The sequence below is a fragment of the Marmota marmota genome, unplaced genomic scaffold (assembly GCF_001458135.2).
Source record: "Marmota marmota marmota unplaced genomic scaffold, marMar, whole genome shotgun sequence".
Classification (NCBI taxonomy): domain Eukaryota; kingdom Metazoa; phylum Chordata; class Mammalia; order Rodentia; family Sciuridae; genus Marmota; species Marmota marmota.
The window spans coordinates 34,769,159-34,834,842 of record NW_026000016.1 but is presented as its reverse complement, the minus strand read 5'-3'; the positions used below and the strand labels follow the sequence as shown (position 1 = coordinate 34,834,842).

The 65,684-nt window shown below is 41.6% G+C and overlaps 4 long non-coding RNA genes and 1 other non-coding gene across 5 annotated transcripts in view; 3 read left to right on the top strand and 2 right to left on the bottom strand.

The window, feature by feature from the left end:
- Positions 1-13,655, bottom strand: part of LOC125618489 — a 23,480-nt gene extending 9,825 nt beyond the window's left edge. Inside the window, exons 1-2 of the long non-coding RNA XR_007349790.1 lie at positions 13,550-13,655; positions 4,744-4,831 (exon numbers count right to left, since the gene is read on the bottom strand). This is a non-coding gene — a long non-coding RNA (uncharacterized LOC125618489). The remainder of the gene's footprint in view (positions 1-4,743; positions 4,832-13,549) is intronic.
- On the top strand, positions 2,354-9,635 carry LOC125618488. The gene is made up of 3 exons (XR_007349789.1): positions 2,354-3,035; positions 3,791-3,862; positions 5,387-9,635. It is a non-coding gene; the product is annotated as an uncharacterized LOC125618488 (long non-coding RNA).
- Positions 13,656-20,908: 7,253 nt separating the features above from the next.
- LOC125618486 lies at positions 20,909-29,759 on the top strand. The gene is made up of 3 exons (XR_007349787.1): positions 20,909-21,263; positions 26,977-27,027; positions 29,411-29,759. It is a non-coding gene; the product is annotated as an uncharacterized LOC125618486 (long non-coding RNA).
- Positions 29,760-30,371: 612 nt separating this feature from the next.
- Positions 30,372-60,722, bottom strand: LOC125618487. Its single transcript, XR_007349788.1, has 3 exons — positions 59,924-60,722; positions 33,673-33,838; positions 30,372-31,343 (listed from the first exon to the last, which is right to left on the bottom strand). It is a non-coding gene; the product is annotated as an uncharacterized LOC125618487 (long non-coding RNA).
- Positions 51,487-51,617, top strand: LOC125618591. The gene has a single exon (XR_007349929.1). It is a non-coding gene; the product is annotated as a U8 small nucleolar RNA (small nucleolar RNA).
- Positions 60,723-65,684: the final 4,962 nt, after the last annotated feature.

Here is a 65,684-nt window from a genome sequence, read left to right as displayed (position 1 = left end):
CCCTCCCTCCCCCTGTCTCGTCTTTAAAAGCATCTCCTTTGCCCCAATCTCTTTGTATGTGCCCATGATCCACCAAAGCATGTGGATCCCATTGCAATGCTCTGCTCTTCCCAAAAAAACTCTTGGCTCTGGAGTCAGTCTCTCTACTGTGTAATTTAGGTTGATAAGACAGGAGGACCGCACATAACTACATAGATAAACATCATCACAGGCTTTCTTATCTCCTTTTGTTCTCCTAAAAATCTATTTATCTTTCCAAATAGTCAGTTGTTTTTTGTGGACACCTTCTTCCCCTTCTATGCACCTGCTAACATGTTAGATAAGCCCCAAATTTTAATTGCTCCTTTTGAGTTACTCCTCACTGAGTTCTAACGTGTGTGTAGCACAGATAAATAAACTCTGTTGTTTTCTGTGGTTAATCTGGCTTTTGTTGGTTTAATTTGTAGGCCTCAGCTACCAATCAAAAGAGGGTTCAGGAAAAGGTTTTCCTTCCCTATAATATTCATCGGCTCTTTACCTGTTGGAGTTTTTGAGGACTGAGGATGGTGTGTACATCCAGAGAGATTTATATTTGCTCCCTATAGGCATCCAAAATGTTATATACCTGAGAGCAATTTTAATAAAGTTCTTAACTGGAGGTTTTTCAAAAATATGCAAGTACAATGAATTTGGACCCCAAACCTGAATTGAGGGTTGCCTTTTTGGGTACACATCTGTCCAATCTTATCTATCACTTCAGTGGGCCCTGTGGTCACCAGCAATGGACAGATTCCTCCTCAGGGTATCCCTGGCTTTAGCATTCACTTATCTCTCTGAATCAGTGCTATTACTTAAGGTTTTTTGTTTGCTTGCTTGCTTTTTAGTTGTGTGGGTATGCATGCAAACACAAAAACACACACCAGCTCAGCAATACATTTTATTTCGTTTTATTGTTTGGTACTAGGGCTAGAACCCTGGGGCACTTAGCCACTGAGCCACATCCCCAGCCCTTTTGGCTTTTTATTTTGAGACAGGACCTTGATAAGTTGCTTAGGGCCTCACTAAGTTGCTGAAGCTGGCCTCACACTTGTAATCCTTCTGTCTCGGACTCCCAATCACTGGGATTACAGTGCTACTGCAATGCATTTTAAAAGCCTAAATTTTATTTTCAAGTACTTTTAGGAACTTGATAGTGACAGGATTTTTTCAGGATATCTGGTTGTTTTGGTTTGAATCTGAGGTGTCTTCCCAAAGCTTCTGTGTTAATGCAGGAATAATCAAAGATAAAATGATTAGATAATGAGAGCTGTAACTAATCAATTCATTCTAGTTTGAATGGACTGAGTAGGTGGTAAGTGTAGGCAGGAGGGGGCATGGATGGAGGAGGTGGGTCACTGGCGGTATGTCCTGGATGTCTTCATCTTCCTTGGGGAAGGTACTAGGATTGAACTCAGGGGCATTCGACCACTGAGCCACATCCCCAGCCCTATTTTGTATTTTATTTAGAGACAGGGTCTCACTGAGTTGCTTAGCACCTTGCTTTTGCTGAGGCTGGCTTTGAACTTTCGATCCTCCTGCCTCAGCCTCTGGAGCCGCTGGGATTATAGGCATGCGCCACCGCGAGCAGCTCTTGTTAGGTATTTTGAAGACAGCAATGCAAAGCTGATCTTCTTTTTTCTGGAAATAGAAGTTAACTGATATTTCTAAATTAAAGGTATAAGGTAATAAAATAAAGCTGGGATTGGGCTAATTCATTCAATGGCTACCATGTAGTATGTGACAGGCACTTAGTAGACACTGGTGAACAAAATTCTGCCCTTGCACTCAGGGGAAGAGGTGGGTCCCATGTCCTTGAACAGAGAACTGGATTGAATTTGGGATCTACTGCTTACTAACTGTATTAACTTAAATGCATTTCTTAACCTATAAAAAGAAAATAGATACCACCTGGACAGCAGTGAGAGTAAACAAACTAATGTAGAGATATCAGGATGATTTCTGATGCAAGAAAGAGAACCCTCAAGTTAATACTTTGAACAATAAGAAATCATCGTATCACATACTAGTCCACAGGTGTCTCAAAAGCTCCAGGAGATCATCTCAGGAGTTTGGGTTCTATCTTCGCAGTGTGTTGACATTCATTCTCAGGCTAATAGTACAATGGCTACAGGAATTTCATCTAGACACAGTACTCAAGAGAAAGACCATCCCTTTCTGTGACTCTTTCCCAGATGCTCTGCCAACTCCAAATACTTTTCTTCATGCCCCATTGGCCAGAGCTGTGTTACATAACCGTTCCTTGGCAAGGAGAGTGGAAATACCATAATTGGCTGATTAGATTGATCAATACTTACCTTTGGAACTGGGGATGGGGTCATCTTTGAGCCTCAAAAGAAAAAAAATAGATGAACAAAATTGGAATTCTGTTTGCAAGGAAGAAAGGAGAAATAGAAGTTGAGCAGGCCACCAACAGGAACCACAATAGTCTACAAATGCCTGCAACAAAGGACTAGTCCTAAGATGTTGAGGGCAACATCTTAGTGCACCTCTTCACTTAGAAATCAAGTCGTTTGTCAGGTGCCAATGAAAAAATTTTCAATACCTTCAGACTGACAGTCTCCAGAAGTGAATGCTGGCTCTCCACAGCTCACTAAAGGTCACCTAGCACGGCACATGGCCAAGTGGATGTTTTGGGATTGGCTCATTCCTCCCTCTGCTTTGAGGCCCCAAGGATCTGGGGTTGCTCTCCTGTGTTGACGGATCCTCCAAACGTCTATACAATGCTCACTCCACACTTGGCAAAGAGAATCTCCTCTGGGATAGAGCCACATAGGCCTGAAGAGAGATGACTCCCAGTCCTGTCCTTTCACTTCAAATAAATAAACACAAAAGTAAAACAAAAGACAGACAGACAAAAAGCAGACTCAAGGAACAGAATTAGGAAAACGTACGCTTTCACAAAAACAAGAGAGAGTAAAAGGACACCAAGGGGAAAACCTACCTCTGTTCACCCGAGCTCTGAGGAATCAGTATTTTTAAAACTATTTTTTTAAAAGGTAAAGATTTGTTATCTATCCTCCTCTTCCTAACAGTCCTTTTTTTCCAGCAGTTTCTTTATTCATCGGAGGCAGGAGGATGAACAAAGGCCCGCTCCTTCTCAAGAAACACCCCCCTCCTTCCTCATCTCCACACCCCTGCCTTGACTTCAGGAAACGTGTTCAGAGAAAACAATTCCAGTTACTGGAAGATCTTAAGGCTTTCCTCTGTGGGTTAACAACAGCCTGGCCTCCAACCCCCAAGAAAAGATATTTACTAAGCAATAACAACACCTTTTATGTTATCTCAATATTAGGCAAGTCACTTCATCTGTCTTAATTCGGATTCCTTTATCACACAGTGATGAAGCTTAGATAGATTAGCAGTTTGAAAAGTGTGTGTTTCTATGTATTTAAATGACAGAAGATTGCTTTAAATAACATCATCTTATGTGGAGCTCACATAAAAAAAAAAAACAGGTAAAAGCAGAGGTGCTTTGATTGAGGGAAGGGTGGGAGTGATAAGGCTGGGTAAGAGGAGGATGCTATGGTTTGAATGTCCTCTCCAGGACTCATCAGCTGCCACTGTGATGGTATGAAGGGGTGGGACCTTTAAGAGGTGATTAAGGGCCCTTGTGAATGGATTAATGTCATTATCAGGAAATGTGTTTGTGGATGCAAGTTGATAGAGGGGGTTGTTAATAAATTTGGCCCCCTCTGGCCCTCTCTTTCTGCCTCATATATGCTCACTTTCCCTTTCATATGTTATGATGCAGCAAGAAGACCCTCATCTCACACAGCAAGATGCAGCCCCTTGATCTTGGACTTCCCAGCATCCAGAACCTAAGGTAAATAAACTTCTATTGTTTATGATTTACCTCGCCTGGGGTATTCTGTTATAGCAGCAGCAACTGGACTAAGACAGAAGAGTTTCTAGACCCTGGACTGAGCTTCAGCACACCTTGAAGAAGTGCCCTAAGCCATGGCTTTTCCAGCAATTTAACAACCACTGTCCCAGCTGTTTTCTAAGGTCCCTTCATATGTGAAATCAAGGTCCTGTTTTCTTTCTTAAAAAGAAAGACTGATTCTTCCCTTATAGATTCACACAGTGACATATGACACCTTCCACAGGTATAAAATAAGAACAAAAAAAAAATCCCTTTTAACCCTATTTTTCTTTTTTGTAATTTTGAAAAACAAAACTTAATAGAGAACAGTACAGGGAAAATATAACTATACCTACCATCCATAATCTGAAAAATACAATTTGACACATTTGTCTCAGACAGGTTTTTTAAAGTAAAGAAATAAAAGTTGGCAGATAAAGTTGAAGTTCTCTTAGTTTATCTGTCCAATCCCAGTTTCCTTCTTTTATCCCCATCTTGACTAAGTAATGTCCCCTCCCCAAGATGTCCATGCCTGACTCCTAGCACTGGTGAATATGTTGCCTTATGTAATAACAAAAGAGATTTTGCAGATGTGATTTAAATTAAGGATTTGGGTATGGGGAGATTTTTCTAAATGATCCAACTGGACCCAGTATAATCAGAAGGGTCTTAATTAGGAGGAGGCAAGAGGGCCAGAGTCAGAAAAGATGTGACCACATTTCATGAAGTTGGTGGCAGTGAAGCAGGGACTAGTGTGATGTGGCTGTCTTCACTCATTTTCTGTGAGATAACAGAATCCCTAAGACTGGTTAATTTATAAAGAACAGAGACTTGTTTCTTACAGTTCTGGAGGCAGGAAAGTCCAAAGTCAAGGGGTACAAATCTGACAAGGGACTTCTTGCTGCATCATTCCATGATGAAGAGTATCACCTGGAAAGAAAAAAAAATGTGTAAATGCCCAAAAGAGACAAAGAGAGACACAGAACTCACTCTTTGGTCAGAAACTCACTCTTGTTACAATGAAACTACTCCCATGATACAGCATTAATTCATTCATGAGGGCAGAGCCAAAAAGAACACAGTTCTGATGCTGCATTGTGAATTTTTGACCTCAAGAATGTGAGATAATAAATGTGTGTTGCTTCCAACTGCTAAATTTGTGCTGATTTGTGATAGCAGCAATTGGAAACTAATACACTGTGCTGTCCTCATTGCTCATTTAAAAATTCTCCTGGCCTTTGTAGTCATTTGAGTTTGTGACTCTAGCTAGAGTTGCCAGATTAAATAAAAACAAGCAAACAAAGCAGAATTTATAGCTAAATTTTAATCTCAGATAAACAACAACAAATTTTTTAGTATAAATATGCCCCAAATATTACTGAGTATCTGTATTTTTATTTGCTAAATTCTAATACCAGGTCTCCAGCTCTCAATTGCCTCACCTGACTCCATTCCAACTTTACCTCCCATTGCTCTCTTTCTTAGGCCTTATGCTTTGGCCAAACCAGGCTGCCCACCAGTTTCCTGAGCATGTTTGCACTCTTCTTGGGGATCCTGCCTCTGCTTCTCTCCAGTTACCTAAGATTAAGTCAGTGCACTTCAAGATCAAGTTGAAGATCCAGCTCCTGAACTGGAGATTCCCAGTCTCTGCCTTGGGGATCCCTCTGTCCTCCTGATTCTCATAGTATGTTATCAATGAAACTTATTTTACAGTTATTATTTTGAACTGCAGTGTTACTAATCTTTTAATAGGTATCTCTCCACTGCATTACAACCTTTGAATTTTAGCTTATTAAGGTATCCCTAGTGTCGACAGTGCTTCGTACCTCAGAGTTAGTGGACAGTGTGCCAATGTAAGGATGATCTATCAGCTTTCATAACACACCAGCCCCAAACTTCTCAACCTAAATGACAAAGTTGGCGTGGGCTGTATTCAAAAAATACCATAAACTGTTGTGACTCAAACAAAAAATATTTATTTCTCACCCTTCTGGAAGCTAAGTGGTCTCAGATTGAGGTGCTAGCAGGTTTGGTGTCTGGTGAGGGCTTTCTGTTTTAAAGGCAGCACATTCTAAGATCTGCGTCCTCATACTGGGGAAGGAATGAGCTGCCTGTGCACATTGTATAAGGGCACTAATACCATTCGTGAGGGGTTCCACCCCTATAACTTCATCTAGTCCAGTTAACTCTCAAATACCCCAACTCCTAATGCCACCAGATTAGGAGGGAAGAATTTTAACATGCGAATTTTGGGAGACACAAGCATCAGTCTGTATCAATGCAACTATTCATTGGAGTTCATGATGGTATGGGTTAGATGGATTTTTTTTTTTTTTCCTGGTCTGGACTGGTTAGGTTGGTTGGGGCTGGATGGTCTAGCATGTTTTCATTCATGTCTGGGGCCTCATGTAGAATCCTGGGAAAATGAATACATGTGGTGCCTCTTTTCATTCTCAAGCAGGCGGGACCAGGCTGTTCACATGGTGGCAAAAGTGTCCCACCAGTGAGAGTGTCTTCATGTACCACGATTGCTATCTTCCCATTAGCCAAAGAAGGTCACTTAACCAAGCCTAGATTCAATGGACAAAGAAATAGAATACTGCTTACATTTCAAGTACATTTCAAAGCAGAACAAGAACAAATTGAAAGCTATTCCTTCAACAATCTAACCCAGATGCTTCCAGTTTCCAATGAACTCAAACACTTCAACATTCCTCTCAGTTCAAGAAGCAGGCCTATTTTCCACCTTGGTTTCTGCTTGCCTGTGAAACTATATTTCTACTGGCATGCCAGAGTTCTTCCCCCAGGGGCCAATCCCATGCTGTTTGCTCTGCTTGGAATGCTGCCCCCACCCCCCCACTTCTTGCCAAGCTAATTATTACATTTCCTTTAAGTCCCTTCCTAAAGTCACTTCCTGAGGGGAGCCTTTCCTGACTGTCCAGAGCAGGCCAGGTCTCCTGTGCTGCATGTCAGAGCTCCACGGTAGCTGCGTTACAACACTCTCCATGAGTGAGTGTTTTGAATTGTTTTGTGGTGCAGTTCTTTGTTTAATGTTGTCTGTCCTCATCTGAAAGTGTTTCAGGGCAGAGACTGAGTCTATCTTGTTCCTTGCTGAGTTATCGACATTTAGCAAGAGCTTAGCATAGAGCAGGTACCGTAGGAAAAAAATGAATGAACGTAAGAATGCGCGGAGGGGCTCTGCATGCTCAGCATGGTAGAGGCCCGTTCAGAAACCTCCCAGATTAGAAGGCATAGGAAACTGCGACTTATGGGAGAGTGAGACTGGGTCACACAAAATGATTCAGGAACAACTCCATACCAAATGACAGTGAAATGCCAGATGTTGGACTGTAAGTGCCGTGGGAAATCAGGATAAAGGGATTGGAATTGGCCAAGTGGACACAGAAAACCTTATCTAGAAGGCAGCACCTGAGCCAGGTCCAGAGGAGGAACAGGATTTAGATGCAATGAAGTTAGGGAAGGAGGCTAATATGACCAGGTCATGAGTTGGATCCTCAGTTGCTCCTATTGGACTCATGGCCTCACAAGCTACTGATCCCAACAGAGAACAGGCTGGAGAGTCGGTCGGGATGGTTCTACAAAGCTATTCCTACCATCCCTGAAACAACTCAAGAAGATTATGTTTGGAGGAGACGGCAAAGTTGATTAAAATAGCTCACTCACAGAGACCTAACATCTGCTTCTACTCTTCTAGAAACCTTGTGGTCTGGACACTCTCTGTCCCTCTTCATCTCTTTCACTTTTCACTATTTATTATGAAAACCTCCCAAACATACACAAAGAAAGTACGAGAAATCCCATCGCCAATTTCAACAAGCAGCAATACCATATTTGTTTTATAAGTCTCTCTCTCTCCCCAACCCTCTCTTTCTCTCTTTTAACTAAAGCATGTTAGAACAAATCCCAGATAAAATATCATAACACCCCTTAAATATTTCAATATGATGTCTAAAAGAAATAAGGGCATTTTCTTATATAATCACAATACCTTTTCACGCCTAAAAAAAATAAAGCAAAATTCCTCAATATCATTTAATACCCAGTCTATATTCAAAATTTTCTGATTGATTAAAAAATGTCTTTTTATAGTTGGTTTAGTGGAATCAAGATCTAAATGAGATCCACACATGAGTTTTGTGACATGTCTCTTAAATCTCTTTTTATCCAGGCTAATGGGTGTTCTCTTTTGACTGGGGTTTCTCTTTGCTGACAACATGCCTCAGACCTCATAGCCTTTATCTCACCCTTACATTGGCAGGGAGCTAAGAGATTAGGAGTGAAGTCTGTATGGAGAGAAAGTGGGGGGAAGGAGGGAATATCAGAGTCCTCAGATCTTATGAAAAGAAATACCTAATCAGCTTCAAGAGAAACAGATTAGAGTAAGAGACTCTTGAGAACTGGAGTTGACCTGCATGCTCTCCTAACACCTAAGAATGACAAGAATTTACCAAGATCTTAAGAGGTGGATTCCTGTGGGTGAGAGGGGGAGGGCCAGAGAAAGGAAATCAGAATGAATCTGAAGGAAAGCTCAGAAGCATAGGCAGGACTAATGTGCTGGACCCAGAGCAAAATTAAAAGCCCAGAACTCTCCTTCAAAAAGTATTAGGAATTTCAGGGCAGCAACAGCAAAGCATTAAACCAAGCCTTGGGACCCTGCTGAGCAGAGAGAGAGGGTACAGAGACCTGTGTGACTGCATGTGGCCAAGTCCAGGAGGCCCCTGGGAGCTATATTACAAAGCAATGCTTTGCTAGCAAGTGTCTTGTTTGTGTTTCAGAGATGAGCAGAGGCAGGGGAAAGCCTTCCTACATCTGATAGCTACCACCAGCATCTTAGACTTGTCAGGATGCTTAGCAATGGTGCATGGCTTCCAGAGGGTCATAGATCAATGCTATATAATTCTCACCCAGGGGTAGTGTGGGTGTGGATCCTCTAGCTTTTGCACTAGACTATGTGAGCATGGGCTCTAGAGTCAGAAAGCCCAGCTTCATTTCCAGACTCTGTTACTTCCTGGTTACTGTATAACCTCAGTCAGTTACTTGACTTTCTATTTTATGCAGTTAATAAAAGTACCTACCTCAGAGGGTTATATGAGAATTAAATTAGTCCTTATTGGCTGACACATGCCAAGCACTATATTTGTGTTTGTCAAAACAAATCTAGAGGGGCTGGGGTTGTGGCTCAGTGACAGAGCATTCGCCTAGCTAGTGTGAGGAGGCACTGGGTTTGATCCTCAGCACCATATAATAAATAAATAAATAAATAAAAATATTGTGTCTGACTACAACTAAAAAAAATATTTTTTAAAATTCTAGAAGCTAGAGCTGTATGGGTTCCGTCTTAGTCTATTTTCTGTTGCTATGACAGAATACTTGGGACTGAGTGTTTATAAAGAAGTTTACTTTGAGTCATGGTTCAGGAGGTTGAGATATCCAAGAGGAAGGCACCAACATCTTCCCTTCTAAAAAGGGCCCTGTGCTACATCAACTCATGACAGAAAGAAGGACAAACAGGTACATGCAGAAGAGAAAGAGGCCAAACTCCCCAATAGCAAACCCATTCCTATGAGAAAGGATTTATCTATTCATGTGGGCCCCACTGCCATGATCCAAACACCTCCCAACTCCCAACACTGCAATAGAATGAGTTTCCAAGATATGAATTGTGGGGGGACATACTCACACCACAGGTCTAGACAGACACCTGGTAATAGAACCTACAGGACCAAGACTGACTCTGCTCTTTTAGTGGAGAGAGGCTGAGCCAGGCATCCTGATTTTGTCCCCCCAAAAATTACACAATGATTATTCACTAAATAAGTAGTCATTGAGGGCTGAGGTTGTGGCTCAGTGGTAGCACACTTGCCTGGCATGTGTGAGGCACTGGGTTCGATTCTCAACACCACATATAAATAAATAAAGGTCTATCAACAACTAAAAAAATACCTTTATTGAAAAAAAAAAGTGGTCATTGAGCATCTACTATGTGCCAGGCACTACTGAGTAGAGAGTGAGGTAGGATTGGTTCTCTTCCTTGTGGTGCTGATCATCTAGCTCTATCTGTAAGGTTAGTCCTGCCCAAGTCTAGGACCAGGCCTGGCACTCAGTAGGAAGAAGAGGAGATACCCTCAGCCTGTAGCCCACTTAAGTATCCTGATTCCTTGTTATGAACCTGCTCTGTGATTTGGACCAAGACCCTGCCTTGAATAATTCAGTGTTCTCTCACTAAGATACAAAGTTTTATTTCCTGCCCCAAACCTAGACATCCCCAGACTGAGTTCTAACACTTGCTATTACAGTCTCCAAGATGCTGTGAGCAGCTTGGCTCTCCCCGCACCCCACACCACAGACATACATGGAGGGGTTCGGATCTGGGATTTGGTTTGGGTCATCCTTGGTTAACAGTGATGATATCACATCCCAGGCTGGCCCGGAACCACCTCTCCGATAACTAACTAGTCCTTGACTTTGTCCTTGTGTCCTTAACACCTTCCCACTCCTTGAGTCTGCATAGCTGCATGGATTTAGCTTCCCATCTTGACAACACTCAAGCCCAGGATCTGAAGGATACAGGCTGGGGTGCTGGGGGACCTGACATTGAAACCAGACTCATTTCCTTCAACAAAATTCTTGGCTCTCTGCCAAGACCTTTGAGGGGTGTTTGTGACAAGATGGCCAAGGGATGATAAGGTGGGGTCTTCAAGGTGAAGGGAGGGTGTGGGTGAAGATGCCAGCTGCTTTCCTGATGGCAGGTCCCAACCCTGAGGCCATTGTGAATGCAGCTCCCCCACCTCCCACGGCAGCCTGGGGACACTGGCACACAGCCATCCTGGCTAAAGGCCTCCAGGCAACTAGACTCTTCAGGTGATAAAGAGTGTCAGGCAGAAGGTCAAGGGGAGTGTTTTCCACATTCTTCTTGTTCTCCAGATCTGCATTTTAGAACTTTTGAAATGGTGACACTGGGGGAAAGAAAAGTGTTTCCAAAGTCACTTTGAAAAGAAGCAATTTATATTCCTTTTCCCCCTTCACTGAGCCGTGGTAAGTTACCGAGCTGCAGGTCCTGTTGATGGAGCATTACGGGAACAGCAAGAGCCAGACCACAGGAGTTACACCAGGAAAATCAGAAGGACTTCAATGTGTAAATCTGGGGTTGTCTCTGAATCCTTTGGCCCTGGGAAGGGAGAACAGAGCCCAGACTGGGAAGAGGCCAAGCAGGAGGACCGACAATGGGGAAGGTGGCCAGGGCATGATGCCAGGACTTTTTATCCTGTTAGGCCATTGCGTCCCTGCAACTTCCAAACATAAAACATTCATCTTACAGAAACTCTAGGCCTCTGAGTGGCGGGGCGGGGGCAGGGGGGCAATGGAGTCCGTCTTTGGGTAACTATATATATATATATACATACACACACACACATACACACACACACACACACAAGCTAAGAGACTTGAAAACAATTGAGGTTGACGTCTTGAAGGACCAACTAAAATAATTAATGAGCAACCAAACCTTGGTGAAGGGGAGGGAGAAAGTATAAAATATTGACTTTCCTAAAGCATATTTCAGTTTAGAAGAACAAAATTTTAACATCCCAGAAAATAAAACAAGTGTTCAGAGAGACGGAAGTACTGATTTACAGGCGATGCAGGACACAGCAGACACATTTTTCCTGTGGAGTGTCAAGGAAGACTTGGGACAGGGAGAATTTAAGCCTGACCTTGATGGTTGGAGGATTTAGAATAAGAAGCACCTACTGAGTGCCAGGCAGTGTGTGAAGAACTGGGAACCCAAAGATGAGCACCTCATGGGTTCTGTCCCCAAGGAAGTGCTCCTAGTGTTGTGTGGGCAGCAGAGGTGTGAACAGTAAGTACTGGTAAGTGGTGTGATCACTGTGTGCTGGGGAGGAGGCAGGGGGTATGGTATGTGAGTGTGTGTGTGTGTGTGTGTAGAAAGAGAGAATTCTGGATGGGCTCTGCTGAGGATGTGGTTTATTCGTGAAGATTCATACAGAATCTTCAAGCCTCGGTTTACTCTATGGACTTGGAGGGAGAGCATTCTAGATTAAGAAGCCATGAGCACAAAGGCACAGATAGACGCCATAATAAAGACAGGGTGAAAATTCAGAGAAGTCTGTAACAGGAACAAAGGGTGCGTGTGGGGGTGTGGCAGCAGATATGTCTGGGCCAAGTGGACAGGACAAAGGTCAGGCAAGCCTTGTAGGCTAAATTAAGAGGGTGCATTTTAGATTGTAAAGGGCAGGAGAGAATGCTAACCTTTCAGAAAAATTGTTCCCTGGAAGAAGGGCATTTTATTGCTTAGAGAATCCAGGGAAAGGGAGATCAGTTGTGAGGTGGGGGGTTGGTTGAGAGAAATGGGTCACAAAGACTTTTAATGAGGGAAATTGCAGCAGTTCATAGGATGTTCATAGTCATGTGTGATACACAGGGTGGATTAGAGGTGGGAGTACTATTTGGGACTAGGGACACCTTTAGGAGATAATGCCCCCATGAAAACTACTTATCTTAACAAATACTTTCCCCCCTCGGAATGCTAATTTTAATTTAGGGATTGTTAAAATGGCAGTCATTTCTGTACCTTTCAATTTCTTTTTCCTCTGAGTCAAAATGAATTTTGCCTATCAGAAATCATCAGAAATGACTTCAACTCTTTGTCTTCCGAGACCAACTTCAGAGTGTGGTGCTCCTGGTCCACAGTGGAAGGAAAGGTCTGTTGTTGCAATGCTGTGATTTTTCTAGAAATTTGAGATCTGCTGGCACAATTGTGTTTGTTTAAAATAACTAAAGCAAACATCCTGGTGCAGTCCCCACATTCTGCATAAGGGCCCTTTGCCCCACTGCCTAAGTGGTTCATCCAGACTTAGATCGGTCTACTAAATGGACATCTTTAAGATAACTGTCCTCTGAGGAAAAATTGAGGTTTAAGAAAAAAAGTGACTTTTGTTCTAATGCCAAATCCCTGGGAGACTGGTGCTTGGAATGGTTACGTCCTCCTGACTTCTTACATGATTTCTCCAATTCTTACACTTCCTACACCAAGAGCAAAGCACAACTTGACCCTGGATGAGTACGTGGTGGGTCTGCCAGGCTGGCTAAGCAACTCAGGCTTTGCCATGTGCACGGGCTCATTAGTCAGGAGGCTGGAGCCGAGGGCAAATAAGGTTGAGGTCTTAGTTGAAATTCCTGTAAAAAGCCAATTGGCTGGGCACACCCTGCCCTCTGCTCTCTCTGGCCCAGGTCATGAAGGGGACTAGGTGAGAGGGCGTAGATGGCTCATAGCAGCCCAGCCCTGCTCAGCTCTCTCAAATTGCCTTGCGTGTCCTGAATGGTGGTGGGCCAGTCATTCAGGCTCCAGACACAATGAGACCTTGATTAAGCCACCTTCTGGGAAGAAAACACCATTATATCTTTCAGTCATGATATTTTTCCAGGTCTCATTAGTGATGTGAAACAGCATGGCAATTTTTCTACTAAACAGAAAACATTTTGTCTGCTGCTCCTGTCAAAAATACCTGTCTGACAGCTTCAATTTGCCCCCAACAATTTTAAGCCCATACGGCGAGGCCACAGTCCCTCCCCACTTCCTCTTTCTTTTCCGTTTCCCTCGCTCACCAAGGTCTCTCCTTCCCTGGCAAATGCTGGAGGCCTTTCTGTTCCCTAGCAAACCAGGAAAAGATCCTGTAATGGTTGTTTGTACTCGCAGGTTAACAGGCTGCCCTTCACAGCAATGATCTAGGGAGGAATTTGGCGCATAGGGTGAGGCCATGTCTCCCTTTCCCACTTCCTCTTTCTATACCCTTTCCCTCATTCACCATGGCAATGATCCCTGTCACCATTCCTTCAACTAGGCGTTTCGTTTCAAGGCTTTTTCTGGGAGTTTCTAAGTAGAGGGTTGCTGTTAAGAGTGGGTAGTCTGTTAAAAACAGCATACTACAGGGACACAGCCACATCAATGCTTATAGCAGCACAATTCATAATAGCTAAAGTGTGGAATCAACCTAGATGCCCTTCAGTGGATGAATGGATAATGAAAATGTGGTGTATATACACAATGGAATACTATTCAGCATTAAAAGAGAATAAAATCATAGCATTTGCAGTAAATGCATGGAGTTGGAGAATATAATACTAAGTGAAGTTAGCTAATCCCAAAAAAACAAATGCGAAATGTTTTCTCTGATATAAGGAGGCTGATTCATAATGGTGTTGTGGGGAGGAGCATGAAAGGATTAGACAAACTCTAGATATAGCAAAGTGGAGTGAGGGGAAGGGAAGGGGCAGGGGGGTAGGAATGATGGTGGAATGAGATGGACATCATTACCCTAAGTACATGTATGAAGACACGAATGGTGTGACTCTACTTTGTGTACAACCAGAGACATGAAAATTTGTGCTCTATAGGTGTAATATGAATTGTAATTCATTTTCTGCTGTCATACATAACAAATTATAATTTTTAAAAAATTAATAAACAACACTTCACACAGAAAAAAAAAGAGTGGGTAGTCTGTACCATGCTAAGTGAAATAAGCCAATCCCCTAAAACCCAAACACTCAATGTTTTCTCTGATATGTGGATGGTAACATACAATAAGGGGGCAGGGGAAGAATAGAAGTTTATTTGATTAAAAGAGGAATGAAGGAAAGGGAGGGGGGATGGGAACAGGAAAGTCAGTAGAATGAATTGGACATTACTTTCCCATGTTTATATATGAATCCATGATCAGCAAAACTCCACATCATGTACAACCACAAGAATGGGAAGTTGTACCGCATATCTGTATACTATGTCAAAATACACTCTACTCATGTATATCCAAAAAGAACAAATAAAAAAAAATTGTTTTAGAGGGATAAATAAATAAATAAGAGTAACACCATGGTAAAAGAGGCCCCAGAGAGGTCTCTCATTTCATTTGTCATGGGAAGACACAAAAAGTTACATCTATGAACCAGAAAGCAGGCTCTCACCAGACACACCAGATTTGCTGGTGCCTTGATCCCAGAAGTTTTAGTCATCAGAACAGTGAGAAATTAAAAAAAAAAAAAAAGTGGGTAGTCTGGAACCAGATGAAAGCCATGTTGGAATCTGGCTCTGCTAATTACCAACTGTGTGACTTGGGATGGGTACTTCATTCTGCCAAGCCTCAGTGTGCCCTCCGTAAAGGACAGTCCATACACAAGGCAGTGTTGCTGTGAGGACTGAAGAAAATGCACGTTAGCACTCAAGCATCACCTGGTCCGTGACAGATGTCATCTCTGATTATTTATTAGGTAATGGACACACAAAAGGCTTTATTCTACTGCAGACATTTTTACAACAACTTGCAAGAGGAGAGAATTATCAGATTTTTTATTATGAAAAATTTTAGACATGTAGAAAACTCAAAAGAATAATATTGTGGAGACATATTTCTCATTTAGATTGTCTGCATTTTACCATATACATACAAATATACATTTAATCCATATCAATATAAGAAAAACAACCATCTCTTGAAAATAAGGACATTTTCCTACATATTCACCTTTAGTAATAAACTTAATAATATTCACCTAATGTTGCCTATTCTCAATCCACATAAATTTTTTTCCAAAATGTTCCCCAATATGTCTTCTAACATTTTTTTCCCCCAAACAAGACCCAATCAAAATTCTTTCATTGCACTTAGTTTTCTGGTCTCTTTATTCTCTTTTATTCCAAAGCATAGATGTGGAGAAATTTTGAGGACCAGCTTGTTAGTGAAATCAGCTACATGAACTTTTGGCTGCTGGGTAGAAATGCCCATGTCCTCCATTGAGGCCCACTGGGAGAGGACACATTTATTAACATAGGCCCCGTGATATGGTTACATAATTTAGTTTGTTGAACTTGTTGGTTATTAGCTTTACTACTTAATTACTTGAGGTTAAGGGCTCTTCTATTATCTTTATACCCACTCCTCATGCAGGATCTAACACACAGGTGGACAATAAAAGTGAATGGAAAGAAAGGAGGAAGAAAGGGCATAGAGTGTGGAGGGACAAGCGTGAGCAGGCACCTGCTCCCAAGACTCTGCTCTCCTGGGAAGCACCTGCCTTTCTTTGATTTGGTTCCCCACTGAGTCCAAGGACACCTTCTTCCTCCATGATCTCCTTTCCCATTTCCCCACCTTCCCTCCCTGAGCACTAGACAGGCTCCTTTGGACTCTGTTAACTTTAATTTTTATCTTCTGCTCATCCTAGAGACAAGATTGACATTCAACATTATTTTTCAAGTTATCTATACTAGATTAGATTTTCCTACACTCATTTTCCCAGTACCTTGGAAGGTAACTCCCACATGATTTCTACAATCAGTAACAAAATTCCTGATCACAAAGAAAATCGTGAGAAATACTCTGTTAAGAGAGATGGCAGGGCATTTATAGAAGACACGCTCTGCTGAAGGGAGAAGATGTTTTGTTTAGATCCAAAAGCTCAGGGAAGCTGTTCTCCAAATACAACCAATAAAGTTTGGTTCAGTTTTCAGGGTCGGATGATTGCCTCTATTCTGGATTGACTAGATTAGCTGGAATAGGCCAAAATTTATATAGGAAACTTTCTCCATACCCCATCTCTAATCCATCTCTAAAATTCTGAGTTTAACAAAATTTTGAGTTAAAAACAGATGATGAGTTAACAAAACTTTTGAGAAATAGAGGGAATGAACTCAAGAATCTCTAGATTATCTGCATGGTGGACTGGCTGACTCATTCCTGTTGACCTCGTTGATATGCTCCTTTGTCACCTCTCCTTGCTGAGGAGTTGGCTTCTATTCAAAACACACAAGGCCATTTAATTATTAATCTGTGCAAAACATTATTAGGGAAGTTAAACTGTTGAGTGTGTATGTATGTGTACACACATGGATACTTTCTTGATTATCTGGCTGTTCTGTTTTGCTGTTTATTTTTCTGGGCCTTTTCCTCTCTTCACTTGTGCCAATACCTATAAGGTGATTATTACCAGTGAATTCCTAAGAGCTTTTTGGTCCCTCTCCCCATCTTCATAGATGTATGTGGAAATTTTTGTCAGCTGTGGAGGACTCATGTACACAAAAGAAGTGACTGACCTTGGCCGTGGAGTAGAGCCTGTATCTGTGACCAGGAAAGAGTTCAGTGTTTGTGTTTGATGATGGTTTTATGCCCTGCTGTCAGTAGAAAGTATTTTTATAGGGCTTGCTGATGGCTCAGGGCTCCAGGAACCATCATGATTATTTAGTCAACGATTTTAATGAGTTCATATAAACCCATTCTATTTTTATATTAATAATAGGGAGGGGGAAGTTGAAAGATTAAATATAGAGGAGGATGGGTTTTAGCTTCACTGGTCCGTGCCACTGGGAATTCTACAGAATTTGATCCAGCCTGTTGCTATTTCCTTCTTCCTAGGCAGGTTCCCCCAGGCCCCTCCACCCCCCCGCCTTATTCTTCCACCTTTTTTTTTTTTACTACTTTCTTCCTTATTTATTTATTTATTTATTTATTTATTTTTATTTATTTATTTGTGTGTGTGTGTGTGTGTGTGTGCTGGGGATTGAATCCAGAGCCTTGTGCATGCAAGGCAGGCACTCTACCAACTGAGCTATATCCCCAGCACCCCCCCCACACACACACACTTTTTTTTCTTTACTTCCTAAGTTTGTTTTTCTTTTCTCTTCCCCCCTTTATTTTAACTGTATTAAATGCTCACTTGGTAGTAGCCACAGTGCTGAGGATGCAGAGATGAAGAACACATGGTCTCAGTCCTCCTGGAACTCAATTTGGGGTGGGAAGCAGAGGGAAACAGATCATGGCAATACAAGGGAATGACAGAGGTAAGCCAGAGTGCTATGTGAGCTCATTGGAGCTCAATAGCCCCTAGCCCATCTTGGCTCTGGAAAGAAGATGGGAAGCTTCCTGGAAGAGATAACTGTGTGATTGACTGGGAGTAGATCTAGGAGAGGAGCAGTGCTTGAGGTCTTCACCCAGCAGGCCAAGCCATTCCTTTGGTTTAAGAGTACTGGACCAAGGCATTGGGATGAGGACTTTGGGGATGTGAACTTCCACGGATGTAGGACAATAAATTTTGATGTCACTAAGTATGGATAGGTTCACAGGGGCAGGATAGAAATGATGTTTTTTGCTATTCTGGAAGAGTGAAAGGGACCCACCCTTGAAATTCTGGGCACATTCTAAGGTGCCTGTTGTCAGAAATGAAAGTCAAAATGAAAGAAGAATCATGGCCTTGAAGGCCATTGCATGATATGCATCCTGGTTAATCTTGGTCTTCAACTTGACTAGATTGAAGGACACCTAGAAAATTGATAGAGGACCCTTCTGGTACATCTGTGAGGGTGCTTCCAAAGAGAGGCATGGGGATTAGCAAACAAGTGAGGAAGATCTGCCCTGAGCATGGGTGGCATCATGCAACAGGCTGGGATTCACATGGAAGAAAAAGTGGAAGAAAGGTAAAGCTCACACACGTGCATACTCAACACTTCTTGAACAGGTACAATTTTTTTTTTCTGCCATTGCTGCCTGTGGACAGCACAACAGATTCTTTAGGCTATGAATACAGATTATATCAGCTGTTATCCAGGGGGCTTTCAGTCCCTTCAGCCTTTCGGACTGGATCTGCATGATTGGTCCCTCTGTTACTGAGGCTTCCAGGTTCTTAGACTGAGCAGCTACTGATTTCCCTGAGTCTCCAGCCTGCAGATGACCACTGTGGGACTATCCAGCCTCTGACATGTGAGCCAATCTAATAAATATCCTCTTATAATTTTATATATATTCTATTGGTTCTGTTCCACTGAAGAACCCTGACTAATGCAACACGTGTGCACTCATGGATAGAATTATGTAAAGGGAGGTGGGCAGGGTGTAACCCTCAAAGTGTAAGTGGAGATCAGTCTTAGCAGGGTGGGGTGATGAGGGTTATATTGGTAGAGCAGGACTCCTGGCTTCCTAAAAAACAAGTCCTAACTTGTGCTGCAAGTTTTATTGGGAGCTCAGGACTCTGGAGGAGTTCTCTGGGCCAATAAGCAGGCAAGTGGCCACAATAGTTCTTGTGCCCTCCAAGGACTGGGTGCACCCTGATATAAGCAGAAGACACTCAGGAAGGTGAGAGGGAGTCTATTGAGAGAACCTTAATCCCTGCTCCTTGGAGGTATCAGGCTGATAGCAGAAAGAACACATATGTGCCGGGAAGTATAAATATCATGATTAATGATATCAACTGCAACAATAGCAATAGCCACAGTGTATTCAATGTCTACTTAGTGACAGGGATTTTCATGTATTACTTAATTTAATCCCCACAATGACTCTATAACGATACTTAATGATGAAAGGAACACTAAATCTCTCCATTTCATAGACTAGGAAATCAAAGTTTGTAAAGGTCACAGGTAGGAAGGCATAGAATCACATTTGAACCAGCTCATTCTAACTCTGGAGCCCCTGATCTCTACTGCTTTCTTTACTGCCAGTAAATATTCCGTGCAGCTCCTCTTTGATCTGGTCACGGGACCACAGCCCAGTGATGTCAAGAGGCCCTTATAGCGTAATGAATTGCATGTCCATAGCATTAATTATAAAGATGCAAAATTAAAATGTTTTCATTTTTATTACATATAATCTTAAAGTATGCTAATAATATTAGTCAAGAACATAAGAAAAACAGATTAGAAAACAGGCTCTTTGAAGTCTATTACTTTAGTAGTTGTTATGGACTGGGCCTCCCAAATTTACAAGTTCAAGTCCTAATCCCCATTGCGATAGTATTTGGAGGAAGGACCTTAAGGAGATAATTAGGTTTCGATGAATCCTGAGGTAGAGCTCCCGTGGTAGGATTAGTGCCTATATAAGAGAGGTTTAGAGAGACCAGAGCTTGCTTTCTCTCTCTCTCTCTCCATGGGTATACACTGTGGACAGGTCATGGGAAGACTCAACAAGAAAGCAGCCATCTCCAAGCCAAGGAGAGAGTCTTTGCCAAGAAATGAATCTGGTGGCACTTGAATCTTGGACTTCCAGTCTCTAGATTGTAAGAAAACAAACATCTGATGTTTACACCTCCCAGTCTATGGTATTTTGTTAGGACGGTCTGAGCTAAGATAGTAGTTCACCTCCACAGCTCAGCAAATACTCCCCTGTGCATGCCTCTGAAGTAGATTGATAGGGGGTTGTTGGCCGTATTTTGAGTTCCCCCTCCCACCCTCACATTAGATTTGGGTGCTCTTTTTCTCACGTGTATTTATGAATAATTTATGCAATAACTTTTTAACACTTTATAGCAAATATGAGTTGCTTTATGATTCTTTAACAGATGAGGACCCTTTCCAGTCCAGTGGCCCCAGATGAATGAGTAGGGAGGTATACAGATTGTTCTAGCCAGCTTTTTCACTCTGCAACTAAAAGACCTGACCAGAACAACTGTAGAGGAGGAAAAGTATATTTGGGGGTTCATGATTTCAGAGGTTCAGTCCATAGGCAGCTAGTTCCTTTCCCTGGGGCTCAACGTGAAGTAGTACATCACGGCAGAAGAGTATGGCGGAGGGAAGCAGCTCACATGATGATCAGGAAGCAGAGAGAGACTATTCACCAGATACAAATTATATACCCCAAAGCCACACACACCCCCCATGCCCACCTCCTCCAGCCACACCCTACCTGCCTTTAGTTAATCCAGATAATCCACTCAGATAATCATTTCAAGGGATTAATTCACTGATTGAGTTAAGGTTCTTATAACCCAATCATTTCTCCTCTAAACCATCTTGCACTGTCTCACAAGTGAACTTTGGGGAACACCTCACCTCCAAACCATAACACGGGTGGCCCTCACAACTGACAGGAGAGTAGGAGTTGCACAAACTACTGGACTGTACCCTGTCCTTGCTCTGGGAGTCATCCATGACTCTGAGGAAGGCTCTGATGATCTCTTACACACTGTGGTTTGCCAGGAATTTGCTGTGGGGAGTCTGGTATGTGTTCAGGGACCGGCAGCTGTGGTACCATTGTGGCTGAGGAGAATGGTGACCTGTAAACACAGACATGTGGAAAGCCATGGCATGGGAGGGGACACCAGTGCACCTCAGACTGCCTTAGCAGTTAAGGGCCTCCTCCACAGCAGGGCTACCCAACTTCTCACCCTAGGGGAGGTTCATCAGGTCCTCAAGGAGGAGAAATCTGAGAAGGTCATTGAGCCTAGTGCTTCAGTCTTTCAGGTTCAAAAGGAGAATCTGCACTGTAACAAGCTCCCCGTGGTGCTGGGCTGGGGCCACACTGGATACGGAGGATTTGTTCTACCCCTTGGAGTCAAGGTAGGCTATATTTCAATAATCATCTTAGTCAAATAAGATGGTAGTTCAAAAAAAGATATTTATCTGGTTTAGCAGTTTTCTTACCTTTTAGAACATCTTTCTTAGCAACCCAAATCACTTTAGCTTCAAGGCAGTTCTGTTCTTCGTTGAGAAGGAGATGCAAAGTAGTCCCCTCCCATATCATAATCCTTGGTTATTTAAAGACTACTAAGTCAGATCTATTTTTAAAAGCATGCTTCTCTCTGTTCTTATGCCTGCTTTATGCAGTTTGGTCAGGAGGAATGAAATTATGGGGGAACTTTAGGCTGAGGAATTGGTGTTTGGAGCATGCATGCATCTGCTCATTCAGTCAGAACCTCCTCACACATTCAAATACGACCCACTCTTTGTCCTTTATTTTTAAATTATTATCATTATTATTGTGCCAGAGATTGAAACCATGGGTGCTTAACCACTGATCTACATCCCCAGCCCATTAAAAAAATTTTTTTTTTCAATTTTAAGACAGGTCATTGCTAAATTGCTAAGGTTGGCTTTGAACTTGCAATCCTCCTGCCTCAGCCTCCCAAGCTGCTGGGATTACGTGCACACCTCCATTCCCAGCCCATTCTCTATGTCATTTAATTAATTAATTAATTAATTAATTAATTTGTTTTGGTACCAGGGATTGAACTCAGGGGCACTCGACCACTGAGCCCCATCCCTAGCCCTATTTTTGTATTTTTATTTAGAGACAGGGTCTCACTGAATTGCTTAGTGCCTCACTGTGGCTGAGGATGGCTTTGAACTCCCAGACTTCCTGTCTCCGCCTCCATTCTTTATTTTAAAGGGAGGGCAGAAATGATCAAAGTCAAAATCTGAAGAGAGGATGAAACTCTCCATTGAACTTTTAGCCTCACCACTTCACTTATCAGAACTTGATCAGGGTAGTTCACAAGCACAGCAACCTGCTTTGGATTTTCTCTTTTCTCCCTGGCTCTACATCGCTTCCAGTTGAAAGACTTAGGAGCAAGAATTCAGCCATCTAGCATGACCAGGCAAAGGAGCCTGAAAAAAACACAATAAGAAAGAAAGCCAGCAGGTTGTGTTTTAAGTACCCAAGAGTCTGTGATAGGTGCCAAGCCACTTCCCTCTCTGTCTTGTCCCCCGTACTCTGCTTCTTTCTACCCCAGCTCTTTGTGCCATTGTGTGACTTTAACCCAATGTGTAGATTCTGTCTCTGGAGCACTTATTCTTCTAAACCTTTTTCTCTGAGGATGGGATGGGATGTGTCCTTTGGTAAAGAGGCTAACTAGTCACCTGGTGATGGGTTCTTTTACACACCTACCTGGAGAGACACAGTGGGGCAGATGGAAACATTGCCTGCTGCTGTGATATCCTGGGGGAGGGATGAACTCCTCCAGGAGAATGGGAGGAAAGAGGAGGAGGTCCCCAGGAGAGCCTATGTAGCCTCTAGATTTCCAAAGGGCAGGGATATCCAGAAGTCTGCTGTTACCCTGACCCCACCCTCAGCTTCAGGTAAAATGAGAACTGGGATGTAGCTCAGTGGTAGAGCGCTTACTTAGTATGTGTGAGGCACTGGATTCGATTTTTAGCACTGCATATAAACAAAATAAAGATCTGTCAACAACTAAAAAAAATATTATTTTAAAAAAGAAGGTAAAATGACACAGCCTGAGCAGGGGACACACTGGAGACTGCTGGTTATCCTGACAGCCTATGTGGAGGTGCTCTGCATGGGGAGTATGACTCACCAGTCTTGGTCATGACTCTGGACCCAGGATTCACAAGTGTTCCAAAATTAGCAACCAGTACGTACACCCACAGAGTAGTTAGACACTTCCCATTGAAAATGCTCAATGGGATAAATACACAGAGAAAGGGAAGGCTGAAACAGCTGTCGATTACCACAGCTCTTCTACTTAGCCTGCAGAATGTATTCCTCTCTGCTTCCCTGTTTACATTTTCCTTTCTGAGGAGCATATTCCTCTTTGCTGCACCATTTAGAACCTGTCCATTCATCCATTTAATATTTTTTTGTTGTGGTTGCTTTGTAGCGCTGGGGTTGGAACCTGGGGCCTCACACATGCTAGGCAAGCACTCTACCACTGAGTCACATGCCCGGCTAAGAATTCATGTTGAACATCTTCCTGGGTCTAGCCTGTTCAAGATGCATGGGAGAGTCAGTAATGAGGCAGTCTTTCAGTTCACCAGTCAATGGCAGTGACTTAACCTCTTACGCTGTGATTTTCTCATCTGTTAAATGGCGGTGACATACTGATTCATTGACTAATGCACCTGGAGCACTCACCAGAGTACCTGACACTTAGTAGACATTGAATTAGTACCCGCTGTTAACTTCTGTTGAGAAACTACTGATGTGCAACTAAGATTATTGGTGTCCTGTTTTGCCTACTGGTGCCATAGACAAATCGTTATCTTGGGAGCTTCGGGCATCAGCAGTGCCACAACTGGGAAGGCAGCCACCGCGGTGATGGGACTGGAAATGCTGAGCTCAGCATATGGCTCTATTCTATTGGTCAGACCTCACTCAGTCAATCTGCAAGGAGCCAGATAATCAATTAGTGCCTGGAAAAGATGATAAAGATCGATCTAAAATACAATTTAATTTTATAGTCATCATTCATTTCCTCTTTATTGTGGGGAGCCACCCAAACACCTGTACAATGAAAATAAAGCCTGGGAATGCCAAGGTGTGTCTGTGGTTGTAGTCTCACGGGTAGCAGGGGAAAGGTCAGATTGCAAAACCTGTGCCACCTGCCTTTAATGGAAAAACCATGCTGCCTTCCAGGCCTGCAGGTTCTCTGGGCCCCAGTTCCTTCCTGGGGCCTTTTCCTTGGTGAGGTTTCTGGACCCCTGAAGACACTGATAGTTTCTGCTTTGCAAGCTCATACAGGTGTTCCAGATTGTTGACAGTCCCGTGGTATTGTTGTTATCTTCATGTGAGTTCCTGAATACATCCTATTTATTTCTGTATTCCTGGTGATCCTTCCAAGAGTACCTTTGGGTTTGGAAAAGGCGGGATAGACCCTCTGATCCTCCCATAAGGACCTGGGCTGCTGGTGTGGTAGTAGGGGATTGGCCAACAAAGTCATTTGTAAGGAGCTACCTCCAGATGCCTAAAATAACTCTGCCACTAGCTGGTCACTCAGCCCCACTAAAGAGCAAACCTACTTCAGGCAGGGAGAAAATGACTAAACATCCAAAGAGAAGTAACTGTTGCTTGAAGTAGATTTTTTTAAAAATAATTTTTTTAGTTGTCAATGGACTTTATTTATTTATATGTGTTGCAGAGAATTGAACCCAGTGCCTCACACATGCTAGGCAAATGCTCTACCACCGAGCCCCAACCCCAGCCCTTGAAGTAGATTTAAAACGGACAAAGGCAGTGAGTCCTCTCTGAGGCTCCTTGCAGGTCTGTGACTCTAGGATTGCAACTACCTGGAATTACAGATAACTTGAAGCTGGGCTGAAAAACCTCAGGGGCAGAGGAGACAAGAAGATAAAAAAAGTGAGATAGTGCCGGGTGTAGTGGCGCATGTCTGTAATCCCTGTGGCTCGGGAGGCTGAGGTAGGAGGATGGCAAGTTCAAAGCCAGCTTCAGCAAAAGCAAGGTGCTAAGCTACTCAGTGAGACCCTGTCTCTAAATAAAATATAAAATAGGGCGGGGGATGTGGCTCAGTGGTCGAATGCCCCTGAGTTCAATCCTGGTACCCCCTCTCCCAAATGAGATAGTTTAGGAAGTGAGTGGGAGGGTGAGAAGAGTTTTGAGATTTTTCCAATTGAGATTTGGTTGCATTAAGAGCCTTTTTTTTTTTCTCCCAGCATTGCAAGGTTCACCTGTCTAAAAGGCATTTAGAAATTTGCCACTAACAGACTTAAATCTTTACCAATCTGGCTAATTGGTGTGGTTTGAAAGTAGCTACAGGACAGATAAACAGAAATTTGGGTCTAGAGCCTCCACCCTTTGCTGGGCCTGAGTTCTACCTCCAGCAGACTTGATTTACACATTCCCAACTTTTGTAATCTTTCAGTCACCTCCTTTGCAAACTCACTGAGTATTTTCCTGTCATTTTGCAAGGTTTTCTTCCTGTGCCATGATATGGTGGAGCTAGACAAAGTTGGCATGATATTTGCCACTTGTTAGTTATGTGATTTGAACATATTTAACCTGTCGGAGCTTCAGTTTTCTCATCCATAGAATGGAACCACATTAGCCTCACTAGTAGTGATACCATAAGAATTAAATGTCTACATGCATACCTGATCCTAGTTAAACTTGAACTGTAAAGCTTTTGAATAGGGATTATGTGCACATCCAGGTATGTCATTTAGTAGCTGTAAGGCCTTGAACGAGTTATTGTGCTTCAGTTTTATCATCTGTAAAATGAAGTGAATTTACTATCTAACTTCAATTTATTTATTTTTTTATTTTGGTGCTAAGGATCAAACTCAGGACTTTATGCATGCTGGGTAAGCACTCTACCACTGAACCACATTCCCAGTCTAATTCAATGGTTTTTGATAATGATTAAATGAGTTAGTGTGTGTAAGATGCTTGGCATAGCAGTCATCAGGTGGTTGTGCTATGTCTTAGCTGTTAATATGATTATGCAACACACCCAGTAGAATATCCAGCACTAAGTAATGTTAAAAGTAAATTGAATCTCTTCCCACTGAAACCTTGAATTCTAAACTTGCTGTGGGTGCTGTGGAGCTCCTTCCGTTCTAGCTGTCCTGTTTAGAAGACTTTTCTCCAGCTAACATGAAACTGGAGTCATGGTAGTTGCTGGGCAATCAGGCCCACGTTTGGTGGCACAGGTAGGTCAGCAGGTGTGTCCGGAGGAGGTGAAAAGGGTGGAAAGGACCATCAATATTCACTGACTTCATTCCATTATTGGCCTGGGGTTCTAGGCTCAGGAATACATCAAAGAGGGAAGACACAGTGTGGTGACTTGGGGGTTCCACTTAGGAATCAGGCAAGCATCCTGCCTTTCTGGAAGGAGGTGTCCCCAAAACAGATTTAGCTCTGCATTTTGTCAGCTCTGGCACATGCCAATGGAGGTTCTGGGCTAGCTTCAACGGGATGTTTTTGTAAGCCTGCAAAGCAAAGTAGGCCTCAACAACTTCCAGTTGCAAGGCTTTGGCTCTGCATACAGCACAAGGTTTCTGCTTGCTGTGAGGGCTGCTGGTGCTTTGCCCTCCAGGGAGCACTGATTCTGGAAGGCTGCCCTGCAGGGAGGGGAGCTAGGCTGTTGGCCCAGCTGCCCGCTACACTGGTCCAAACCGGCTGTGCTGGGTCTGCAAGGAGAAGGCTTTCCGACCTGTCAGCAGAATCCGTCACAGATTGAGCACTGCCCTGTGCAAGGCACGGTGGAGGGCACAGTGGACATGGCCATGAACTCAAGGAGTTCACCAATCTGCTGGAGGAATCAGGAGCACTTATAGAGTAAACTAATACTAGGATATCTGAAGTCGTTAGTTTGTCCTTGTGGATATCAGTAACCTGTGAGACCCTTTAAACTCCTGAGATTCTAAGTACAACCCAGCTTGCTGGCGAGGCATGATAATATCAGCTGTACGACAGGCATTCTTCTAAAGGAATATATATATATAATTATTATTTATATATTTTTCCCCCCTACTTATTTGCCACAGTGATCTTTTGTAGTTTCAATATTCTCATTTTCAGATGGAGAAACATGGAACAGGAAGGTGATGGGATGAGCCAAAGATCATACAGGTAAGAAATGATGGAGTCGGGCTCCTTATTCTCAGGTTCCAGAAGGTCACACCTTTATCTTCCTGGTTCAGTCACCTGGAGTCAGGGAAGGTGGCTCTGGGAACCACACTGGCAGACATTTCTTCTTCTCGGGTTGTGAGGGACTCACTGGTGGCTTCAGTTGATGGGGTTCAACCCTTGAATCCAGCACCATGTCTGCTCCTGCCCTTGCTACTGAGGCTACTCATAGTTGCATTTAATGCCCTGAGGGAGAATTTGTTCAGCTTGCCCAGTGTCCAGCCAGAATATGAAATTGTCTCAGGGAATAGGTCTTCTGCCAGACACCTCAGAGGCTTTTGGTCTGCTTCCAGATAGCTACCATTACAGGAGAAGTAGATGCCAGTGCAATCAATTGTGACTGGAATGGTAGAGGTTGCATGGTAGAGAGAAATCAAATCATTCCCTGCAACCTGAAAGAGCTTGCACAACACAGGAATCCACAAAGAAGGGGTGTGATACCTCTATCTCCCTAATCATGCTGAGTTGCTGCTTGCTGATCACTCAGAAGCCTGAAAAAACATACATGTTTGCACAAGGTATGTTTATAATATTGGTAATACTACCGAAAAATAAATCTATCCAACTATCCAGCCATAAGAGATTGTTTAAATAAATTCAGGTCCCCCCAAACACCAGATTACCATATAGCAATTGAAATCAATGCTATGTAAGTAAATGTTTTAACATTAAAAAATGTTTTTTTCAATTTTGTGTTAAATGTCAAGATCAACTTGAAAAACAGAATGGATAGTCTGATCCTATTTTCATAAAGAAAAAATGTATTTGCATGTTGTTTTAGGCTATTTTGTTGTTGTTTCTATAACTGAATACCACAGACCAGGTGATTTATAAAGAATGGAAGTTTATTCACTTTATGTTTCTGGAAGTCCAACAGCATGGTGCCAACCTCAGCTTGGCATCTGGTGAGGGCCTTCCTGCTGGGTCATGACGTGGTAGAGGGTATTACATGGCGAGAAACAGGAATCATGCTAGCTCTACTTTCTCTTCTTATAAAGAGGGGGCCCCATCCCCATGACCTCATCTAATCCTAATTCCCTCCCAACGGCCCCACCTCCAAATACAATTACTATATGATTTTGGGGATTAAGTTCCTAATACATAAAATTTGGGTGATACCCTCCATAACATGCTTATAGAAAGTATTTTAATTTATATACATAAACATTTATAGATATTATCTCTGAAGGATTACAGGTTAGATTAAGTTCTTTTGTTTATTTGTATTTTTTTGTATTTGCATTTTTTATACAATAAACCTGTTATTTTTTAAAAACCTAATGGTATATTAGAAATAACCCGAGTTTTCTAAAAAAAAAAAAATCATATCACCTTAAATATTTTTTAAAAATTGATTTGTTGTTCTCTCTTTCTTTCTTATCCTATTTTTGATGGTAAGCAAATACTGGTCATTGTAGAGAAAAATATAGGCCCATAGTTGACTTAATAATTAGAATATGAGAGCTGGAAGGGGCTTCAGAGATCATCAGGCCCAATTCCTTATTTAGCAGATGAGAAGCTAGATCCAGGGTCTTAGCTTGTTCCTGTAAATTGTGGGTGACAAAACCTGGGCTGGAATCCAGGTGCTAAGATTCCCAGTGCAGGACATTTCTACACCATCATGCCAGGCCATTACATTTGCCTCGGTGACGCACAGAGAGTATTGGGATCACTCTGCAGGGAGGTGTCAACTCTAAGCACAGGAAAGACAGTGATGCTGAAGATGGTCAGTCAGCTCTGCAGCTCTCCTCAGTGGCCAACTGCAGATTCCACAGTGAGAGTTAAGACAATGTCACCAGCGATGGGAAGGCAATTATGGTAGCCTTTTCTGGAGATCGGCTATCTGGAAAGCTTGTAGGTGAGTCACATGAAGGCAGAGGCCAGGCCCCGGGCTTCCCTCCCAGTTTCCTCCTCTTATTCAATTATTGGGTCATAAATGCTACTTGAGATATTTTCATTCTTCTCTTAACACTTATCTTTCTGAAAAGTAGAGCAGTGTGCCCTTAACCCTTGTGAAACCAACTTCAGATGTTGCAATGAAACTATTGCTTTGTCAACTTCTCTGCAGAATTCTTTGCACTTGCACTATTATGTTAAGATTTTTGGTCACACACATCAGAACTCCCACATGAACCAATTCAGGCAAAAGAGGGAAAGTACTAGCTCAAGAAATCCATGTAAAAGTTGACTCTCCAAACTGAGCAAAGGCTAGGGGGACATGGATCCAAGCCTTGGGAACCACAGGAACCAGAGACTTCAGGGCACCAAACCTTTGTCTCTCGTCTCTTTTCCTTACTCACGGTGGCTTCCTTCTCTTTCACTGCAGAGAGGCTGTCTCTATTTCCTTGCCTGTATTTCCATGTGTCTCCATCACCAGAAATGAACTTAGCCAACGATTTCTCATCTGCTCCAAGTTAAGACAGCCCTCAAAAGGGCCAGTGTGGACCAGCTGGGACCAGAGTGCTGGGTCATATAAGATGAAAATTCCAACATGAACACATTGTTTGCCCCACGGAATGAATGAAGGCCCCAGAAGATGGAAAGGTCAGGGCCAAGACATGGATATCCTCTCCCCCTCTCTGTTCTTAGAGATAATAAATTTGATGAGAAGAAACTGAACAATTAAATGGCAAGTGAGAATCCTCAAGAAGTCAAATAAAAATCCTGGCCAAGAACAGCCTTCTTTTTCTTCTTCTTGTTTTTAAAAACAATGTTTTTTGCATCCAGTGGGGGCAAAAACAAAAAACAAAACAACAACAACAACAACAAAAAACCTGCAGTGAATCTCTGCTTGACTTGCCTCCCAAAGAATCACACCTGGGTATTTTAGGACCTAAGTCAAGTTTGAAGAACTGTGCTCCCTCTTCCCAGCCCTCTCTTTAGAAAACTAAACCATGGGGGTAACAATCCTGTAATTTTAACTGTATTTATAAATCCCTGATTCTTTATGTAGTGTTTTTTTTTTCCTACACTGCACTTAGTCTGAATGTTGCTATTTTCACAGAGGAAATCAGTGGAAAGAGACTATAATTATAGGTCAAACACCAGCTCCGGAAGCAGTGAAGGCAGCAGAGAGCTGAGGACTCCCTGCGCTTTTCCGGTGACACTCTGGACATCTCTTCCTTCTGTCCCCAAGCCTGGGCCAGCACTTCACCTCTTTATCCCTATATCTTTGCCCCCTTTTGTTGGTCAGCCTCACATATCACAAGACAAAAAGGGAAGGTTGGAATTGAAAGGTAACAAATTAAAACTGCATGATGCTTGGGCAGGCCTGCTTCTTGGAGATGATTCAAACGGGAAAGAAAAGAAAAAAAATTAAAAAAAAAAAACAAAAAACATTTCAGGTCATTGGCCTTTTTAAACAGACCGCCGGCAATATTTACTCCTCCTGAAACAGCACAGTCACATGAAATAAAACCGTGTTCCGTAAAGCCTGCAAAACAAAAGGACAATTTACAGGCTGGCACACTAACTGAGAGCCCTCTGTTTGCTGGCTGGGTCATACCCTCTACTTTCTGGATGTCCTGGCCACCTTCTGCCCAAGGCCTGCAGGAGACCTGGGGTGGGAGGAGTCAAGATCAGGTTGCCTTGGAGACCCTCCTCAACTTTTTCTCTCTGAAATAATTGGGGCAGGTATACCAAGAGTTGAGAGCAGGGCTCTGATGAGAATGTGTCGAGTGTGGCGTCTGCCATCGAACCAGTGCCTGAGGAGTCCATGTCATGGATGTCACAGGAGCAGCTGCCAGTGGTGCCCATCATCTCCGGCACTGTCACCTCTTGTTTCCTCTCTCCTTCATCTCCACTTCTTTATCAGTTTACTCCACATCTTTTTCTGTCTCTTTCTTACATGTACTCTCCCTTCCTCTCTCCCCCACGCACATTTTCTTCCATTTCTGGCTTCTCCAACTCACCCTTTGCCTTCTCTCTTAACTTCTGTTCTGTTGGAGTCCCTTTAATGATTAGCCCAGCTGTCGCCTGGAAGGTCTAATGTCATGGCTAATGGTGGGGTTAATGCATGTACCGTCTCTGGTCAGGCCTGGGATCACAGTCAATTCCCACTGAGACTCAGCTTTCACTGAGGATCCAAGGGTACTTTCTCAGCCTCACTCTTCCAGGATTTTCTTCTTTGTTGCCCAAGACCCCCTTTAAAAAGTCAAAGGCCATTTAAAATCTATATTATATTTCTGAGCAACTTGTGCTTCTCAAGACCTTTCACATTCATGATTTCATCTTTCCATCACCTTGGGAAGTGGGCAGAGCTGGTGAGGAAACAGAAAAACAGAGACTCAGTAGCATGCCCAATCAGAGCACCATGGAAAAGAAGAAAATGAGACTCATTCCAGACACCCAAGAGGAATCTCTAGCACTTAGTACATTAGCCCAAATTCCTGGCTTATCAAACACTGAACTCTTCGTTGACAATCAGGTCTTTCACCTGTAACTTCTCATAAGCAGGTTTTTCCCAGCCTCTAAGTTACCTTCTTTTACATCAACAGTGTAACAGGTACTGGCTTCACTTTCTTTTGCACATGCCCAAGTGTACAGTAAGTGGAAAAGAGTGAGCCAGGGATGTATACAATGTATTCTGTTTTTTCAAATGATTGAAATTTATGACTATAAAGAAAATTACTTTTTGGCCTCTGGTGAGGTCTATCTTTCTATCCATTAGTCAGTCAACATATACCGAGTGTTGGCACTGTGCTAGACGAGGTTGGAGGTTCTGATGATATGTTTGTGAGAAAAGGGGACCTCACAAAGGAATGAAGCAGAAATGTATGCTTTTACTTCTAACAGTGGCACCAGTATCTCCATGTCAAAGGGTTGCTCTCAGCCTGCCAGGACCCCTTTTGCCTGGTGCCACAGAAAACTGAAGGGCCTGTACTTTACCTGCCCAGAGAACAGCTCTTAACCAATGACTGACAGATGCAGAGGATAAACACCATACCTTGAGGTCTGTCACTGCTCTGTGGGATTGAGCTCAAGTTACCCTCTGTGGACTTCACATCCTTGTTGATTTCACATGTTCCCTGTCCTACTTTCTCACTCTCTTACTGGTTTTCCCTTTTAAAAAAAATCAATTTCACACCAGTTCTTGTCTTAGGATGTGTTGGGGGGAAACCCAGATGAAGATAAAAGTTTTGTTCAGTTTTGGGCTTCCTCCCAGCGCAGGTTTCTAGAATCAGGATGAGAAAGATGGGGAAATGGAAAACCAGGTCTGCCTTCAGAACCAGAAACGTGTGACCAAAAGCTAGGATACAGACGACCTACAGACTAGGAACAAAAGCAGCGCTCAGCTGGGGAGAGAGACAAGGTCCCTGTCTGGACAGACACTATCTCCAGTGCAGGGAAGAGAGGACTGATGGATTTCCAGTTCGTTGAAAACCAGAAGACAGAACTGACAGAGGTAGCAGCTGTGAGGTTCTTCCTCCAAGTGGCTTCTGGGGAGCAGATAGATATCTATGGTAGACTCAAGTCTTAGCACTTGGAAGCCATCACCTGGGATGTCCAGAAATAACTGGGAAAATAAAGAAAGCACCAAAACATGCTGCAACATGGATGCACCTTGACAACATGATGTTAAGAAAAGACACAAAAGGCCTCAGGTCATATAGCTCCATCTATATGGAATACCCAACAGACCATCCATACAGTCAGGAAGCAGATTGGTAGCTGTCAGGGGCTGGGAGGAGGTGGGTATAGGAAATCACTATATGGGTGTTGGGTTTCTTTTTCAGTCATAAAACTGTTCTGGAACTAGATAGTGGTGATGGTTATACAACCTTATGAATATACTAAAAGGCACTGAATTTATACTTTAGAAGGGTAAATTTTGTGATACCTACCTATTTTTCAATTAAAAAAGAAAGAACTAGGAAATTGGGAGGTGTTGGAAGAAGGGCTGAGGCCTTGATTTGATAGGGAGGCTGTAAGGTAGTAAAATTTTGGTTATTATTTTTTTTAAAGCAGCACTAGTTCTTTTTTTCTTTCTTTGTTTCAAAAATATTTTTAATTGTCAATGGACCTTTATTTTATTTATTTATATGCAGTGCTGAGGATGGAACCCAGTGCCTCACACATGCTAGGCAAATGTTCTACCACTGAGCTACAACCTCAGCCCCCAAATTTTGATTATGAATGTTACAATTGCTCCTTCCCTGGTTGCCAAAATGGTCCCTCATTGAGCTGGTGTTGACTGAGACCACCAATGATGCATGAAGTGTACTCTATGTAACTCAGTGTTAAGTTGTACAGCACAAATTCTTGGTCCTGAAGGAGATGCGGTTGTATAGGTCATATACTATACAGCCCCTGTGTACAGGTTTTGTTTGTGGTGGCCCTGGTTTTATATTTTTCAAACTTCTTCAACATTTTAGGATCTCTACTGCTCAAAACAGAACACTGGAAATTTTCTTTTAATTGTTTCCACGTGTGCCCATCTAGTATCCTTAACTACAATGTAAACTTTTTGAGAGGAGAGATCAGGTCCTTTTAGCCAAAGGAATTCCCTCTTCCTTTCCTGGCCTAAGCTGGGCACCTTTGGTGCTCCCTGACACGGTGATCTCCCCAACCTGAATGTAGACCACGTACTGGCACCAGAGCACCAACGCGTCCCCTTTGAGGGTCTTTACCCTGGACAAGGCTCTGTTCTATTTGCTTTGAATCTCCCCAGATTCTTCTCCAAAGTTCAGGGTTGCTTCATGAGTCCAGAAATGGGCCTCATTTCTGTCCTGGTACTTCTTGACACATTTGATTCCTGTAACAAGAAAGCAGATTTCATTTCTGGAAGTCATTGTGACACCTGATTTTTCTTGGTGACATTACACTCCGCCAAGGAGCAGACTGCTTATATAACACGGTTGATATTAAACTCCAGCAAAACTGAGGCCTAAACAGTAAGGCCAGTTCAAAAGTCACTGCAAGTTTTCTTGTTCACTGGAAGAAAGAAAAGCTTCCAATGAAAATGTGGGATTTAGCTCCCTCCATCCAGTTCCTCCTGCATTTCCTGAATTTGGGGACCTAAAAGCAAATCATTTTCTGAAACTAGTTAGTTCCTTTTCCTCTGAAAACCTTGGTCAGGAAGGCAGTTAACTTTCCAAATTCCTGCGTATTACTCCTGCCCTCTTCTCCTCACCTCCGTGGGTTGAAGATTGGCACAGTCCACCTCTCCTGCAGGGTCTGCACTTCATAAGGAATCTGTCTCCAGATGTCCAGGTTGGTTGTTTACTTGGAGCTCTGGATGAACAGGGGTACCATTTCCTGGTTCCAGGGCTGGCAGTGTGCCTGCCCACCCGGCTATTGGCTTTGAGCCAGAGATGGCCTGAGGTTTAAACATTCTAAGCAGGCAAGTTCTCAATGTCCCCGAGGCTGGGTCACATCTGCACTGAGTTTCTGCCTCCTAAGGGAATATGTATGTTTGTGGTTTTTCTGTGTGTTTCTGGGTTTGTGTATCAGGAGGTTGCACTGTTTGTACTTACGTGTGTGTGTGTGTGTATTTTGGCAGTTGAAGAGGCTAAGTGTACACAAAAAAATGGTATTTATAGTGAAATAAATACCAATGAGACAGAAAAAATATAAGTAAAAGAAACACTATTATCACCACAGTGAGCATTTTTCCATGCATCTCTTCACACAGGTACATGTCTGTAGATGTACTTCTCCATTAGTGTTATCAATACACTAGAAGTCTGTTTTCTAAGCTAATAATAATGCACAGTTACTGAGTGCTTGCTATTTGCCAGGCCCTGCACTGTCCCTTAACATGCATTAATCTCATTTAATTCTCAGGATTCAATCCTTTGAGGTAAGTGAGTAGTATCACTATTCCCATTTTACAAGTGAGGAGATAAATCCTAGAGAGAATAGATAAAGTTAGTCTCCAGTGAGAGGCCATGATAACCTTGCCAGGGGGTCAGAACTGGAATTTGGACCCAGCCGACTCCAGAAATTGCTTTTGACCACTGCTGGATAGAGGTAGGTGACAGTATGCAGCACAACTGGGCAAGGGTCCCAGAGCTCACCTGAATATTAACTCATCATTTGTAGAGTGCCTAACATGGATTAGGTCATAGAGGTCAAAAGGTGACCAAGACACAGATCTTCTTGAGACTCAAAGTCTATGGACCTTTATTTTATCTATTTATTTATAGGCGGTGTTCAGAATTAAACCCAGGGCCCCCACATGCCAGACAAGTGCTGTGTACCGCCTGAGCTCACCACCCCAGCCCCTCAAAATCTTTTGAGGGAGACAAATATATAAATAAATTAGACAATTTGGAGTAATTGAGCAGATTACCAAAAGAACAAAGGAGAAGCTATCCTGTTACGGTTTAGGTTATATGTCTCCCAAAAGCTTATGTATGAGATGATGCAAGAAAGTTTAGAGATAAAATGAGTGTTACAAAAGTTTTGATCTAATCAGTGCATTAAGCCCCTGATAGGAATTAACCTGGTGGTAACTGTAGTCTGTTAAGGTGTGGCTGCAGGAGGTGGATCCCTGGGGAATGTGCTTTGGGGGTTTATATTTTGTCCTATTTAGGAGAGGTCTCTCTCTCTCTCTCTCTTTCCTGGTGTAATTTCTTGAGCCCCTTTTCTCCACCATACTCTTCAGCCATGATATTCTGCCTGGCCTCGGGCCCAGAGCCATGGAGTTGGTCATCTATGGACTGAGACCTCTGAACCTGTGAGCCCTCAAATAAATTTTTCCTCCTCTGAAATTGTTCTTGTTGTGTCTTTTGATCATAGCAGTGAAAAAGCTGACTAAAACACATCCATACTGTCTGGGGAAATTGTAGAGGTAACATTTTAAATGCATGTGGAAAAAAATAAAAAGAGAGAGAGAGAGAGAGAGAGAGAGAGAGAGAGAGAGAGAGAGAGAAGCTATTTGCCAGAGTAGAGATTGGGTTGGGTGGGAGGGAAGGAGGGCAGGCCACTTCAGGTTGAGCAAATAGTGAGCAAAGGTCCTGGAAATCTCAAGTGTATGGTGCACCTGCAGGTAGGGATAAGGGACAGGAGTTCAGAGAGGAGGATGCAAGCTATAAATTGTCTGGAAGCTTCACTGAGGAATTTGGTCTTTATTCTATAGGCAGAGGGGTTGACTGAGAGGTTTGGGCAGGACAGTAACATGGTGGTACTTGTACTTCATAAGAATCAAAAGAATAACTGGACAGGATTCTGGAGTGGCACAGGCCAGGGAGCAGGGAAAGTGGTCTTGTAGAAGCAATAAATCAGGGGGTGGCCCTGACTGTCCATGACAATTGCCTAAGGGGACCTTTTAAATACTCATGCAGGCCCCACCCTCAGGGACTTTGATTTGATTGGTCTGGAATAAGGCTGGGATAATGGAGTCTTTAAAAACCCATGTTATTCTAATGTGCCAAGGTTGGGACATACAAAACCTAGCTTGGGAACACATGAGTACAGGGTAGTGGTTAAGAACACAGGCTCTTATAAAGAAAAATAAAATCATGTCATCTGCAAGAAAATGGATTGAACTTGAGAACATCTGGTACATGAAACAAGCTAAGCCCGGAAGGTCAAGGGTCATATATTTTCTCTTATTTGTGGAAGCTAGAGAAGAAAAAATGAAAAGAAAGGTGAGGGTCAAGGGGATTTCGTAAAAATTGAAGGAAGATCAGTAGGGGAAAGGAAGAAGGGAGGAAAGGTGGAAGGAAGAAGGGAGGAAAGGGGAAATACTGGGGAATGGTATTACCCAAATTATATTGTTATACTGTGTGGATATACAAATATATAACAACAAATCCCACCACTATGAACAACTATAACGCACGAATAAAAATGTCGGGGGGAAAACACAGGCTCTTGGCTACTACTTACCAAAATGCAAGGCTCTTGGTCAACTTACTTAATTATTTTCAGTTCTAAGTTTTTTCATCTGTAAAATGGGGATGATGGTGTCTACCTCATTGGCTTGTAATTAAATCAGGTAAGGGAAGTAAGGGTTGGAGCACTGCGTTCCTGGCACAGAAGAATATGCACTCATTTCACAGCAGCTGTATTTGACACATTGCAGCAATTCAGGAAAGAGATGAGGAGGATTGGGAATGAGTTGAAGGCAAGGGAGATTGCAAGAAGAGTAGGAATTCTGAAGATATTTCAGGTGAAGAGATAAGACCTGATGAACAAGTAGAGAGAGGCTGGGTGAGAAAAAGACAAGTGGAGAGCTGATTTCAAGCTGAACCAACACAAGAGGTGTGATGCAGGGTTTGGGAAAGCAGGAGGAACAGTGATAAAATACAAGGCTGGGGGAAGGGCTAAGAGGTAAGAGTCGGGATGGAAAAAATAGGATGAATTAAATGTACTGAGTTGGAAGTACCCTGTGAGCCATCAGGTGGAGACATCTAGCTGGAAGCTGGCATAATGGTGTGGAGGGTGAGAGGTCTAGGCTGGGGATATTTTGTGGAGAGCCATGAACATATGGGTGAAAGTTGAAGCACTAGAAATAGATAATGTGTCTCCAGGAGAGTACGTCAATAAGAAGATGAAAGCCAAGTTTAGAACAGGGCAAGTTCCCAGATGTAAGGGGTGGGTGGGAAATAAAGGAATCCATTCCCCAAGAATAAGAGAGAGGACAGAAAGAATAAAGGAATTCTCACAAGGAAAATATGAAGAAATCACTAGGTGTTGTCTGTAAGAAAAGAAATAAGTGTGGGATAGAAAAAATAAGTTTGGTTGAGGGTCTTGGGCAAAGCACGATTTTTGATTTAAGCACTTGGATTCTACGATGCTCTCGGAAGACTTTCAAGTTGTGTTGTGTTGTGCATCTTTTCCTCCCATATCTGGATGACGGACACTGGAGTAGGGACAGGGGGTGACGAGCCTCAGTCCTGTCTTGCCCTGTAGTTCTGTGGTGCTCCTGTGTGAAGGATGGCAGGAACCACTACACAGGGTGCAAGTGCAAGCACACACTTTGAACCCAGAGTTCAAACACACACTTTGAAAAACCCAGGATCCAGCCTGGGCAAGGCCCCTTCCAAATTTTCTGTGACTCCAGAACCTAGCTGACCCCTTCTTCCATGAAAACAAGTCACTCCACTACCTCACTGTCAACTTCCTCGCTTCATTCCTTTCCACACTGAGAACATGTCCTCAAAGTAGCTCCTCCCCATCAATAGGTTTAAATGCCCAGGCCACTCCCTGAGCCCAGAGACCTCAGGAGATAGCAGCCTTGGGAATTAGTACTGTAGCAATGGCCTGGACACCAGGGGCTTAGAGAGACTTTTTGAAGTCCATGGGTAGTACTAGTGATTCTTAAAGATTGGTCCCTGATCCAGCAGCAACAGATGGGAACCTGTTAGAAATTCTCAGGGCCTATCTTGAAATTTTCCTTGCAATAATTCCTATTATTTTATTCTTTCTGTCCCCTGCCTCATTCTTTGGGAATGAATTCCTTTATGTTCCACCCATCCCTTATGTACAGGCACTTCCTGTGTTCTACACTTGGCCTTCATCTCCTCACTAACATGATTTCCTTGAGAAGCATTATCTATTTCTAGGTTTTTAACAAGCTCTTCAGGTGATTTTGATGCATGTGCAAGTTTTCGAATCACTGTCCTGTATAATTAACAGGACCGGAAACACAGTTTAAAAACTGGTCTCCTGCTGGGGTTGTAGCTTAGTGACAGACTACTTGCTTAGCACGTGTGAGGCTCTGGATTTGATCCCCAGTACCACGAGATAAAAAAAAAAAAAAAAAAAAAAAAACCTGTCTCCATATTCCATCCCCCTCTAGTACACAATTATGCAGATAGTGAAGTTCAACAGATGTTATTGAGGTTAAATGCTTATCGAGGATCTAGCACTGAAGCCACACACACATGCATACACACATACACACTTACACATCAGAATTTCTTTGGAAGTTTTGTACTTTCCCCAGGAACCAGGGCTACATACAAATGCAAAAGTTACATCAACGACAGGGCAAGGAAATGTATGCAAGCTGCAATGAGTATATTATAAATGATACCACAAGGAAGCAACCAGGCTAATCTAGAACGTCAGATATTCTACAGGACAGTTAACCTGGTTTATTATTTATTCAGTCAATGGCATGGGGGGAAAAGCAAAGAAGAGATTATTCTAGTTTTAAAGGAGTTAAAAGATAGCTGAGGTTTACTTCAGTATCAGAGCATGCACTTAGCATGTGTGAAGACTGGTTTAACCCCACCCCATCACCAAAAAAAAAAAAAAAAAAAAAAAAACTAACTAACTAAATAAATGGAAGAGTTTAAAGAGACTACAGACATACCTGAATTCCATGAATAACAGACCTGACTCTGGATCTTGATTAAATTACCAAGTCTAAAATTGGCCTTAAAAAAAAAAAAAAAAAAAACTTTGTGAAACTCGAATAGATACTAAGTAATAGGCAATGAGGAATTGTTACCAATTTTATTACGCATGGTAATAGCATTCTGGTTACGTAAGCAAACTGCTTCTTACAGATACATGCTAAAGTATTTGGGAATAAATTGACCCAAATAAATAAAAAGAAAAAGGAAAAAGGGGGTGGGGATGGGGGACAATAGATGAAATAAGTGTAGTAAAACTTGATGGTTATGGAAGCTGGCTGATTGGTTCATGAGGGTTTGTTTTATAAGTTTGGAAAATTTTGTAATAAAAAGGGCTTGGTTTTGCTCATCTGTTTTGTTGTTGTTGTTGTTGTTTTGATGGGATGTGCCAGGGATTGAACCAAGAGGCACTTAACCACTAAGCCACATCCCAAGCCATTTTTAAAAATATTTTGAGACAGGGTCTCACTAAGTTGCTTAGGGTTCACTAAGTTGCTGAGGCTGGCTTTGAACTTGCAATCCTCCTGCTTCAGCCTCCAGAGCCACTGGGATTACAGGTGTGCCCCACTGCACCTAGCCTTTGTTGTTTGTCTTCTTTTTTTAATTAATTTTTTTTAAATTTATATATGACAGCAAATGCATTACAGTTCTTATTACACATATAGAGCACATTTTTTCTTATCTCTGGTTGTATACAAAGTATATTCACACCAATTCATGTCTTCATACATGTACTTTGGATAATAATGTCCCAGCTATCCTTCTCCTCAGTCTATAGCCAAAGGACTTAAAAACAGCACATTACAGGGACACAGCCACATCAACGTTTATAGCAGCACAATTCACAATAGCTAAACTATGGAACCAACCTAGATGCCCTGCAATAGATGAATGGATAAAAAAATGTGGCATATATACACAGTGAATATTATTCAGCAATAAAAGAGAATAAAATCATGGCATTTTCGGTAAATGGATAGAGTTAGAGAAGCTAATGCTAAGTGAAGTTACCAATCCCCCAAAAAAACAAATGCTGAATGTTTTCTCTGATAGAAGGAGGCTGATTCATAGTAGGGTAGGGAGAGGGAGCATGGGAGGAATAGATGAACTCTAGTTAGGGCAGAGGGGTGGGAGGGGAAAGGAAGAAGCATGGGGTTAGAAATGATGGTGGAATGTGATGGACATTATTTTCTTGTTTGTCTTTTAATGAGTGGTGTAGACACCAATGGGGGAGGAGTTGAGAGGAGGGGGCTAGAAGTGAGGACCAGGGCACCTGGACAAGGGTTTGTGGAGGAGATATAGCTGTGTCTTCAGGTCTTCCTTCCTTCTTTCCCCTTTCCTTCCCTTTCTTCCTTCTTCTGTGTTAGCATCTCCCACATACCAGGCAGGGTGCAGTATTAAAAGTGGCCAGGCAGGGCAGAGTGTGGGTGTCTTTTGGGGACAGGGATGATTGCCCGGGGAATCCGGCAGTCAGCCAGCAGAGGCATGTAGGGAATGCCAGGCTGGGGGTCTGGTTGGACTTTTTAATCAACAGCAGTGGTGAGGCTTTTGTGCACACAGAAGTGATGCAACGCGGTCTTCACTTACTCCAGAGGCTTCGCGTGGGCATGCAGGGCAGGAAAGAGTGAGTCCTGGAGGTCTGATCGAAGCTGTGACCCCTCAGGAACGAGGAAGTCACAGGGGCTTGCACTGTACAGGAGTAACAGTTGATGAGGGATATTTCAGATGAGTCAAGAATCAGCCCAATCTACTGGAGACCATTTATAAAGTCATCAGGGGCAACGCAAAGATGAACGACTAGGTACATGGTGGTCCTGCTTAACAAAAATAAGGAAACTGTGCTGATTTGGGAAATAAGGATGAGAGGGTGATTTGAATGTGCAAAATCTGAGGTGAGGACAGAACCACCAAGTTGAGACACTTTCAAATAATAGACTGTTCCCAATAAGAGGCCATTTCAGGGTGGATTTCAGGGGAGGAGACAGAATTACTAGATCAACTGATTAAACCTTTCAGCCCTGTCCCTCTCCCCAGAATAAAGCCTGGTGAAATCTTAGAGACAAACGTTTTAAAAAGAGGGTGGAAAAGTGAGAGATAAGAAATAAGAAGTGAAATTATAGGGAGGACGGAGAAGCAAGTGGGTGTCTCCACAAGCCCTGAAGAAAACTTGCTTTTGAAATCCTGCTCCTCTATGACTTCCTGTTGTGACAGGAGAACTTTCCCCGTGTTCCTTGGGACACAGTTGCTATCTGCACCGAGCTGCCTCTTACTTGGATAATTGTATGATTAAAGAAGGACACAAAGCATCAGACTTGGTCCCCGAGAGTGGGGACCAGTTCTATTACCTCCTACCAATGGCCCAAGATAGACTGCCTTGTTTCCAGAGATGTCCCCAGTAGGTGCTGATGACCTCCCAGGTCCATGCCCCACCAACCTGGAGGACTGTTTTTTCTGTCATGATTGTTTAATTACTGGGTTAACAAATAAGAGAAAAAAAAAATAGTCACACGGGGCAGAATGTCAAGAGCAGAGTTACTTCACTCGCCTGTAGAAATAACACCCGGTTGTGCAACAAGATTTTTAGGGTGAAAAAGGCACATTCGATCTTGGTCTAATGGTCTGACCATCTGTGAAACACAGCCCGTTTTTTCTTTTTTTGGAGTTACAGATCAGACAATGATAAGACCCCCTCCAAAACCAAAACAACAAAAAAAATTTTTTTAAAGTTTTTTAAAAAGTCTGATATTTTGTGAAACCCTAGAAACCTTTCACTGGTTCTTCTTTCTGATTCTTCATTGTCAGAAAATGACACCAAGAGGCCAACGAGACATGATGTGGCTTTTATTTTTTTTCTCAACTGCCTTCCTTCCGGTTCAAAATCTCTCAAACTCTGCCCATCCCTGTTCTGCATCCCGCCCTAGGCCCACCACAAACCTACTTCCTCCCCTAGCCTGCCCACTGATACCCTATTTCTCCCTGCTCCTTCTGTATCTCCTCCCACTGCTGCCAGCTCAGGGGTCAAGCCCAGGCAGCTGGACACTGGCCAAGATTCTTACCTCATTAAGCAGCCCTGGACAGAGCTGGGTCACCTTGGAAGAAAGCAAGGAGCAGTGACTGGGATTGTAGCTGGACAACACGGTCAACATGGTCCTGTCTTGGTGTAATCACTTTAAATATGGCTTTTGATTACAACTATTCCTAATGTTACTAATATCTGAGAGATACCACTGAGTTTCTGCCATCTTCCAAGCACAGGGCTTAGCATGTTACATGCATGCTTTTTCTTCTTTAATCCCCTGGCAAACTCATGAAGTAGGTGCCATTACTATTCCTCTTTTAAACACTAGGAAATAAGGTCTAGCGAGGTTAAGCAACCTACTCAAGACAAGATCGCAACAAGATAGCAACCAAGTGGTAGTGCTGGGATGCAGACCCTAGTCCTCTGCTCGCTCACCATCACAAAATCACTACTTGGAGGGCATTTACCTTGGCTTATTCCTACCTACTGACGGGCAAGACCATTTTAAATAAAAAGCCATTTTAGGGGGAAAGTTGGTCACCAGGGATCCCTTCTGAGACTGCCACAGAAGCCATGGGGATCTGTAACTGCTCACCTACAGGGTAGCCTGCTCTTTCTCAATAGAGCTGTTGTCAAGCTCCATGTTTTCCAGGCCTTTGGGCCCACATCCTAGTTGGTTTTGTGGTAATAGGGCTAAGGTCATAAATCTGATTCCTTTGTGGACCACTTCCAACCACCCCAGTGTTACAGGCAGTGCTCCTAATTTTAGCCATCATTTCTCAAGCACAAACCACTGGATGAGAATGAAAATGGTTTAGCACAACTCTCTAATTTTTTAAATAAATAAATAACCCATAAAAACATATTCCCTATGGTCAAGAGTTATAACCTAATATAAAAAATGTTTCTGTTTGCAGTAGAGAGCCCTAGTGTTTCAGGAAATCCTGATCCCTGAAAGGCCAAACTTCACATTTATTCCTTCTCTTCCAAAATGTGCACTAGGAGAGGGTAGGAGTATTCCAACCTGGTTGAGATGTCACATTTTGTTTAATTGTTCTGAGATTTTTGAGATTAAGACAGACCAACTGGACATCCCTGAAACTGAATTGAAATCTTCAGTGTTTAGTAACTTAGCATCCTACAGGGCTTAGAATACAGTAGAAATGAATAGTCATGGGGAAAAGCTATAAAATTAGTCTCTTGCAGTGATGACTTTGGACTGTAGTATGGATGAATTATCCCCAAAGGCCCTGAGCTAGTGAAGAAGGCAACCTCACTGTGCACACAGCAGTGAAATGGGCTTGGTGGAGAGCCATGGCCACTGGGGAACTTTGACCTGGGGGGAGGAGACAGGGCCCACACCTATCATGCAAGAACAGACATAGAAACACATACCCAAAACATAGTACAGATAATAAGGAGGGCTGAGATGTGAAGGGAAAGGAACCAAGTGGGTTTAAACAGGAACTGTTTCTAAAAGACAGCAATCATGGGGCTTGGAGTAGAAGAGTTCAAACCTTGGTAGAAAGAAAAGTGTAATTTTGTGTGTACTCATAGCACCCAGCTCCTAAGGTGCCTTGGGAGCTCCAGATTCACCCCCAGGAGAGATCTGGAGACAAGGCCAGCTGTATTCTATGGCACTATGTCAATGACATTTGTTTGGGATGCTTCTACCTCCAACCTGTACCTAATTAGTTAACTTATGAATATTTTCTGAGCTTCTAAAAGTGACTGGCATTGTACAAGGCACCAGATACACAACAAAAGTTAATAGAACTTACAGTTTAGTCAAGGAAACAAACAAACAAAAAAAGCAAAGATGATTACAGCATCCTATAATAAAGACTAGGACAGAGATCTGCCTGAGGTGCTCAAAGGTAAATGGAGGGAGATCAAGTTCAGAAGGGTGTCAGGGATGGTGGCATCTGAATATCTTAAAGAATAAATAGAGAGTCAGGTGCGATGACACACACCTGTAATTCCAGCACAGCTCTGGAGACTAAAACAGGAGGACTGCAAGTGCAAGGCCAGCCTTAGCAATTTAGTGAAGCCCTAAGCAACTTTGTGGGATCCTGTCTTAAAACAGAAAGCAGAAATGGCTGGAGATGTAGCTTAGTAGTAAAGCACCCCTGACTTAAATCTCTAGTACAAAAAAAAAAAAAAAAACAACCAAAATGAAACAAGAATAATTAGAAAATGGAAGGTGAAGGTGGGAAAGGGCAGAGAGAGGGAGAAAGAGAGAGAGAGAGAGAGAGAGAGAGAGTGTGTTTTCAGGCTCAGAAAAGGCATTAAAAGGAGAAAGCATATGGAGTCTGCAAGAGTTTGGGGGTAGCAGGGTAGTGTTGAGAAATGAATTTGGAGATACAGGAAGAATCAAGTCTGAATGTCACACCAAGGATGCAGTGGCAAACATTGTTGGGATGAAAGATTTTAAGCATGAAATTAATAGAATTAGTGTGTAATCCTGAAGCAGTAATCATGGACTTTGGTTGAGAAGATAGAAAAGCTTTTATGGAGAATAATTCCAACACCTCTCCTCACTGCCTACCTTTTCTCCTACCCACCACTACCTCAAACATTGCCCCATCCCCCTTGCCTCTTGAACTAGTCAGTGCACAGATCAAGAATGTTGGGAAGGTAGCCTAATTCCACTTCCTCTAAGGAATATCGACAGTTCTGGTATAGAGCCTAAATGACCTTCATCATGAATTTCTGCAACTCATTCCAAGGTGTCCTCCAAAGTTATCAGGAGACTGGGAAGTGACTCACTAGGAAGATGCACCCAATGTCTTACAGGTTCTATTACCTGGCCATTCTGAAATAAAGTCAGGCTCAGAGAGTCAGCATATTCATGATCTTTTTTATATCAGTCTAGAACACTCTGAGAATGAGTAGGTTGAATATATGAGAGAAAGAGCAAGAGCGAGAGAGAGATTATCCAGTATTAGTTTTTGTTTAGTCATATCCTGCTACCAAAATTTCTCTTTTCAAAAGCTCCCCCCTGCCCTGTTGTGAGAAGTTTAACCTATTTTTATCCATTTTTCCTCTAAAATGATGCCCATTTGATGTCTGAGACACAGTAGATACTGTGGGCACAGACGAGCTTTTAATATGGATCTGTCTCTTTCCAAACAGGAAGCAGCATTGTCCATTAAAAATCAGCATCATGGGAGCTGGGGTTGTGGCTCAATGGTAAGAGCGCTTACCTGGCATGTGTGAGGCAGTGGGTTCGATTCTCAGCACCACATAAAAAAAAAATAAATAAGGAAAATAAAGATATTGTGTCCATCTACAACTAAAATAGTTTTAAAAATCAGCATCATTTCCTGAGTACCTAGTTATGTAATCAGATTTTGGTTTGGGGACTGGAAATAAAGTTGGAAAGACAGAGAGGGGGTTTGAATGAACTTGGTGGGATGAAAAGAGAGCATGAGTGAGTAATGAAGACAGCAAAGTCCTTCTCCATGCATGCTGGTCTCTGCTGGTTCACGTCCTTGAACTCAGTTGCCAAACTGACCAAGCTTGATAAGTCCTACTTCTCCAAGTCCAGTAGTTAGTATCAATCCCTTTCCCAGTGTGACTGTCATGGGTGCATCATGCCCAGTGAAGCAGTCGAACATTAAAATTACAGAATTTTGAGGTGGGAAGGCACCTTTGTATTTTGCAAACCCAAATGAGTTGATACCCAGTCCAAACTCACACAGCAGTTGGTGAGAACTGAATCACACCTCTCCTGACTTCCACCATGCTGTCTTGTTTCTTCTTGCCAATTCACCAAAACTTCAGAGCCACAAAAATGCAAAACATAGCTGAACCTTGTGTTGGGCATTAAGTCCCTGAGTCATGTGTGAACAGCAGCTTCTTTTTTAAATTTTTTTTTCTTAGTTGTAGATGGACAAAATACCTTTGTTTTATTTATTTATTTATTTTTATGTGGTGCTGAGGATCGAACCCAGTGCCTCACACTTGCTAGGCAAGTGCTATACCACTGAGTTACAACCCTAGCCCCAACAGCAGCTTCTTTCTCTTGATGTTAGCTGTGTTTTTCCTCCCTTGTAGCCCAAACAAGAATCAACTTTGTGACATTAATTCATTCAGCGGTCATGGAGTAGTGTTATGGAGTAGCTATTGTGTTTGGGGTTGGTAGGATCTGCAGTTGACCCAGATGGTAAGGTATCTTCTCCTAACAGAGTGTCTAGGGGAGATGTATGAGTCCAGCAGGCAGGAAAGAAGGGGGCCTAATTTCACTCACTTTTGAATGATCACCAAAAACTTCATGTAGAGGAAGAATTTTCAAACATTTTAAATATGTGGGTAAGGGGACCACTTCGAGGGCGGGAGGAAGACACTCTGGGAATAAGCTGTCAGATTGGCAAATGAACTGATTGGATTGAGACCTTATATCATTTTCTAAAATTAAGTGTGGCCAAAAATAGTTGTTGTTGGGTGTATGGGAAAGAGGATCTCTGTTTGAGTTTTGTGACTGTCCAGCAGGGTGGGTGTCCACTTGGCTCCCTGACCTCTGTCTTGGACCACACCTCTGCTCTTCTCAATTTCCATATCAGCTCTGTTCAGTCCTTTTATGCTTATCTTAGACTTTTACGTAAAATTTCCTCTTTCCAGTGACATTTTTTGTTCTTTGCAGAGGATACCAGGATCTGCCGGGTCAAATTTTTTCCCCTTAGTTTTTCCAAATGTTTCCATTTGTTAGCTAAATATTTTTTTTAAGCAATTATCAGGTGCTGTTGGGGCATTCACAAATTATAAAACAGTCACCCTAACCTGACCAAGGGAACAAAACACCATGCCATTAAACAACAATTCAAGGTAGCCATGGGACCAAATGCCAAATATATATATTGGGCAGGAAATGTTTCAGGGATTTAATGGGGAGAGAGATTATACTAGGGCTGGAGTCCACACTGAAGGCCTCATAGAAAAATGGCCCTTCAGCCTAGATAGTAAGAGAGTGGAGGCAGGGAGGCTCCAAGACACCTTTAGGCAACATATCCTCTCTAGAGTTTCACAAGTGAAGAACAGTAAAAATAATGTCTAGCAATTAAAAGCAACTTATAATTTACAACTTCTTTCACACACACCATATATACTATTGGATTTGACTTGTGTCTGAGACAGATCACAGAGACTTCCGAACATCAGTTACAATCTAGAACATGCAGCAAATGTACAGTGGGCACCTACCTCCAATAAGCAATTTTGCATATCTAGTCTCATTTAACTCAAGGAATAATCTCGTGAGATAGATGTTGTTATCACCATTTTACACGTGAGTAAATTAATGGCAAGGAACTTCTCAAGATCGCATCATTAATAATAATGGTAATAATAATAATAGCAATTACACACAGTAATTACTATGTGCCAGACACTTTTTAAGTATGCTTAAAACAACCAGACGAAGTAAGAACAATTGTTATCCCCTTTTTTAGATGGGAAAAAAACTAAGTATAAAGACATTTAAAAATTTGCCTAATGTGTATAACTAACGCTTGTCAGAGACCAGACTCATGAATAATTTAGGCTGCCTGGTTTCAGAGCCCAGCCTCTGAAGCCCCAACTCTAGAGCAAAGCTGCCAATAGAAATATAATGTGAGCAACCCACATAGTTTTAAATGTTCTAGTAGCCACATTAAAAAGTAAAAACAAACAGGTAAATTTTGTTTTAATGTTACATTTTATTTAGCCAACATCCCCAAATATTATCATTTCGACTTGTAAGGAATACAATTATTAGTGATATATTTTATATTCTTTTTTATGTGAAATCATCTAAATCCAGTGTATATTTTTAAACTAGCAGCACATTTTAATTCAAATACTAAATCTGCATCAGAAATACTTGCACTGTATTTATATTTCACATAATATTTAGTTGAAAAAATAGATTCACATGCCCAATTTATTCCCAACATACTTAACAGTTTTCTAAAAACTGAGTTGAGTACCAAAAATAATTTTCTTCTCTTTTAATATTTGCATCCATACTGTGAAAACTATTTATTTTAGAAATGTCTTTGAAGTAAAACCCCATCAGTTTCAAAATTGTGTCTCTTAAGGAATTCATTAATTTTTGTGTCAACTCAGTAATTTATTTTTATTGTTATTTTGTTAAAATCCTGTGAATTAAACCCAGGGCCCCATGCATACTAGGGAAGTACTTTAACACTGAGTTACATTCCCAGCCCTTTTTAAAATTTTTAATTTTAAGACAGGGTCTAACTTAGTTGCCCAGGCTGACCTTAAACTTGCATTTCTCCTGCTACAGCCTCTTGAGTAGTTGAGATCATGGGCAGGCACCACTGCACTTGGCCAACTCAGTATTATTAACATTGTCTTTAGCTGGGCATAGTAGTGCACTCCTGCAATACTAGCAATTCAGGAGGCTGAGGCAGGAAGATCATAAGTTTGAGGTGGGCCTGGGCAACTTAGGGAGCTCTTGTCTCATAATAAGAATAAAAAGGGATAGGGATATAGTTCAATGGTAGAGCACCCTAGGTTCAATCCCCATTACCACAAAAAACAAAACAAACAAACAAAAAAACACCCATTGAATTCAAAGGGTACTACAAAATTGAAAAGCAACCATAAATTCACCAATATTATAAGGTGTTCTAAATTTTTCAAATCTTTGATACTAATTTGCGTAACATTTTTATTACAATGAAAATCTGCATATTAATTCATGTTAGGTGAATGTGTAAGGTTGCTATTGATTATATTATAAAAAATTTCAATTTCAACATAAAGTCTTGTACCTGTCAAGCTAGGTCACAGATAAACTTTTCTTTGCCTTGGAGCTTCAAATTTAGTTCATTCATATGCAGTGTCATGATATCAGTGAGAAAACATAAATCACACTGCTGTCTCCGATTATTAATTATTTGGTTAAGTCTTCCTTTTGTTTCAAGATAATCTTAAGTAAAAATTAACGATATAATAGTTTTTTAAAAAAATCCTTCACTACTCAACTAATGAGCATTGGTAAAGAGCACAAGGTCATTGGATTCATTTTCTTCTATTTCTTTCTACAACGAGATGATTCATAACATTTTCACACATATAAAACAATTTTAACAATATTCATGAAACTGTTTAGAAAGATGAACACATTTAAATATCTTTAAGATGTATCACTTAAAAGAGGCAAATCAATAGACAAAAGATCAGCTTCTTGCTTTAAAAATACAATAAATCCAGATTTTTTATTTAACATAGCTAGAGAACTCTTGATTATGACGGGAGCTATGTTTTTCTTATTTGGCTGAAAATTTTGTTTGGCATGTGTGAAAGACGAAAATATTTATATCATTGAATTCAATCTTTAGGCTGCAACACAACAAAAAAATTTTTTTAAGTTTGAAAGTCCTTTGAGACAAGACATATTCAAAGTATTAATTGGGTGGTGTCTCTTATATCTCATGACTCCTCTAAAGTTGAAGAAAATCCTTGCAATCTTTCAAAATTTGAATCAGTTGAAGTTTGATATTGTTAGAAATACAAAAAAATTTGACATTGTTAGAAATTGTTTTATATTGTTAGAAATACAAAAAATTTTTTATTCAATGAACAATTATTTGTTTGCATAATTGAAGAGTTTTTAGGGCTTTTTTTCCCCCTCCAGCTTTATTAAAGTATGATTGACAATTAAAAATTACGTGTCAAGTAAAAAAATACTTTAAAAATTTCAGATGTTCTATATGAGTTATTGATAAACATTGTGAAATGATTACCAAATAAAGCTAATTAACACACCAGCACTTCACTTAGTGATCCTTATTTTGTGTATGTGGTGAGAACACTTAAGTTCCACTGTTAGGAAACTTCTAGTGTACATCATTATGAACTATAGTCACCATGCTATACATTAGATCTCCAGAATTTAATCATCTTATAAGTGAAAATCTGTGCCCTTTGACCAACATCTTCCCATTTCCCTAGTAACCACCATTCTACTCTGTTTCATTATGAGTTCAACTTCTTTAGATTTTACGTATAATTGAGATAATGCAGTATTCGTCTTTGTATATCTGGTTTATTTCACTTAGTATAATGTCCTCCAAGTTTATCCATGTTGTAGCAAATGGCAGAATTTCCTTATTTAAGGTTGGATATAGAAAATTACATATATAAAATATACATGATTTATGTATAATTTTGAAAATTAAATATTTTATATATACTTAAATATTTAAATATATAAAATTATATATTTTATATACATATAATTTTCTTTATTCACTCATCTACCAATAGGCATTTAGGCTATTTTAATATCTTGCTTCTGTGAATAATGTTGCAATGAACAGAGTCCAGACATCTCTTCAAGATAGTGATTTCATTTCCTTTGGATATATACCCAGAAGTGGGATTGCTGGACCATATGGTAGTTTTTCTACTTTTAATTTTTTGAGAAACCTCCAAACTGTTTTCCATATTGGCTGTACCAAGCTTTCACTATTTGTAAAATATCTTACAAGCTTTTTCTCATACTTTTTCCAACACAATTTCCATAACTAAAATAGTAATTTCTTTGACTACCTCTCCATCTAAAAATGGTTCTCTTTTTGTACAAGAATCCAAGTCATCTTATAATTGGCCAACATTATAAGCTCAGACCCTGCTAAAAATTGTTTAAAATATTTGTTGGACATCTAATACTAATTTCAGGCAACTAATATTGATTCTGTTTTAGCTGTTAGGAAGAAACATTAAATTCACTGTGTTTGTTGGAAATGTCTCCTGCTGTTGTCTACTTTATCTTTAAAAGATTTTTATAAAACAGCTTCTTCTTCATTTTGCTTTGCTGCAGCAAATTGCAACTGCCATCTGTCTAAGTCTGTTTTCTGCTGCTATAACAGAATACCACAGACTAGGTAATTTATAAAGAAAAGAAATTTATTTCTCACAGTTTTGAAGACTGAGAAGGCTAAAAGCATGACGCTGGCATCTGTTAGGGGCCCTCACATTGTGTCATAACTTAGCAGAAAGCATCACAAGGTGAAGAAGCCCACAAGCAAGCAGAGAAAAGTTGGGAATAAGAGAGCAGCAGCATTGTCAGCTTACATAATCCTTACCTGTGTCTACTTTTGGAAGGCAGAATAGAAAATGATGATTGGAGTTTGTATGGTATGTGATCAATGAGTTTGCATGGTCAGGACTTGCAACACCCGATTGCTCCTGATTCTTCTTACTGACCAAAATGAAGAAGAAGAAGAAGAAGGAGGAGGAGGAGGAGGAGGAGGAGGAGAGAGAGCAAGCTAAGAGAGAGAGAGAGAGAGAGAATGCTTACTTTTATATAAAGGCACTCCCAGGATAATTAACCCACTCCTGTGATAATGTTAAGAGTCCCATCTCCCACTATGACAGTAGCAATTAAATTTTAACATGATTGTGTAGGGGACATTCAAATCATAGCAGCATTCATTGTGTAATTTGTGACTTGTTCTCTTTCAGTGTCTTGTCTCCACTGTTCCTATCTTACTACTTCATAGTTTCTGTACCTCTACTCAATTTTGTAGTAGTAGAATTTCATTTAAGTATTAAATTTTTTCCATACTTATTTTTAAAGCTAGAATATAATTTATTATATCATTTAAAATTAAAATAAGTATTTCCAAGTTTCGACTTTCGTAGATATCACTATAACTTGCCTTGTCTGCATAAAATATTCAAATAAACAATGTTAAGTTGATGTATAAAAAAATCATTCAATCAATCTACTAATGTCAACTAGAAGTTTGCTTTTGTGTATACTAGAAATTATGCATGTACCCAACACATGCATTACAATATAGCAATATTTTCTACAATGTTTAATGGAAAAATGACTTACAGTATTGCATGTGCTAAATCAAAATTAAGATTAATTACATTTAGTTAAAATTTAAAATTCCGTTCTTCAACCACACATTTCACATGGTCATCAGTCACATTTTGTTAGTGGCTACAGTATGGAACAACATAGTCCTAGACTGTCTATAGCAGAATCACAGCTGTGATTCAGGCCTAATTCTAAGTCCAACATGCCTTCCTCAATGCCTCATTGCTTCTCAAGGAAGGAGCTCTCTCTGGCTACAGGGAGACATTCTTGTGGCCTCCCAAGTTCAAGGTCTATAAATGGGGGTTCAGAGCCAACATAAGTAACAAAGCAGAACTCCAGGCAAGTAAGAGGCAGAGAGGACAGGCATGGGTGTACTTAGTAGCAAAAGGATGCAAATGAAGCATAAACCAACTCTGGAGGTTGTGATTCAGAGACAGAAAGAGATCTTGGTTTAAATAGAAGAAAAATAAAGCTGGGAATAGCACAAAGCTCTAAAGATAGGAAGCTTGGAGAAGCCACGGGCCAAACTGATACACTTAATAGTGGAGAGGTATGGTCTGTCTACCTCTGTGGCCGCCTTATGTAGGGGCTTCTGAGGGTATCAATCTCTCTAAAGATGTTTGACAGATGTGATTCTTCTGGTTGAGAAAGCTCACTATGCTGTCAGTGAACTGCAGGATAAGTTGTATAAGAAAAAGATCGAAGCTTCAAGGTCAATTGTGAGATGTCTGTTGTTCAAAATGAAGTATGGGGACAAGAGGACAAAGGGAAAGGATAAAAACTGGAGATGCCACTCCACCCTTTTATTCCCATGAGTTTCTCTACTTATTATGTAATTTATACCTTCCAGTAGTGGGTTCCTCTACATGGTCCACCTCTTCTCCTTTATTATCTTTCCCGTTTTGTTCCCCCAAAGCTGCCTTCTACTTTTCTACACCACAAGATGTACAGTTCCCTGCATTTTACAGAACTTTCCCTTGTCTTCCTGGGCTATCTTTTTTTTTTTTTTTTTAGTACTGGAAATTGAACCTAGGGGCTCTCAATCACTGAGCCACATCTCCAGTCCTTTTTTATATTTAATTAGAAATACAGGATCACTGAATTGCTTAGGGCCTTGCTATGTTGCTGAGGCTGGTTTTGAACTCATGATCCTCTTCCCCCAGCCTCCTGACTGGGATTACAGGCCTGTACCACCGCACCCAGCCTGCACTATAACCTTTAGGTACAGTCCATTCATAAAATCACTCTAATATTGAAAAAAATTCAGAATGCACTTTCTATCTCAATTTTTATCCTATGTGAGGTTTTTGGGATTTCTCAAAATTATGAGTTTATCATTTTCATCAAGTTTAGAAAATGTTTTGCCATTATTTCTTCTGCTCTCCCCACCCTTCTTTTGGATTTTAATTACACTAAAAATGGGTGTCACTGAGAACCTGTTAATTTGTTTTTTCCAGTCTTCCTCCTCTTCATAATATGGCTAGTGTCTGTTGCTATATTTTCAAATCCACTGATCTTTTCTTTTTCATTGTTCAAGCTGCTGTTAAGTTTACTCAGTGAATTTTTCATTTCAGATATTGTACTTCTCAATTCTAGATATGCCATTTTTATAGTTTCTTATTTATTTATTCTTCATTACTTGTATATTTTCCTTTACATTGAGCATATTTATAATAGCATTATTATAATTCTTGCCACTTCATTGCATAATTGCTATTATGTGGGGGGTCTGTTTCTATTGATGGATTTTTTTTAAGTGCTGCTGGGGATCAAATCCAGGGCAGGGTCTCTTCTGAATGCCACAAGGGTTCATCAGGTCTCTCCATGCAGCCTGATTAGAACTTGAGTGCTTCCCAATCCTGCGGAGCTCAGAAAATGGTTTAGCTTGCAGTTTCCTCAGAGTTTTCTTTGCCCATTCTTATGGATATGTACCTGATGAAGCTCACTGATCTTAGTATTTAGCCTAAGATTCATGGAGACTCAGATTTTTGGAGCTCTGTCTCTGAATACCTCCTTTTTGGGGGACCCTGCCTCACAAATTTCAGCTACCTCAGTTTCCCAAACTCTGATATTTTCCTTCTCAACTTAGCAAGACTGTTGTTGTCTACTTGGATTCCCTTCCTTATGGTCTGGAAAGTGCCTCCAGGCAGAGAGCCAGGAATATTGTAGGGATCACTTCATTTGCTTCTCTTCTTTCAGGGATCACAATCCTGCACTGTGTGTTGTCCAATGAAAACAATGGTTTGGTACATTTTACCCAATTTCCTAGTTGTTTACTGGTGAGAGGGCAAATCTTGTTCCAGTCAATGTTCATGTCTGGAAGTGGAAGTTTCTTCATAGCTTTTTGTACTGCTAAATTTGTTCTTGCTCAAGTCGATACAAATATTTCTCTGGACAAGTCAAACTGTCTTCACTTTTAAATTTTCTTGACTGCAGACACTCACAGGCAATTACTTCATCATCTGTGCTTCTTTCTCCCCAGGAATCTAAGGAATTGCATTTCCCATGTTTTTCTTTCAGCAACACATCTGTTCCACTAGCTTTTTCTCTGCTGATGCTACTTCAGTGTCACTTTTTCTGTGAAGGGTGTCCTCTAGGGAAGTGCTTGAGGATCTCTCTCTTCCACTACCCAGCTCTTCTGGGGAAAATCCCTACTCTGGTGCATGAAAGCTGGCAGTCTGTCCACCGGCTGGATCAAATGCAGGCTGCAAGGGACTTTCTCCACACTGGTTTCCCTTTTCGTGAAAGCCCAAATTTCAGCTCAAGCTCACCATTTCTAAAAATAGAGATTGTACCTTCTTCACTCTATATACTTATTTAAGTAAATTACTTCCTATATGGAAGCTATGTAGAGAATAATATAATACAAACCTACCCATCTAAGATCCGGCTAAACAAGATATAAAGCATTGCAGATATAGTTGAAATCCTCTAGATATCTCTTTTATTTGTATTCCCCTTTCTACCCTTCTTTTAGGAAGTAGCCAGTTTCCTGAATTCAGTGCTTTAAATGTTCATTTAGTCTGTGTATGTGTGCATGTGCGTGCGCACGAGCACATGGTGTGTATGTGTGTGTGTGTGTGTGTGTGTGTGTAAGAACATGGGTATATAAATTTTTGTGTGTATATTTTTTAACAAATATTTATATTCTCCATATATCCCTAAACAATGAATAGCATTTTACATGTTTTTAGCTCCATTCATGTATCCATCCCAGGTTATAACTTATCTGAGCTGCTGTGTCTGGACACAGAAGAGAAAACAAAGAGACATTCAGTAGAGCTCTATTGAGCAGGGGCTACAGGTTCTCCAGGAGAATGGTTACCTTAGGGGGAAAGGAGCCAGTGTAACTGTGTGTCCTAATATACAGGCTTGGTTATCTTAGTAGAAGGGCAATTCTAGCTACAGCAGGGGTTTGTCGCATAGTTTTGTTTCCTGAACTCATGGCAGAATTCTGGGGAGAACAAAAGGGCTACAGGGAAGAACTTTCAACTATCTCTGGTAATTACTGCCACAACCACCATCACTAAATCTCTCTCACATGCTCATTGGGAGTGAGGCACTGTGATAAGTGCTTATAAGAATTCTTTCTGATTCCCCCAAACAATCCTCAAAGTAAGCATTCTTGTCCCTGTTTTATAGATGGAGAAACAGGCTACAAACACCTTAACCATATCTTCCTCCTGAAGTTTTAATGAACACTTTTATTTGGAGTGTCCAGAGACATGTTAAGCCCAACGTGTCCAAAATTTCTTTCTGCTTGTAGCCTCTCTCCTCTTCATTCTTTCCATTAACAGCTGTGAGAGTAAGCCTCTTAGATCCAGGTCTAATCAGTTACAACCCTGACCCAAAGTCTTCAATAGCTCCCTTCTGCCCAAAAGAATTGAGTACAAGGTTCTCATGTTGGCATACAAACCTTTTATCTAGGCCCCCAACCTGTGCTCCTAACTTTATTGCCTACTATTCTTCCATACCCCAGCCAAATGAGACAATTTGCAGTTCTCCAAATAATCATGTATACTTCTGTCTCAGTGACCTTGCTCATGCTCTTCCCCTATGTGGCTGTTCTCTCACTTTCTTCTGGAAATTCTGGAAACCTCACATAGTCTTTGCTTGAAACAGGGAGGAAGTACTTAGTTGGTAGGAAGATAGATGTTTGCTTCCTCTGTAAAGATATCATGAAAAGATTTGTTATAGTTTTGTGTGGAAGGTGATTAGGAATTAACAATACAAGGTAGGTAAGTGATAGAGAGGGCGTGTAAGAGTGTGTGTGTGTGTGTGTGTGTGCGCACATACAGTGTAGCCAAAATGGTCACTCAGCCATATTTGTGAGTAGTGAGGGCCACCTTGTTCCTGGTCTTTGGCTCACAGCTACAGGAGATACAAGGAACTATTCTAGGCTCTGGGGTTCTTTTCCTGTGTAGTCCTACTGACTCCTTGGCACTAGAGAAAACCCTGAAGCACATGATGTGCTGCACATCTTTTGCTCATTTGTTTCTGCCTTATTTTTTTTTTCCCTTGAAGAGGAAAAAGAAGCTTGTATTGTTTGTATAATTTCCTTTTTTGCTCAACATAGTCTTCTTCTTTCCCCAAATTAATATACAACATGTCATCACCTCTTTTTAAAAATAAAGATCCAGCTTCAACAACCTAAAACAAAACAAAACAAAACTCTACTAACTCAACTTATTTAACCTTGGATTCATCTTTGCTTCCCTTTTCCTTCCTTCCTTGGACATTCCTCTCACAAAAGAAAACTGGCTCCATTTCTGGACTTTAGTTAAGGGTTCCAAATTCATTTGATCACCCAGTTAAATTCTTGGCATCACCTGCAATTCTTCCCTTTGACATGCCACCCCTGCCCCCAGCCCACCGACTCTATTTTTAATCAAACAGTTCTAGCTTTTCTTTGTTAAGAACTCATCACATCTATTCCCAAGGTCAATTCTAGTTTAAAGATTTGTGTTAGTCAACTTTTCTTTGCTGTGACAAAAATACCTGATAAGGGTAACCTAGAGGAGAAAACGTTCATTTTGGCTGATGGTTTCAGAGGTGTAGTCCATGGTGGGTTGACTCTATTTCTTTGGGCCCAAGGTGATGAAATCACATTTTGTGCTGTTACCATCAGGGCAGGCAGGGTCTGTTTGTGCTACAGCTCTTTTAGTGCCACAACAGGCAACACCTTCTGGGGTTACCATTCAGTCGCAGACCACAAGTGATTCCTTCTCAGATTCTTGTCTCATGAACTCTAATGAAATTCACAGACAATGAAGGGCAAGTGAGAAAGGGTAAGATTTATTCAAGCAAGAAGAAAAGAAACAGAGCTCTCATGGAATGAGAGGGATCTCCATAGAGGGTTGTCTTTCGAGTGTACTAGTCTAGGGGCTTATATGGCCACTGGGTAGGAGGCATTGTTCAATATTTATGTTGATAATGTATCAAAAAATGTTAAATCTATTGGACCAACAGTTTTGGAATGTTGCCTAACTTTTATGACAATTAGGTATCTGGAAGATGACCTGTTTATTGGTTGGGACTGCAACATTCTAATTGGTTGGTCCCTTTAAGTGAGTGATCAAATGCTGTTGAGTTCAACATTATCGGTTCATCTTGCCTTCCCCTTTTCTTGCCTCTCTGAGTCAAAGGGAGGTTGCCAGGGAAGTAGGTGGTACTTCCCATATACTTAGAGAAGCCTCTTTGGGGCTCACTACCCTAACTGTCTGCCTATGTCTTATTATCTGACTACCTTACCTATTCAATGAGACAGAATGTCATAGAAGAAGGGCATGGTAGAGGAGTGCTTCTCACCTCATGGCAGCCAGGAAGCAGAGAGAAAAGGAGTAAAAGGCCCCAGGGAAGATGAACCCTTCCAGGGAACACCCCCAGTGACCATTTCCTTTAGCTATGCCCTGCCTCTCTACAGTTACCACCCAGTTAGTCTATTCAAACTAGATAGACTGCTTAGGTTACAGTGCTCATAATCTAATTATTTCACTTCTAAATATTCTTGCATTAACATAGGAACTTTTGGAGGACACCTCATGTCCAAACTGTAACACACTCATCACCAAGGAATGAGGAATAGGGTAGGATTAGGAGAATTTTTAAAAATATACTTTTTGCTTCTACTACCAAAGATCCTTCTCCTTCTTCTTTGTACCAGGGATTGAACCCAGAGCCCCTTAACCACTGAGCCACACCTATACCCCCTTTTAAAAAAAAATTTTTTTTTTTGAGACAGGTTTTCGCTAAGTTTCTTAGTTCCTCATTAAGTTGCTGAGGCTGGCTTTGAACCTTCCATCCTCCTATGCCACTGGGATTAGAGGCATGCACCACTGATTACAGGCTTATCATAAGATTCTTACGTTGCTTGAAGAGATAGGGATGTAAAGCATGAAAAAGCTTTCTGTGTGCTACTGAACTCATTGCTTAGCACCATTCAGGTCCTTGCCACCTGGATACTTGTAATCATCTTCAACCAATCCCCCACTTCCCCCACCCAACATCTCCCATTCAAACATTCCTCATCATCTCTCCACTGACCTCTGGACTAGGTCCAAACTTGTTGACACTCCATATCTGATATTACCTTGTACTCTGCTGCTTCTTCATATATGGATATCTTGGGAGTTTTTTCACCCCCTCTTACTCTCATTCTACACACTCTGCCCGGAAGAATCATTGCATTCTTAGAATTGCATTACTATCTACATCCTGATGATGACCAACTCTCTCCTTCCAGTTCAGATCTCTTTCCTGCCAGATTGCACTATCCAACTGCCCACTGCATGTCTCCCAAACTTAAAAGTGTTCACTTTCTGTCTCACCGGTCACTCAATCCAGATGCCTGGGAGTTATCCTTCCCTCCTCTCTGTCCCTCACCCCACACTCACCCAATAAACACCAAGTCACTTTATCCACAGCATCTCCTGAGTCTGATCCCTGCATCTCACCTTGTCGCTCACAACTAAAACACTCAGGATCACTCCAGGAGAACTGGGCTGCACAAAATAACGACACAAGAAACAGAGATATCTTTTTCTTTGGGGTCCTGTGAACTTAAGGGTCCGCAGAAAGAGAGTGAGCACGTGCTGAACCCTTTTATTGAGGTGAAGTCATTCAAATGAGGCAAGGGGTCAGGTTTCAGGGAGTTGAGTCTAGCTTAGTGATGTCTGCTGTCAGCAGGTTGACTGACATCTAGGAAGGCCACACCCAAAAGCACAGCAAGAGAAGGGACACACAAAGGACGTTTCTATGGAACATTGTATCCCAAACAGGGCAAAGGGGTAGGATTACAAAGGAATAGGTGAATGTAGCCCAATCCATCGCCTACATCTGAAGACGCATCCTCAAACTTCTGGACCGCAGCAATGTCTAGGTCACTACGAGAAGTAGTGACAGTCAAAAGCCTCTCTACTCCAGGGCAGGAGACGTGAATCATTCAGAGTAGCTCCCTACAATGCCTCATTAGTCTTCTTCTGTCCTACTGGTCTCCCTTCTGTAATCAGTTCATCCTCCCCACTGCCAACAGTGTCATATTTCTAGACTGCAAATTTGATCGTGCCACTCTCTTACTTAAAACCCTTAAGTATATCCCCACTGACTTGAGGATAAAGTCTAAAAGCTGCCCACACAGCCCTTTCCACTCTGCCCTTTCTTCAGACTTACCTTCTGCCCACTGCAGAAAGTCCAGACCAGCTCCTTTTAGCTTCCCGATGTGCCCCCTTCTCTCAGGGTCCTGAAGTATTCTGTCCACACTGCTTGAATGATTTACCCTTTCTTTGTTCTTCCAACAAACTCCTTCTGCTTCTTCAATTCTCAAATCTAGAGAGGTTCTCTCTAGAAGACTCTCTTGCTTCCCACCCAGGAGATACAGATTCCTCATTCATCCTCCTTCAGTCTTTAGTATTTAGTATGCTCTCTATGGTGTTTTTTTTTTTTTTTTTGCTTGCGTCCCCCTACAGACTCTCTAAGAGAGGAAACAGTATTTTTTTTTCTTTCCATAGTTAGATCCTAGACCAAAACATAGCCAATAATAGGCACTGAATGTTTGCTGAGTACGTACATGAATGTATCTTTTCCGGTTCTCTGTCCCATCACTCTCTCCAGGAACTTCCTTTTGAATCAACACATCTTATAACCTCCCCTCTATGTATCAGTACTTTCCATTTCCATGGCTTCATGTTGTTTCTCTCCTCCACAGATGGATAGTGACGCCACACATTGAGACAAAAGGAACAGGAAGGGGTGGACATAATAAGTTGAACTTGTTGAGTTTAAGAGTTGTGCAGTAAATAGTGGGCTAGTGCTCTTTCCTTTACCTCTTTCCTTTTCCTCTACTTTTGTCATTATGCCTGGTCCTCCAGGTCCAGCTTAAATCCCATCTCCTCCTTCTCAGTACAAACACCACCTGGGAGCGTGCTCTGAATGTATTGTTTGGCCTGAATGAGCGGTTATCTTTTCCTGAACGTGTGTCTCATCACTTCCTCTGGAGCTCATGGTCCCTTAGTGTGGAGACCACAATGTTTACCTATGGCCCTTGCTCATAATGGGCCTTTAATAAATATGTGTTGTCATTTTGTTATGTGCATAGTGTGACCAACCATTTTGCTTGTCCAGAATGAAGGGGGCTCCTGGGATATGGGACTTTCAGTGGTAGAACTGGGCAAATCCCTAGCAAACAGGACAATTTGATCACCCTATGGATTCACCCAAGCCACTTTAGCTGTCCATGCATACTATCCCATAGTGTTTTTCTCTGGTGCATTCCCCTACTTTGTTCCCATAGTTGGGCTTTAATAGATGTGAGCCTTCAACACTGATGGTGAGCTTTAGCTCATTCACTGCTATACTCCAAGCACTTGAAAGGGCAAGAAACATTATAGGGAGTTAATAAAAAAATCTTTTTGAATGAATGAAAACATTAAGTCTCTCTGTCTTTTGATAGTCTCATTTTCTTCGTAACTCTGTAGTTCTACACACACACACACACACAAAATTCTAGATAGGAACAATGACCTTTGGTAATAATAGTCCAATCCATTCTAATTTCATTTTTTGTAAATGCCTTTGTACAGAATTAATAAAGAAAACCTTGAATTTCTATTGGTTTTTTTAAATGAAACAATGAAGATCCCCAAAGATACTAACCCCCCTGTCCCCCCAAAAAGCTAGTTTCTTCATATGAATGGTACCTAGCACATAGTAGGTGTTAAATTTATAGCAATTATTGTATTTATTGTGTTTACATACCTGAACACACACACATTCTTTTTTCTTTTTTTGGTACCAAGGACTAAATTCAGGGACACTCCACCACTGAGCCACATCCCAGCCCTATTTTGTATTTTACTTAGAGACAAGGACTCACTGAGTTGCTTAGCACATCACTTTTTGCTGAGGCTGGCTTTTTACTTGCAATCTTCCTGCCTCAGCCTCTCTAGTCTCTGGAATTACGGGCATGCGCCACAGTGCCTGGCAACACACATATTTTCGAAAAACTCATATCCTCTGGTATGAAAGCCAAACTGTAGAATTTGAAAATATTAGAGAATTCTCAATTCAATAATTCCTGAAAAATCAATCTATCATTTTCGTTTCGTCAAACTGTACACAATAATGTACACTGAAGATAAAGGTCATTTTTTTTTTTGATTTTCAAACTGATTTTTTTTTCTGCAAGTTTGACCCAAAGTAGAAAGTCAAGGAGAAAGACTACAATGTTAATGTTTAGCAGATAGGTGTTTTAGAATAGGGACTGCCTCAGAACCTATTAGATTCTTTTTATAGGTAGATGAAAGAAGACGATAGATAGAGTCATATGAAATCTGCATATGAGGGGAACCATAGAGTACTCTTTGCCATCATAGTTTTCATAATACACTTGGAGGATGGTCATGTGTTGAAGTTAATCTCTGCTTTTTCTTTGCCCCTCCACCATCAAGTCAAGTTCTGACACAGATATAGCATAATATATTCTTCTGTTGTCATGGAATCTTATTTTTTAATAACATGGTGGGTGAAATAAGTAAGTTCATTTAGATATGGAAATCATTATAGTGATGAAGAAATATGGGTAAGCCAGTTTCTTCAATGGCAGATTATTTTTCTTCTTGTCTTTACCACATGAAAACTTTGTCTGTTTCAAGACTCCCTTCGAACATTCTGGTTTCCGTTAAATTTTCTCTGACTCTTTCTTTCCAAACCAGATGAAGTCCTTTCCCCACCATTTCCCCCATAACACCATGAAGAACATTTGTGATTGGCAGGAAGATCAATAGAAGAAACAGAGCGAGGGTGGTGGGAGGGAAAGGGAAGGACAGGTACTGGGGACTGAATTAGAATAAGATATACTCTGTGCCTTTATAATTATGTCAAAATCGATTCTACTGTCATGAATAACTAAAAGGAACCAATAAAAGAAGAACATTTGTGATAAGTTTTTATTCACTTGTTTATGTTGTCCCTCTTTACTGGATTAATTTTAAGGGCTGTGCTTTATTTATCTCTTCATTCTTAGTGACTGGCATATTGCCTGACACAAAAAGGACACTTGAGAAATGCTTGCAGGGTTGAATTAAAGTGCAGAGAGTTTGCCAACCTCAGGGATTTTGAGTCCCACTCTGCAAGGACAATGATATGTGGCATGAGCTGAGCCCTTTCAAATTATGTCCTAGTTTCTCATCTATACAGGTAAAGGATTGGGTAGACCAGGAGCTAATGGAAATTTATTATAATAGCCCATTTAGATGGTGCAAAAGACTTCATAGCTACAGAAAAGGAATTTATCAGATATCAGAAAGTATAAATACATTGGCATGTTTGGGATTAATATTACCTCTGCTATACCAACAGCTCACATTCAATCCATCAGCAAGTCTTGTCCATATCCTCATTCAAACAAAATCTCTAATCTAATTCTCAGTCGCTTATAAATTCCTGATTGACCAACAAAATAGCCTGTACAATAGCCCACAACAAACTATATTTTAAAATGGTAAACTTAGCTAAAAAGATTATAATTAAAAAGCAAAAAGTGGGAGCAACTGAAAACAATGACTGCTGGTATCGCCCTATTAACAAAAGGTCCTTCCTAAAAATTGCAAGATTTCTAATCATCTCAATGTACACAAGTGCTGGGCAAGGTGGTGCATGCTTGCAATCTCAGCAACTCAGGAAGCTGAGGCAGAAAGATCACAAGTTTGAGACTTGCCTCCACAACTTAGCAAGGCCCTAAGCAACTTAGTGAGACCCCAAAATAAACAGTTGGGGATGTGACTCAGTTGAAAAGCACCCCTGGGTTCAATCCCCAGAAACAAACAAATTCAAAATTAATGTGTACTTGTGCTTGCAAAAGTGCTGGAGATATGGCTCAATGTTAAAACACCCCTGGGTTCAATTCCTGGTACCCCCCCCAAAAAAAAATTTTTTTAGAGCTTTTCCCACATGCTCTGATTATTTTTTCAAGGATGAGATCCAGCAATCTGAATTTTAAACAAACACCCCAGAGAATGTTGATGAAGGTGATCCAATAACCGCAGGTTCAGAAATCTGTTTTTGAGGATTAAAAATTAGATTGTTATATACTGTATATCTATCCTGTGCTCAGAATATGGAGACAAAAAGTAAATTCTTGCTCTCTTGATATTTACAAACTTTCAGGGGGGTAACAAACATACAACCATCTCAGACAGAAAATGATGTCTGACCCTATGAATGATATGGATAATACATGCAATAGGAATACAGTCAAGAGTCAGACTGAAGAGATCCTTGAGTTTGGACTGTATTCTCTAGGTATTTCTTCACACATGCAGATAAAATAAAAGTGGCAGTCACTTTAAAAGCCCTCAACTATGTTTGGTGGTCGGTTGCGCAAATTGTAAAGGACTGTTGTTGAACTTTTGTGAAGGCAGATTCCACACAATCTGGAGCTTGATAGGATAAGAAATACAAAAGTGTTCTAGATGCTACTGGGGTTTCCAATCTTCCCTGACTGGGAAAACTGTACAATTTCACCACCCAGTGAGTCTGAAGAGAAAATGTTTTGAGTACAGGTCTACTTCCTACCCCAAATCAGAATTTTCTGTTCCTATATAGCAAGTAACTTTGCTTGAATACATGGCAGTTATTTTTATCATGTCGAAAGGAAACGATTTAGGGCTCGCAGGAGAAGACTGTAGATTTGGGTGCACCAGAACAAAAGGAGACAGACTATTCAGTTCACTTGTTTAAATATCATGTGGAAAGCACTGCACAAAAAACTAAGACGGACAATTCTTGTCCTTAAGATATTTAAAATCTAGATGGAATCTCCAAGGAAGAGACCCCAAGAGTAAACGGTAAGCTCCCAAATCCACAAACCACTGAGCAGAAAATTTGTACTTTCAGAGTCGTGAGGCCTTTGGCTGAAGGAGTGAAAATTAGTGGGCTACTGAGTTGGGAATGAGGAACCTCTCTTTGAAGGTCATGGACTTGTAGAACTCTTTGAAGTAGTAGATGCTAGACCGCCCAAACCCCACGCAAGAGTACCTCGCAGGGACTTGCGGTGCCTAAACCACCAAAGCTACAAATTTATTACCCAACTACCAATTACGTGGTTTAGAGCCAGCGAAGAGCTAAAGCCCGCCCAGGAGTCCAGTACCTCGTTCGGATTGGACAAACTCATTTCGCTTACACCCCTTTGCCTGTCAATCACACATCTGGCGCGCCCACCCAAACCTTTGCTCCGCCCCTTTTCAGTGACGCAAAACTGGCACTCTTTCGCGCCCTTGCCCTGAAACTCCCCACCCGTCGCTCCAGTTCTCCATTGGTAGTAGAGAGGAGAGGGAAGGCAAGGAGCGACCCATTTTGACTCCCGAACTACCCTCTACTCTGGTCTCAAAGTCTGTCAGCAGAGCAATTATAGGCTGGAGCTGCGCGCAGGCGTACAAGGCCCGCTGGTGGAGGGGCACTTCCCCTCCCTCGTGAGAGAATTTGTTACACTGTTGTGACGCAGATGGCACTCCGCTCACCGCCTTCACTTGCGATTGGCTGTAGCTGAAGTCCGTCACCCCGTCACGCCCCCCTCTTTGCCTTCCCTCCCAGCTCCTGACACTTGAGAGATTGCCCAGGAGGCCACGCCTTCCCCCGTCTCTGCCGCTTAGCCCTGCGATTGGCTGATGGAGCTGGCATGCTCTCTCACCCCCTACCGGCTCCCGAGCCTCGTGAGGCTGGCGGGACCCCGCGGAAGTTGTCAGTCAAACTCCTCCTTCCCACCCCCCCGCGAAGCCCTTCCCCCGGGCCGCGCGCCTTCGCGTGCGCGCACACGCACACACATTCTCCCTTGCCTGTACCAACCACCTTCCCAAGTTGTAGCGGTCGCTCGCCGGGTTTCTCCGTGGGCGGCTGGCGGGCGCCTGGGGGAGGGGGGTTCGCACCGCGCGACGCT